We start from the raw sequence: 72,089 nt of genomic DNA on the forward strand, positions 1-72,089 counted from the left end.
CTCAGTGTAACTCGAAACCACGAACCGTTGGATAACCACTCGTACTCTTTCCGCTGCGGCACTCGTTTCGTGGAACTTCGCCACCATAGATGGCACGCGCATCGTCCGAGCAACGCAAAAATACTATTTTTAAGATTCCATAACTGAATCGTTAGAAACTGAACCTTTAGAGGATCACTTTGATGTCCGCCTCTGTGTCTGTTCGTCTGCGTGTCCAACTTTGAAAAACCCTTTTTCCCACGAACGGATAGACTATAAAGTAGAAATTTGTATTATATACTAAGGCCCACAGTCCCTTGAAGGAGTAAAAAATTGTAACATCTGTGTCAATGCAATGAAATGATAACGCCGTTCACGTCACATACAATGATACTCTCCGGCTCACTCACCGAACTTATTAGGGTACTCCCCGTTCACCTAGGATCATGAAATTGCTACAAAACCAAGGTTTCATAGCACAAGCAGAGGAAAAACGTTAGAAGATTGTTTATGCGTAATTATGTCATACGAAAAAAAATTTTCTTTTATCATCTGTCAGCCATCAAACTTGAAATTAAAATACTCTCGAAAGACTCGGGATTCGTGTGGCAGATATCTTGCCAGCATCAGTGTCGATAACAGGCAATGAATGAACTGTCTACATACAAAACCAAGTCTGTACGGAACCCTCTGTGCGTGAGTCCTATTTTTGTTTCTAAACGCTTGGTCATATCCAGCACCCTATTCAGTCCATTTCATTTGTGACTAAGTCCTGCTTATAACATATATTTCGACGAACTTGATGATGATGATGAGTAGACAAGGTCCCCTGGCGATAGTGAGTTTTCATGGACAACGCGCTATAAGTTGCCCACTCTAGAGGGACGCCACAGTATTTGTTGTTACGTTACAGAGTCAAAGATGCGATAGAGATCAAACCCATATCGACAGGAGTTGAAGCACGGCTCATGTGTTATGTGAACATCGCTGTAAATTGTTTTGAATGCCATGAAGCTATAATGATTGAACCTTAGACACAAAATACAAGTGAATGAGAAGCATCAGTAAATTATTTAGATAGTTTTGAATATTAGGAAACTGCTGTAATTTTCATGTATGTGAATGTCATCCACATTGCCTTATTCTTGCAAACCCGGTTGAGTCTATCACAGTTACAGCAAACTAAAAGTATTCTGGGAGGCACACTATTTGTAGTTACAATTTATTTATAACTGCGTAGGCTTCTGTGGCCTGATGCAGTTGACATAAATGTTTTCTGTGTATGGTACGGCTTCGTACTATGAAAAAAATTATTATTGGTGAATCTTATGTTCCGACCACGGCTACAGTGGTGTTTATTTATGACTGACAAGTCTTAAGTCAATAGTTATGTTAGTCAAAAAGCTTTTTGGCTCACAAATGATGAAGTAAATAGAGATGTTGCTTGCTTAATAGTGTCAGACAAATGAGTCAGCTGGTGCTTAACTCTGTCACGAATGAAGCGCTTGCCTGCTAACTTCGACTGATAGACAGCTTTTCTTAGTAATATCAAGTTTACGCCCGTCTTAGACGCTTTGACTTGTACTGCAAGGGTGAAGCTTGTTCTTTTACAAGATAAACGTTAACAAGTTGGGAATTCCTCTAAGTTAGTGACTTTACAATTTCAAAACAACACTTAGGAAACCTGTGGACCAGCGGTCTTAGAAAATTGGACAAACCAATAGAATGCTTAAATTAGTATTTTTTGCTATTATGGAGAGCTAATTTCGTGCAGTGATTTACCAGATATACATCGTGATGTGTCTAAAATCTATTGCAGCTTGTCAAGAATGTAACACCGTCCTAGGACACACTTTTATCTTAATCAAACCAGTAAGTAGGCCAGCAATTTTTCAACGCTAATCACACCGAGATCAAACATGTGACTACGAAAAAGGGAAACTTTGACGTAAAGACATAAATATATGAATGGCCTTGTCTTGAAAAGTAATAAAATACCCGCAGTGAATCCATCATAGATGCAGTGGCATTAAGTAAGACACCATACGCCAAATCTGGTATCACTGAAGTCATTGAATCCAGGTAGCACTGATTTTTACAACGTATCTGAAGCAAGTTACTTCAGCAGCATTCAGCCAATCACTCTTTCCACACCTGTGTACTCAAGCAACCTACGTTCATGAATATACAGTACTGGCCATTAAAATTGTTACACCACGAATTGACGTGCTACAGACGCGAAATTTAACCGACAGGAAGAAGATGCTGTGATTTGCAAATGATTAGCTTTTCAGAACATTCACACAAGGTTGGCGCCGGTGGCGACACCTAAAACTTGCTGACATGAGGAAAGTTACCAACCGATCTCTCATACACAAACAGCAGTTGACCGGCGTTGCCTGGTGAAACGTTGTTGTGATGCCTCGTGTAAGGAGGAGAAATGCGTACCATTACGTTTCCGACTTTGATAAAGGTCGGACTGAGCCTATCGTGATTGATGGTTTATCGTATCGCGACATTACTGCTCGCGTAGGTCGAGATTCAATGTTAGCAGAATGTGGAATCGGTGGATTCAGGAGAGTAATACGGAACGCCGTGCTGGATCCGAACGGCCTCGTATCACTAGCAGTCGAGATGACAGGTATCTTATTCGCATGGCTGTAACGGATCGTGCAGCCACGTTTCGATGCCTGAGTCAACAGATGGGGACGTTTGCAAGACAACAACCATCTGCACCAACAGTTCGACGAAGTTTGGAGCAGCATGGACTATCAGCTCAGAGACCATGGCTGCGGTTATTCTTGACGCTTCATCAGAGACAGGAGCGCCAGCGACGAACCTGGGTGCGCGAATGGCAAAACGTCATTTTTTGCGAATGAATCTAGGTTCTGTTTACAGCATCATGATGGTCGCATCCGTGTTTGGCGACATCGCGCTATACGCTCATTGGAAGCTTTCATTCTTCATCGCCATACTGACGTATCACCCGGCGTCATGGTATGGGGTGCCGTTGGTTACACGTCTCGGTCACCTCATGTTCACTTTGACGGCACTTTGAACAGTAGACGTTACTTTTGAGATGTGTTACGACCCGTGGCTCTACCCTTTATTCGATCCCTGCGAAACCCTACATTTCAGCAGGATAATATAGGACCGCATGTTGCAGGCCCTGTACTGGACTTTATGGATACAGAAAATGTTCGACTGCTGCCCTGGCCAGAACATTCTCCAGACATCTCACCATTGAAAACGTCTGGTCAATGGTAACCGAGCAACTGGCTCGTCACAATACGCCAGTCACTTCTCTTGATGAACTGTCGTACCTTGTTGAAGCTGCATGGGCAGCTGAACCTGTACACGCCATCCAAACAATGCCCAGGTGTATCAGGGCCGTTATTACTGCCAGAGGTGGTTGTTCTGGGTACTGATTTCTCAGAATATATGCACCCAAATTGCGTGAAAATGTAATCACATGTCATTTTTGGTGTAATATATTTGTCCAATGAATACCCGTTTATCATCCGTATTTCTGCTTGGTGTAGCAATTTTAATGGCCAGTAGTGTACGTTCAACATCATACGACAAACCCTGAAGAAAACTGCATAGCTTTTTGAGAAGTTATACGGCGACTGCATAACGTGACTTCCTTAAATAGAAATGAAAGTAATTAAACAGGCTGATTAAGTGTAATGGAGCAAAAAATTAACGCTTAAAAGTATTAAATATCTATCTTCATTTACATGGACACTTGACCGCTCTGCGTCGAACCACGTTTACAATAATTCTCAATTATTCCAGCCTGGGACAGCGAACGGAGGAAACGAAAGCCTTTATCTTACCGTGCAAGATGCGATTTTCCATTTTTGTTATGATGATCGTTCCTCCCTATGTAGGTCGGCGTCAACAAAATATATTCACATTATGAGCAGAAAGTTGGTGACTGAAATTCCGTGAGAAGATTCTGGCGCATAGAGGAACGCCTTTGTTTTAATGATTTCCATCCCAAATCCTGTATCATCCTTGTAACACTCTCTCTCCTATTTCACGATAATAGGAGACGTGCTGCTCTGCTCTGAACTTTCTCGCTGTACTCTGTTAATTCATATCTAGTAAGATCCCAGACAACGCAGCAGTACTCCAAAACAGGACGGACAAGCGTAGTATAGGCAGTCTCTTTAGTAGATCTGTTACATTTTCTAAATGTTCTGCCAATAAAACGCACCTTCTGGTTTGCTTTACCCACAACGTTTTCTATGTGTTCTTTCCAGTTTAAGTTTTTAGTAATGGTAATTTATAGGTATTTAGTTGCATTTTCGGCGTCTTCGATTTGATTGATTTATCGCGTAATCGAAGTTTGACGGATTCCTTTAGTCACTCGTGTGGATGACCTCATACTTTCCTTTATTTAGGATTAAATGGCAATTTTCGCACCAGACAAGTATTGGGTAGTTGAAAATACAGTGAAGTAATTTTCTTACGTACATGAATTGAATGGCCGGCAATTGTGGACGAGCGGTTCTAGGCACTTCAGTCAGGAACCGCGCTACTGCTACGGTCGCTGGTTCAACAATGGTTCAAATGGCTCTGAGCACTATGGGACTTAACATCTGTGGTCATCAGTCCCCTAGAACTTAGAACTACTTAAACCTAACTAACCTAAGGACGTGACACGCATCCATGCCCGAGGCAGGATTCGAACCTGCGACCGTAGCAGTCGTGCGGTTCCGGACTGCGCACCTAGAACCGCTAGACCACCGCGGCCGGCCGCAGGTTCCAATTCCTGCGTTGGGCATGGATGTGTGTGATGTCCTTAGGTTAGTTAACTTTAACTAGTTCTAAGTCTAGGGGACTGATGACCTCAGATGTTAAGTCCCATAGTGCTCAGAGCCATTTGAACCATTTTTGAATTGAATGATCTAGAATTTCTAGTTCGAAAATTTAATTTTTTAACTGAAAATTTTCCTTCCATTTTATTTTATTTCACTCACTTATTACAAGTTTTGTGAAAACATTTTAATAAAGTCGTATTTTGGAGCTCTATAGTCATTTCGCGGCAGCCGCCTCGCCACGCCCGCCCGCCTCTCAGATGGAGTGAAATATTACAATATTTTCATTGCTGCTTTTTGTGTATCAAATTATTACGATAGTGAGATTATTTTAGATATGAAATGGGGTCTTTTTTGCACGTTCATTTTGGTTATTTTCCCCATTCGTTTTGGTCATTTCCCTGAAAAAAATATGAATTCAGGAAAGTATTGTCACATTAAGTACTCTCAACGTGTCTCCTTACTACTGATAATGGTCTAAAGTCAGTTTATAACACTACTGTCCACTACTGCTATACTATAACCCCAAAGCTGGAGGCAGATCGTATAGTGAAATTATTTTTATTAAAGCAATTACAGTATAAAGAAGAAGAGCAGTGTTACCCCCGGAAAAGGAATTTTGTTGTGTTGACCGTGATGTACCTAACGGAGGTGGCTTATCGGAAGTGAAAGTCAGAATTGCGTAAATATTTAACCAGTAACAAACGATAATTTACCTATCCACAGCGTCCAAATGATAATAAAAACAGTCGCCAGCCAAATTAGGCATGAGAATGAGTAAAATTATTATTCAAGAACTGCAAATAAGTAACTTCAATGGGCTAACACAGCCTATACTTTAGTCACTCGAGAGTGCAATGAACTCTGACACCTGCATATGTTCACGGTAAGGTTGGATCTGACAGAGCAGAACAAATTATTTGTATAAATATAACAGAAACAATACACCCTGTTACTTTCAGGGTTATTCAAACTGAATGGTCTTTGTAACATTACTATTAATATTCACTGCACAATCATAAATTGGACATAAGTCCAGTATTACTTTTCAAACATTTTCCTAGCTGACAAAAAATTGTAAATGTAGTTCACTGCAAAGTTATGAAATGGTCATAGCTTAAGTCTCTCTCATCTAAATACTTTTCTACTTAAAATGAAAGTTAAATATACTTCACTAACAAACAATTTCTCACTGAATTTTGAATAAAAATTTACTGTTTCCATACATGGTGGTCTTTCTATTAATAGTTATTCATCATGAACATAAGGGATAAACTGTGGACCCTATTACACTATTAATATGCACTTTCTATTCACAAAATGAACCCAATATTTTACAGAATTTTACTTTAATAGCAAGAGTAATTGAAACTTTGAGTAATTAAGTAACTTTGTAGGTGGACTTGCAGGTGGAATTGCTGGACTCTGTCATTTCTTGGTTTCCAGGATAGTTCCAGCTCTTTATCCATACATCCGAGGCATTTGGAAAGCGTCAGGAAAAGCCTCTCTCGGAACCAGCACAATAAACAACGTTTACATGAGCAGTTGATAGTTTGGTAGTTCTTCCCCAACTGACTCTTAATCCACCTCTTCTACCTATGCCAACCGCAATTTGCGCGCGCTACACAGTTCCGTTCGCGAGGGGAACCACAATAACTTTTATCTACGAAATAACTAAGAACCCTGAGTGGAGGTCAGCAGTTTACATAACAGTAACCACACATATTAAATAAAACAGAACATTTGCACATATTGACATTTCTAAAAAAAAATATTTAAACATAAATTACAATTATATACATTAAGTTTTGTTCCTACCAAATTAGACAAAGAATTTAAATGGCCGATACACTACATAGCGTAGAATCAAATCATGACATCAAAATTTTTACAAAGAAAGGTGTATAAAATTTTGTGTTATCGTTTCAATCAAACAATATTAACAATATTTTAATGATAGAAGGTAGAACAGCAAAACAGCAAAATTTATGTCAGTAGAGCTATGGAGCTCTCGTGTTACAAGTTTTGTTATTTGTTTGATAATTTGTTGAAAAAATCATGAATACAGGTTCCAAAATAGAGCGTTACTGTCGTCTACCTCCCCCAATCTACTCAATTCGATTCTGGTCGGCTGGTACAGCAACATTTTTGAATTAATTCAGATTAAAAAACTGTCTGGGTTTCAGAGTAATTTATTTCAGAAACGCGTTTCATCGTTTTGGGGCAGCATGAGATTTTTTAAAAGGAACTGGATATAAAACCCATCGGTCATAATGTATGACTTTATGACAGATCGGTCTTATATTCAGCTAATTTTACACAATCCGCCCTTCTCCTAAAAGGGTGGAAGGCGTTATTGAAACAAATAACTTTGCAACAGACAGACTATTTTTCAATCTGAATGCTGTATCATCAGTTCTACATCTACATTTACATCTACATTTATACTCCGCAAGCCACCCAACGGTGTGCGGCGGAGGGCACTTGACGTGCCACTGTCATTACCTCCCTTTCCTGTTCCAGTCGCGTATGGTTCGCGGGAAGAACGACTGTCTGAAAGCCTCCGTGCGCGCTCTAATCTCTCTAATTTTACATTCATGATCTCCTCGGGAGTGTCTTCGCAAAATAATTACAAAGAAATTTTAATAGGTATTAGACATACACTGACAATTCAAAGTAGGCTGCTAAGTTTGATTGCTTTCATTTTTACAACATGTGTATTTCGACTCAGTTGCCATCATCAGCTCATCTGTAAATAAATGATGCATAATTTTGCCTTTTCTACTTTCAGACGTATAGAGCTTAACGACATTTTATAATTATAATTCCAAGTACGTTCCTAAGTTTGATTACTTTTATTTTTGCAACAGACCTATTCGGGTTATATGTAAGTAAGAGATTCATAATTTACCATTTCCAATTTAGACATTTAAAGCGCAACAGCAGTAATACCGCGCAGCGGGCCCAGAAGAATATAAAATACTGACTCTTATGCTTTACAATACGGCGGTAAATATCTTATGTTTCATACTGCCAAAAGAAAAAATGCTGACATTATGTAAAAAGGGGAAAATTATGTACAATTTTCTTAGAGATAACCTGATGGTAACTGAGTCGAATCAGTCGTATTGTAAAAATAAAAGAAATCAAACTTTTCAGCGTAATTCAAATTATAATTAGACAGTGTTCTAAAAATGGATATACACTCATGTCCACCAAAAACATAATGTACAATTATCTACAATTTTCTCAGAGATAACCTGATGGTAACTGCGTCGAATCAGCCGTATTGTAAAAATAAAACAAATCAGACTTTTCAGCGTAATTCAAATTATAATTAGACAGTGTTATAAAAATGGATATACACTCATGTCCACCAAAAACAGAATTCCTTGAATGACTAGAGACAGGATGTTTGCCGGCTGGTTCGACCAAGCGGTTCTAGGCACTTCAGTCTGGAACCGCGCGAATGCTACGGTCGCCGGTTCGAATCCTGCCTCGGGCACGGATGTGTGTGATGTCCTTTGGTTAGTTAGGTTTAAGTAGTTCTAAGTTCTAGGGGACTGATGATCTCAGATGTTAAGTCCCATAGTTCTCAGAGCCATTTCAACGATTATTTTTTAAACAGGATATTCATATTCACAAGACAAATACAATAGTATGTTGTGCAGAAACGATTAGCATTTGAACCATGTCACCCAGCCTGTTATAGGTCAACGTCAATATCGCGGTGCAACACCACCTAGCCGTAAAATGTGCCTGCGGCTTTCGTTTTCTCTATAAATGTAAAGTAATGGATCAGTGTGGCTTGAGCAGACGTGCAGTGTTCCTCGTAGATGTATGCGCGAACCTTTCTGTCAAAACAGTGAGTTTGAAAGAGGCTGTATTATTGGCATGAGAGAATATGACGCATCCATCCGGAAAATCGCTGCCCGTGTTGGACGAAGCGTTACGGCAATGCAACGGGTGAGTGAATGGTACACGTATGGTGAACTACATGGATGAGGGAGCATCAGCCAGACGCCCCTGGCCGGCCAGTGTGGCCGAGCGGTACTGGGCGCTACAGTCTGGAACCGCGCGACCGCTCCGGTCACAGGTTCGAATCCTGCCTCGGGCATGTGTGTGTGTTATGTCTTTAGGTTAGTTATGTTTAAGTAGTTCTAAGTTCTAGGGGACTGATGACCTCAGAAGTTAAGTCCCATAGTGCTCAGAGCCATTTGAACCATTTGAACCTAACGCCCCCACCCTTCCCCCGGATATGATCGACACCTCACACTAAAGGCTTTACAGAACAAATCTACGCCCTTCGCGACTCTGACGCAACAGTGGAACAATGTAACACATTCTACACTATAAGGGGTGACGGTACGTCGCCGTTTAGAATGGCATCACCCGTTGCATTGCCGTAACGCTTCGTCCAACACGGGCAGCGATTTTCCGGATGGATGCGTCATATTCTCTCATGCCAATAATACAGCCTCTTTCAAACTCACTGTTTTGACAGAAAGGTTCGCGCATACATCTACGAGGAACACTGCACGTCTGCTCAAGCCACACTGATCCATTACTTTATTTTTATAGAGAAAACGAAAGCCGCAGGCACATTTTACGGCTATGTGGTGTTGTACCGCGATATTGACGTTGACCTATAACAGGCTGGGTGACATGGTTCAAATGCTAATCGTTTCTGCACAACACACTATTGTATATGTCTTATGAATATGAATATCCTGTTTAAAAAATAATCGTTGAAATGGCTCTGAGAACTATGGGACTTAACATCCGAGGACATCAGTCCCCTAGAACTTAGAACTACTTAAACCTAACTAACCAAAGGACATCACACACATCTGTGCCCGAGGCAGGATTCGAACCGGCGACCGTAGCTTTCGCGCGGTTCCAGACTGAAGTGCCTAGAACCGCTTGGTCGCACCAGCTGGCGAACATCCTGTCTCTAGTCATTCAAGGAATTCTGTTTTTGGTGGACATGAGTGTATATCTATTTTTAGAACACTGTCTAATTATAATTTGAATTACGCTGAAAAGTTTGATTTCTTTTATTTTTACAATACGGCTGATTCGACTCAGTTACCATCAGGTTATCTCTAAGAAAATTGTACATAATTTTCCCCTTTTTACATAATGTCAGCATTTTTTCTTTTGGCAGTATGAAACATAAGATATTTACCGCCGTATTGTAAAGCATAAGAGTCAGTATTTTATATTCTTCTGGGCCCGCTGCGCGGTATATGTCTTTTAAGGACACTGGATAGTTTTAATTCTAAGTACGTTGCTACGTTTTACTGCTGTTGCGCTTTAAATGTCTAAATTGGAAATGGTAAATTATGAATCTTTTACTTACATGTAACCCGAATAGGTCTGTTGCAAAAATAAAAGTAATCAAACTTAGGAACGTACTTGGAATTATAATTATAAAATGTCGTTAAGCTCTATACGTCTGAAAGTAGAAAAGGCAAAATTATGCATCATTTATTTACAGATGAGCTGATGATGGCAACTGAGTCGAAATACACATGTTGTAAAAATGAAAGCAATCAAACTTAGCAGCCTACATTGAATTGTAAGTATATGTCTAATACCTACTAAAATTTCTTTGTAATTATTATGCGAAGACACAATAATTGACAGAATTTTGAACACGACATTTGTTCATACAGTATGCCAAACTAGATGTTTAAATGGTACAGATATATCTGGATATCGAAAGCTTATTTTCTTCTGCGTTTTAGCACTGTAGGATTAGAAAACTTCTTGTACAATACTTGAGAGCAGATTGCATGTTTTTGCATCTGTCTTTCTTTTACTCTATTCCGTCGTGGAACGATGACTACTCTCAACTTTAAAATCTCACCTGAGAAAGTAATACCAGCAACTAGCCACACTAGTTTTGAATGGAGGATTTATTTCCCCAGTAAGATTTTTTAGGTGTAGGCTGACTGTCGTGTGTCAGTTTTCGATTTAGAACGCTACGCATCAATGAAACAAACCTCTATGCTGTAATGTATAAAATCAGAATTTTCCACAAGATATGAGTGTGAAAATTGTGCGAGAAACCTTGCTGACTCTTGACAATCAGTCTTCGCTCGAAACATGTTTCAGTAAGCTGTGAGGTTTCCAGATGCAGGTCATTGCAATGTATGTAACATTTATCTTACAGCTGTATTCTTTATTCTTCCGCTTGTTTCATAAGCAAGAGAAGCGCGCCCCCTCAAAATGAATGTGACCGCACAGTTGTCTGCTCAGACAAAAGAAACAACAGCCAAACTCATGTAGAAAGTGCCAAAGAAAAGTAATCAATACTGTTACTAAGCCTGAGGACAATCATGTCAACCAAGTTTAGCACGTACATACACTTAGTAATGAAATCTATCTCTCTCTCTCTCTCTCTCTCTCTCTCTCTCTCACAGACACACACACACACACACACACACACACACACACACACACACACGTAATCACGCACACACACTGAAGACTTCTATTTCTCCGAAGTAATGGGCGTAGACATACCTTGACTAGGCAGCCAAAGATTGTAGCATGTTTCCGCAGGCGGGAACCCAAGCAGAGCCTCTTTGGACATCGTCAGCTACATACATCTCGCGACATAAAACGTGGCTTTCAATACACACACACACATACACACACAAATTATACAGTAATGTTTTCAAATTTTTTTCTGAAAGAATAGACAGCATTGGTCAAGTCAAAAATTATGTCGCTGGATAACATTTAAAAAAATGCCTAAACACTGAGGTATTTCTTTTTCTCAGGATAGAAATATACATTTGAAGACGCAAAAAATACGAGTTCAGTATTTTTAAAAATGATATCCAGCGTTATCATTGTAGACCCTTGCCTCCCTCCGAGAGGGAAAAAGCACAGGTAACACTTTTCTCGTTGCGTGATGGACGATGTTGTAACCATTAAATAGCATAACTGAGTTCCAAAAAGTTGTTATCTCAAATAAAAGAAATTTTGTCAACACATTCGGAAAAAAGCTTGTTTGATGTTTGGACTCACCAACGCACTATACTTTTGAGGTGTGTCCTCCTACCTCTCACCAACATGGTGCTTGTTTCTAAGAATTATTTCACAGTAAGTCTCCCACTTCGTTGCACTTATTTATTCACACGTGGAATGATTCAACACAGCTGACATGTGTTTCCGATGTAATCTGTTGACATGCCTGGTGATACCCTGAATCACGTTACTGTGCACCGCTGGCACTTCATTATGAACTTAGTTCTTCAAGTAACTCGACAAACAAAAGAGAGGCGAATGAAGGTCTGAAAATCTTACTGACAAGACAGTGGACCGCCTCTTCCGATCCAGCGACAGTTGTGCACGCGGTCTAATACTCCTCATACTTCTACAGAATAACGTTCTGGAAAATCTTCATGTCGATAGTACATTGTTTGTTACAAGTCTAAAGAAAGGTCTGCAAGTCATGCTGGAAGATCATTCAAAGGAATATTCAGTAATCATCAATTTCTAAGGTGCCATCGATAAAGAACGGATCAACGAGTTTATCACCAATTTTCCCACACCAGATATTCACATTCCACGGATGTTGATGTTCAACCTGGCGTAAGCAATGTCAGAAAACTCGAACGAAGAAATCGGGGTCTCACTGTATGTGCTGCAGCGACCAGTGCCAAAATGTTACTCGTTTCTGGACATCGTTTTCATAAATTTCCTAATGGGGGGAAATATGAAACGGATTATATTTCCTACGCTCGAAATTGGGCAGACATTGGTCTAATTCCCGATTCACGACTTAATTGCCGAGCAGTAGCGTGAGGTTTGGTTCACATCAAATGGTTCAAATGGCTCTGAGCACTATGGGACTTAACATCTATGGTCATCAGTCCCCGAGAACTTAGAACTACTTAAACCTAACTAACTTAAGGACAGCACACAACACCCGGTCATCACGAGGCAGAGAAAATCCCTGACCCCGCCGGGATTCGAACCCGGGAACCCGGGCGTGAGAAGCGAGAACGCTACCGCACGACCACGAGCTGCGGACGATTAACATCAGATAATATCGCAATGTGACTTTTCTCTCCAGCAAATGTTCTTCGACGGTTCGTTTTTCGTGGGTATGCAGTTTCCTCAGTGATAACTGTCGAATAAATCGACAAGAAAAGTGTGTGATCGAACCCTTCTTGAAAAACGTTGACTTTCCTGCCAATTTATCCGTAAATTTAAATCATTTCAGTTTTATCTTCCATCAAAATAGCATGCATTCTATCTAATAGAGCAGTCAAGTTATGAAGAAACGAATGTAGGAAATGAAAGACGACGTTCACGCGAAGGGATGTAAAATACTGAATGGATGAATGTTTCGAATCGATGAATGTTTCGAAACAGCTACACCGAAATCTTCAAAACACTGAGTCGTGTACCACACAAGTATGTTCATTTATTTATTTATGTTTGGTTTCATGCATTTTCTCAAGTTACAACCAGTTCGGAAATCAGTTAATTGTCGATTACAGCGCCGTCTATCGCCCAACGATAAAAGTATTAGATACCTACAAAAGATACGTACTTATTTCTCGTAGAAATTCAACAATAAAAACTTGATGTTCATATTTAAGATTTCAAAGCAGGGAGTGCTACAGAGGTATCAAAAATGGTATCGCCGGACACCATTTTTAAAGATACTAATAACGCACTTTTCTCTTTTTAACCAAACCAGTTTTTGAGGTATATCTTCGCCACAAGATGAAAAAATTACTGAGTGTGTGTGCGTGAGTGAGTGTGTGTGTGTGTGTGTATGTGTGTGTGTGTGTGTGTGTCTGTCAGTCAAGTAAGACAAAAATAATGACTCACCATCAAGGAATTATCTGAAGAGAAATGACTGATTCACTTCTAGCCGTTATTCAAGCAAATATTTGGCTTGCATTTACTTACAGATTTGTTGGATGCTCTCCAGAGGGACATCGTGACAGATCCTGTCCAATTAGAACGGGACGCAGAATATCGTCAACGTACAGCTGTGCTGTAAGGGTGCCGCAAATGTTAACAAAGCGGGTCCCTCCCTGAAAATAAATGACAGCCCTGGCCAGCGCTCCTGGTTCTTGGGCCATAGAGTGGACGACATTCAGGTTGGTATGCCACCGCTGTTCAGGACGTCTCCAGACATGACTTCAGCCTAGAACCTAACTGACTGGAGTAGTCTTCAGTGATGGGTCGCACTTCGAATTCAGCCCCGATGACCAACGACTTACAGCTTCATAAATTACAATGATCGCCCAAGTGACGACATCGTTAAGGGGATAAATGCACTGCTTGGAACCACATCCAGTCACTAAGAAGTGTGAATTTGACCTGCAGATTTATCATAAGCTCATTGGCAAGATGTCTGATCAAAAGCACAACTGAGGAAGTTATCACATGTCACTGGGAACGTGAGCCTCATACCGTTGTCTACGTTCTATACCACCTCATCTAAAAAGCGGAAAACCGCTTTTAATTTGTACACATTCTTCTCATTTATTAAATTTTGCTGGTTAACTTTCTCTTCACTAATGTTTCCTATTTCTTTAGAACATTTAAATCGAGTCATTATATGTAGTGTAATTACGCACATGTTATCCTGAATTTCTCCACTGGTATTTTTATCTGTGTTTAGATCCTAACCTAATTCAGTAAGGTTAGAGCTTGATTTACAGTTTACTTCACAGACTACATGAAACGGTCCTTTTGTCTGACCATTATATGTGCTCTGTCGATTTCCAATGATGTCTCTGGGTATATTATCTCTTTTTAAAATGCCCCGTGGACACTGCTGCTTCATATTAGTACGAATCGCATAGGAGAGTAGAGAATACAGAAAATGTAAAATTGCGTGGACAATGAAAAGCTTATATTTTGCGCATGTATTGATTTTGTTTCAGACGATGGAAGAGGAAACCATACGACTCGTTTACGGGGTGGTGTGGCCGTTATCACAAGCAGGTGAATGTACCAGTTACAATGCAGAGAAGTGTCTAAGGGCGTGGCTGTGAGTAGGTTTGAGGCAACAATGTCTGCTCAGGGGTGCTGTTCGCGATTGCGGCGACAGTGAGACCGGCTGGAGGAGCCGGCGTGCAGTGGCCAACTGCCCCCCTGGGAGTCTTGAGGGCACCTGCCCGGCTTCTGGGAACGCTACGGCCCGACCCGGTCTGCATATTCATAACGCGCCCCGAGTCCCAGGCGTGACCAGCCTGCCGGCTAGGCAACCCGCGGCGCGCTGCACAGGTGGAACCGCTGTACTGGAGCCCTTGTGAGACACTCGTTCCGATTAACTAGCACTGCAGACGAGGCACCTCGGCGCGGGTCGAGCTGCGAGACAGTACATTTCGTGCAGCTGGCGTAATCGAAATAATTTTAAAAATAAACTCTATGGAACTCTGATGACTGAAAAGTCCTGCCTGTAATAAGGAATCGTTTCAAAAAAAATGGTTCAAATGGCTCTGAGCACTATGGGACTCAACATCTTAGGTCATAAGTCCCCTAGAACTTAGAACTACTTAAATCTAACTAACCTAAGGACATCACACACACCCATGCCCGAGGCAGGATTCGAACCTGCGACCGTAGCAGTCCCGCGGTTCCGGACTGCAGCGCCAGAACCGCTAGACCACCGCGGCCGGCAAGGAATCGTTTCATTTGCGTTTATTCAACGTTATGCTGGAAGAGCGGATTTTTCGTACGAAACACTTCAAACGTAACATATATATGCTATTCAAAATCCACATGCTCTTAAAATTCACAGAGTTGTTGGATGAAATTTACACAAACATCATTTTCTGTTAATATTACCAAATAGGTGGAATGTGGGAAGTAATTTGTATAGTCATAAATTTTTGTTGACTGGAAGGAGACCCATGTATAATGCTTGAAATTTTGTCATTCTCCCTTTTAGGTTAGCAATCACCTCTCAGTGATGTGGAGATCCAAGAGAAACAAAATAGTGATTCGGATTCCACGTTGCACTGTAGCTTCACCTTTCCCAGGTGGATAACTGATTAGGAACATGCGAGTCGCCTAAGTGACATCTGACTTATTTTCAATCGTGTCCGAACAACTGTATAGCGAAAAAACCGTGGTAAACTAAAACCTGTGATTTCCTACTCATCATAAATGACGACAGTTTCTGCTTACCTCGCACTAACAGTCGCATTTCGCTCTCTTAATTCGCTGTTATGTTTTTGAAGAGTTCCGAGGAATCGTTTGGGAACAGTTTCATAGACAAGAAATAACATGCTAATTAGAATTATGTGGTGTTTTGTTTTTTATGTTTCTGGTAAAACGTTTTCTGAAAATCTGCTTCAGCAGCGTTGTTTCGCTTGCATGCAGTACGTTCTTTCAGAGGCACACGAGGTGACTCTGCTTTCTGTTTTCCTTGATCAAAGCTAGATGTGGACACTATTCTTTGCATTGCAATCCGAACAAGTCTTTCTCAAAGACTCCACCTCATGAATTATGACAATGAGTCTCAACAATGCGTAACAGTATGTACTAAGTTTAACAAGAAATGTGGTGTAACATGACCTAAAAATTTACATCACGCATGTTTTTTCATTTTTTTTCTTGTATTTGTGCCACCTCAGCTAGCATTCGATAGATACTGAATCACACTTATACAGATACAACTGTGAGTTGTATACGATATTTGCATTGGTTGTAGACGTATTACTTACATCACGATGTGCTCCTTTCGTTGATAGAGACATAACTCCAAATGCCTAATCAGGGTGGAACATATAACATTCATGCCCTCAGACAACCTTCTTGTCGTGCGCTGCTTGCATCGTATAGCTCTTATGAAAGTGATGCTGTTCACTTACTTAACGTTGTTCTCCGAATAATGCCATTCGCTGCACGAAGACAAAATACAATACTCCATTCAAATCACGTGACCCTGGATACTTAATGCTACCTGTGTGCAACGGGGAGCGGGTTGCTGGTGTCTTATACACTCCTGGAAATGGAAAAAAGAACACATTGACACCGGTGTGTCAGACCCACCATACTTGCTCCGGACACTGCGAGAGGGCTGTACAAGCAATGATCACACGCACGGCACAGCGGACACACCAGGAACCGCGGTGTTGGCCGTCGAATGGCGCTAGCTGCGCAGCATTTGTGCACCGCCGCCGTCAGTGTCAGCCAGTTTGCCGTGGCATACGGAGCTCCATCGCAGTCTTTAACACTGGTAGCATGCCGCGACAGCGTGGACGTGAACCGTATGTGCAGTTGACGGACTTTGAGCGAGGGCGTATAGTGGGCATGCGGGAGGCCGGGTGGACGTACCGCCGAATTGCTCAACACGTGGGGCGTGAGGTCTCCACAGTACATCGATGTTGTCGCCAGTGGTCGGCGGAAGGTGCACGTGCCCGTCGACCTGGGACCGGACCGCAGCGACGCACGGATGCACGCCAAGACCGTAGGATCCTACGCAGTGCCGTAGGGGACCGCACCGCCAATTCCCAGCAAATTAGGGACACTGTTGCTCCTGGGGTATCGGCGAGGACCATTCGCAACCGTCTCCATGCAGCTGGGCTACGGTCCCGCACACCGTTAGGCCGTCTTCCGCTCACGCCCCAACATCGTGCAGCCCGCCTCCAGTGGTGTCGCGACAGGCGTGAATGGAGGGACGAATGGAGACGTGTCGTCTTCAGCGATGAGAGTCGCTTCTGCCTTGGTGCCAATGATGGTCGTATGCGTGTTTGGCGCCGGGCAGGTGAGCGCCACAATCAGGACTGCATACGACCGAGGCACACAGGGCCAACACCCGGCATCATGGTGTGGGGAGCGATCTCCTACACTGGCCGTACACCACTGGTGATCGTCGAGGGGACACTGAATAGTGCACGGTACATCCAAACCGTCATCGAACCCATCGTTCTACCATTCCTAGACCGGCAAGGGAACTTGCTGTTCCAACAGGACAATGCACGTCCGCATGTATCCCGTGCCACCCAACGTGCTCTAGAAGGTGTAAGTCAACTACCCTGGCCAGCAAGATCTCCGGATCTGTCCCCCATTGAGCATGTTTGGGACTGGATGAAGCGTCGTCTCACGCGGTCTGCACGTCCAGCACGAACGCTGGTCCAACTGAGGCGCCAGGTGGAAATGGCATGGCAAGCCGTTCCACAGGACTACATCCAGCATCTCTACGATCGTCTCCATGGGAGAATAGCAGCCTGCTTTGCTGCGAAATGTGGATATACACTGTACTAGTGCCGACATTGTGCATGCTCTGTTGCCTGTGTCTATGTGCCTGTGGTTCTGTCAGTGTGATCATGTGATGTATCTGACCCCAGGAATGTGTCAATAAAGTTTCCCCTTCCTGGGACAATGAATTCACGGTGTTCTTATTTCAATTTCCAGGAGTGTATTTAAAGCTTTGTCCGCGTGGTATTCAAGGTATTACCGAGGGGTTTCGGTAGCATGCTGAGCAGAAGATTTCTGAGTAAACTGTTAACGACTGACTGTAGTAAAGGCTAAGCCGTGCTCTGACTGGCACCTAGAAGATCTTAGTCTCTTGCATCAAAACGGGGGCGGAACACAATCACAGCGCAAGTTTACCGGCATGCACAGACTTAACGATCGCGTATCAACAGATATTTCAATACGCAAATTGGGTCTGAAGCGGATGAAAGACTCAATTATGCCATGGGAACGCTGAGAAATTAATGCGTTTGTCAAGACACTTAACAGCAACAGTAGTTAATCCCGCAGACATGGCAGTGTTCATACAAGACATCTTCATTCAACTACCATCGATGCACAAGGTGTTCAACCTCGCAAAGACCACCAAAGCGAAGAGTCTAGCAGACACCGTTATAAACTATACCATAGAGACAAACACAACAAATTCCAAACATCTCTTCGCGTGTTCAGGTTATACCCGCCACACAAACTACTACTATCGGTGTGAATCACAATGGAGATTGTGGCGTCCATTCTCACTGGAGGCAGTATGGGCAAGATATTTTGTTGAACATACCATAAAGGCAATGTAGGCAGTGTTTTGATATGTTTTATAGGTGTTAATTCAAGTAATATCTCGTAGTCAGTTGGTTTTAACTTGTTTTTACATTTAAAAACACAAACTTTTCCTGAACGCTTTGTTTCGTCTTTCATCTGTAGTGTATACCTTTTACCGAATTAAATCAAATTCTACGTAAGGCAAAGGGAGCATGGCTTAGCGGTAATAGCAGTCCAACCTCTACTATTTACTCAGTAGACCTTTGCTCAGTACGTGGCTGATTCCATTTGGCGCGTCCCGCATCTTAAATTAAAATATTTCAGTTCCTTTATTTACTTCTTTTCTGTAATATGCCGTTATTATGCTGTAACTTTGTCCTAAAACCCTATTTTAACTGTGAAGATTGTCTGATAATGGTTTATTGATCGAAACACTAACAATATGAACAGTAAATAAACGACACTGAAACTGTGGTTTTCTGCAATAATAATTGGAAATAACCAGCTGCCGTGCTGTATAGCCTCGTGGTCTGGGGCCTCTTGTCACGGTTCGCGCGACTCCCCCCGTCGGAGGTTCGAGTCCTCCCTCAGGCATCGGTGTGTGTCTTGTCTTAGCGTAAGTTAGTGTTAGTTGGATTAGGTACTGTGTAAGTTTAGGGACCGATGACCTCAGCAGTTTGGTCCCATAAGACCTTACCACAAATTTCCAAAAAATTTCCAATAATGACCAGCTAGCAAGTAACTTAGTATGTCGATTGGAGTCACAAAGTCTGTAAATGAGTCCGCGATCAAGTTACAGCTCGTTATTTGTAAAGTTTCGTCCTGATCACATTAGCTTTACAATTCATAATTACTGGTTTCAGCTATTGCCATCTTCAGAGGAAAAAAATATTCTGACACGAGTATGAGCGTCAATATCTATACTTCTAGGTAGACAGTGAGCATTTGAAACGTACTTAAAAGTGGGTAGATATTGACGATACCTATACATCAAAATACACTCCTGGAAATGGAAAAAAGAACACATTGACACCGGTGTGTCAGACCCACCATACTTGCTCCGGACACTGCGAGAGGGCTGTACAAGCAATGATCACACGCACGGCACAGCGGACACACCAGGAGCCGCGGTGTTGGCCGTCGAATGGCGCTAGCTGCGCAGCATTTGTGCACCGCCGCCGTCAGTGTCAGCCAGTTTTCCGTGGCATACGGAGCTCCATCGCAGTCTTTAACACTGGTAGCATGCCGCGACAGCGTGGACGTGAACCGTATGTGCAGTTGACGGACTTTGAGCGAGGGCGTATAGTGGGCATGCGGGAGGCCGGGTGGACGTACCGCCGAATTGCTCAACACGTGGGGCGTGAGGTCTCCACAGTACATCGATGTTGTCGCCAGTGGTCGGCGGAAGGTGCACGTGCCCGTCGACCTGGGACCGGACCGCAGCGACGCACGGATGCACGCCAAGACCGTAGGATCCTACGCAGTGCAGTAGGGGACCGCACCGCCACTTCCCAGCAAATTAGGGACACTGTTGCTCCTGGGGTATCGGCGAGGACCATTCGCAACCGTCTCCATGCAGCTGGGCTACGGTCCCGCACACCTTTAGGCCGTCTTCCTCTACGCCCCAACATCGTGCAGCCCGCCTTCAGTGGTGTCGCGACAGGCGTGAATGGAGGGACGAATGGAGACGTGTCGTCTTCAGCGATGAGAGTCGCTTCTGCCTTGGTGCCAATAATGGTCGTATGCGTGTTTGGCGCCGTGCAGGTGAGCGTCACAATAAGGACTGCATACGACCGAGGCACACAGGGCCAACACCCGGCATCATGGTGTGGGGAGCGATCTCCTACACTGGCCGTACACCACTGGTGATCGTCGAGGGGACACTGAATAGTGCACGGTACATCCAAACCGTCATCGAACCCATCGTTCTACCATTCCTAGACCGGCAAGGGAACTTGCTGTTCCAACAGGACAATGCACGTCCGCGTGTATCCCGTTCCACCCAACGTGCTCTAGAAGGTGTAAGTCAACTACCCTGGCCAGCAAGATCTCCGGATCTGTCCCCCATTGAGCATGTTTGGGACTGGATGAAGCGTCGTCTCACGCGGTCTGCACGTCCAGCACGAACGCTGGTCCAACTGAGGCGCCAGGTGGAAATGGCATGGCAAGCCGTTCCACAGGACTACATCCAGCATCTCTACGATCGTCTCCATGGGAGAATAGCAGCCTGCATTGCTGCGAAAGGTGGATATACACTGTACTAGTGCCGACATTGTGCATGCTCTGTTGCCTGTGTCTATGTGCCTGTGGTTCTGTCAGTGTGATCATGTGATGTATCTGACCCCAGGAATGTGTCAATAAAGTTTCCCCTTCCTGGGACAATGAATTCACGGTGTTCTTATTTCAATTTCCAGGAGTGTATATCTAATGTCCTGAAGATGGCGAAACCCGAAACCGATAATTTGAATTGTGAATCTTATGTGATCCAGACGGACATTTACAAAATATGTAGCTTCGTCCTCATCAGTAGCTTCATCCCTCACCGTATTATTATCTAAACGGAGCTTCACAAATTTGCTTAGCTGCCTCCTTGACAATATACCGGATTGGAAGAAGGATGGAAGAAGAAAAACAGTAGACAGGCGAAAGGATATTTGTAGAAAAATAAGAAAACTGCTGTACAAATGACTTTCTGTCCTCTTCCTGAACCTCTCTCTGCTCTTCATCTCTGATACATTGGTCTGTGATTATTTGCCTTTCCAGCTTTCCCTTCCACTACCTCGATGCCCTATTACTACCAGTCACTCCTTTTTTCAATAACCCATTTGACTCCTGTGTGTCCTCTTGTCGTACCAGGTATTTCACTGTCTGTTTTGCTTGTCTGTCCATTTTCATCATTATCAGATATTTCGTTCACCATTTTTCTCCTCTTTAGTCTGATTTCTCATGATATTGTCCTCGCCTTCTGGTACGGTTTTTCCATGAGACCACATATCTATCTTTCGAAACCTCTTCTGTGGCTAATTATTTTGTTTCCTTCTGTCTCGAGTGTTATGCAGCAGCCTTTAGAGTTTCGCTCTCCTCAAACATCCTCTTGGAGTTTGAGACTCCGGGAATCTATAGTGTCTTTCATACATCATGTGTTTTTCATATTAGCTGCATTGTACTGCCACCTACTGCCAGGTACTCAATATCAGCGACCTCTGTAGTCAGTAGACATCATCAGAGAGCAGAATGGGGCACTCAGCGGAACACACGGACTTCGATCGGGGTCAGGTGATTGGGTGTCACTTGTGTCATATGTCTTTACTCGAGATTTCCACACTCCTAAACATTCCTAGCTCCACTGTTTCCGATGTAATAGTGAATTGGAAACGTGAAGGGACACGTGCAGCACAAAAGCCAACAGGCCGACCTCGTCTGTTGACTGACAGAGACCGCCGACAGTTGAAGAGGGTCGTAAAGTGTAATAGGCAGAAATATATCCAGACCATCACACAGTAATTCCAAACTGCACAGGATCCACTGCAAGATCTATGATAGTAAAGCGGGAGTTGAGCAAACGCGGATTTCATGGTCGAGTGGCTGCTCATAAGCCACACATCACGCCTGTAGATGCCAAACGAAGCCTCGCTTAGTGTAAGGAGCGTAAACAATGGACGATTGAACAGTGGAAAAACGTTGTGTGGAGTGAAGAATCACGGTACACGATGTGGCGACCATATGGCACGGTGTGGGTATGGCGAATGCCTGGTGACAGTCATCTGCCAGCATGTGTAGTGCCAACAGTAAAATTCAGGGGCGATGGTGTTATGGTGAGGTCTCCTTTTTCATGGATGGGGCTTACACCCCTAGTTTTGCGTGGCATTATCACAGCACAGGCATACTTTGATGTTTTCGGCATCTTCTTGTTACGCGCTGTTGAAGAGCAATTCGGGGACGGTGACTGAATCTTTCAACACGACCGAGCACCTGTTCGTAACGCACGGCCTGTGGTGGAGTGGTCACACGACAATAACATCCCTGTAATGGACTGGCCTGCACGGAGTCCTGAGCTGAGTCCTATAGAACACCTTTGGGATGTTTTGGAACGCCGACTTCATGCCAGACCTCACCGACCGACATCGATACCTCTCATCAGTGCAGCACTCCGTGAAAAGGTGGCTGCCATTTTCCCTAGAAACCTTCCAGCATCTGGTTAAGCGTATGCTTGCGGGAGTGGAAGCTGTCATCAAGGATAAGGGCGGGCCAACACCATACTGAATTTCAGCATTACCGATGGAGGGTGCCACGAACTTTTAAGTCATTTTCAGCCAGGTGTCCGGATACTTTTGATGACATAGTGTATATGTCACCTAGCTTGTAGTTGGTCTAAATCGATTCCTTTGTCTGTCTGGAATCCACCTCCGTACCTTCTCCGTTCATCTACTACAATGTATTCCTTATAAAAAGCCACATCACAGTATTGCGCGTTACTTTCGTTTTGCCTCAGGTTACAGTAGGAAGTAATTATGTTTTCTATATGGAGATATAAGTTTTTCTTTGATTTCTAGCAGCTTCAATACTTCATTGGGTGAAAGGAATATTTGATGCATTTGTTTATTTCTTTTCATCATTTCAGAAAGAGGTCACACACCATTCATACGTATACTCCTTGTTCCATCCTATATGAGTGTGCATAGGTATGAATGGAAGCAAATGTAGCGGGAGCATGGACCAAAGGGAACAGTTTAAGGTAACAGCAGTCATTGCCAACATTACAAGAATAACGGCAGGTAGGCCAGCGCAGCAAGCAAAGATGAAAACAGGGTCGGTTACAAAGTTGGTGCGGGGGGTGAAGTGAGTCTCCCCACCACCGGGATTCAATAGGAACGTTGGTCGGATTATGGCGCGTGGAGAGCACTGTGGGGCTAGCTAGCCACGAGACGGACCGGACGCGGGAGCACAGCAGCTCACAGATTTGGTGAGATAAAAATGGGTAATATGGCTAGAAATTCACGATAGGGTATGCTCATAGCACGCATTCAACGGGTCTTCATCGGTACAGGTTACGGTTTTAATTTATTTGCAATAGTTTTCTCGGAAATGTGTTTGTAAAATTTTGCTTTGTGGTAGTGAGCATGCAACAGGAACCATCAGTTCATGTAGCTATTTCCCGAGTTATAAGCTTCACTTTTAGCTCAATGAGCGCAGATTGCGTATCGGATGGTAGATCGAGAAATTTCTGTCGCGAAATTTAATTATTTTTGGTACTTTCTTTGTGAGTTCAGTTCGCGCTTCATTTTAGCGTCAATAGTACAAAGTCCGATAAAGTTGTCAATCTCGTGTTTCAGTATGCTTACAGTTGTTTTCAGTGATATATTTAACCGTTATTGGTGTGCTACTGCGCTTTTACCTAAATATTTGATGAATTTCAAGTAGTTTCTTCGATTTAATATGATCGACCAAATGTTTGCGCCCTCAGCGTAGCACATGCTTTACAGCCTAATAGTCGTTGCTACAACGTGACTTTCAGCATTCAAAGCAAATTCATCAGTTCACCTAACTGCCTTTTGCATGCCTTAATATGAATTTTTGATTGAAATGTGAATGTATTTTTTTAGCATTTTTACTGTAGTTGACGTTCGACCACATGGTCAGTAGCAGGCATAGAACGATAGGTACCCCCACCTTGCCAAGCTAAAACTGAAGTTAACTGTGTTCATTGTATAGTGCTTTCAATAAAAACAGACAGAGCCGTATAATTTATTGCAAAATATACAGATTTTTAGTATCATTTTTGCCCAGAATCTTTTCTTTGATAGAGGTTTTGTACCTTCAGCAGTGGCCTACCTTAAATTTCTAGCAGTGTAATTCATGCATGATGATACGTGAGTTTTAAGGAATTGATTACGTCTCTCATCAGTTACAAATTATTCAATATAGAAATGACATAATGTGACACTTTAAAGCGCCGTTTAAATTATTCTTTCCTAAGTTTATCACAGCTGCAGAACATAATGAATAAAAAGTAATTTATTCAGGTTGCATGGTAGTGAGCGAGAGACTATTTGGGTATCCATGCTATTTTGAACTGCCTCAGCCACGGCATGGATTATTCCAGAGGTTCCTGCGACTCTCTCCCGGCTTTCGCAGTGCAGGTGACGCGAGTGGCCCTAGCCGGCGTTGCCTGCAGCAGCCCTGGATGCATTAGCGGCTTCTTCTTCGATGCCCCGGCAGCGCATCGCGCTCTGAAGATTAGTGGCGGCGTAATGAGCTCCTGAGGGCCCCGCAGCGCCTAATGCGAGGCCAAGAACTCGCTAAATAGTTTACGCGGCCGGCAGAATCGCGGCCAACTTGCTACTCTGCTGCTAATTAACTCCGCGCCGGGTTTATCCACTGTCTGCCACAGTTTGCACAAGTCGCGGCAGCGCGATTTTGCCCTCTTTTAGGTAAACACCTCCGTGATCACGTTATGCTTCAAGTAGTTCGATCACGTAGGAGGGATCCTAATAAAGGTCGCCAGGTCAAAGCGGTGGTACTGTTGGGAGCAATCTAAAACACTGGCCACGATAAGCTTGGAATTGTTTTAAACCAACATGTAACTCTATCCTATCGCACAGTATAGAATCCACTACATAGTGAACGCTTCCTACTCATTTTTCACATAAAGCTCCGTACTCGATGACCAAGACGAACGAGAATTTGGTGCTCGTTTACTCTGGGTAAGTTCAGTTTTATTAATTAAGAGATTGATGCATAATTAGTTCGGTTAATATTTGAAGTGAAATGTTGCAAAATTTTTATGATTAAGTTTCAGTTGAATTAATTGAGCGGTTAGTGAATAAATACTTCAATTTAAATTTGAAGTGAAATGTTACAAAAATTTCCTCCATCATCTTATATAACCGAAAGCAGAGTAGAGATTCTCGTATCAAAATACTTACAATTATATATTAAAATTAAAATAATTCGTTTTGAGTTGGCTGATAGAGAGACGTCTTGATTTTATGACTGTTATTTGCAACCTCATTCTCAATGTTAACATAAAATTACGTGTCACCGAGAAATAATCAATGCTCTTTAACAACAAAATGATTAACCTGTGACATATGTGCAAGGTACAACACCAGATGGATTTTCAATAAGCCCCAGCTGTAAAGAAGGGGTGGATTGCGAGAAATAATGTTAGGATCGCAGTTAAAAATTAAGTGGCACTTATTATCTGAGTAAACTGTCATAAAACACAAAAAACATCAAGTAAATATCACAATCGCTGCGGATTGCTGGCACCTGATACTTATTACACAATACGGGATATAATTGATGACTTTATACATCAACACGAGGAAAATATGTAGGACAGAGAAGCAAAGGATTTATCAAAGCCTACCCACGTGTACATGCATACTAACTGTGCACACACAGAGAAGAATAGAATTCCTTTTCCAGATTTACACGCATTAGCCATAGACTAACTAACTGTCAACGGCAAAATAAACAACATACATAACAACTTATTTGAAATATGATAATCTGGCACACGACATACAATCTAGATTAAACCAGAAAACGTTTGTACGTCAACAACCACACAGTTAATCAATGAGCAAGGTCCTAAGTCAATAAATGCATATGAAAATCACTAATCTCATGATAAATACCACCAGAATAGAGCACATTTACCAAAAATTTGCGTTTAGTATTCAGCGCAAAACAAGGGATGATTTACATTGGGGTGAAAGCACACCACGTTCGGGAACAGACATGGTCAAACTAGGAAAATAAACACAATGCAAAACACTGTACTTGCGAAAAATATTGTCAGAAAATGGCATCACGCACACACGGAAGACTACTAACAGGCTACCTGTGTTATTCAGAAGTACAATGTAATGCAAACTTGTCAGAAGGAATATTGCCTTGTACTTCTGAACAAAAGAAGCACTGCAGTATCGTATTTACCCACCGACATTGGCAAGCAATTTTCAATTAAAATATCTTCTCTCTACGGGAATATACATACTGGATGTATGAGTGCAGGCTGCAGACACATGGTTGACGACATTTAGAAGTTCAGATTTGGCCATGAAGCGTGCTGGGTAGCCTATTGGTAAAGCGACCACTGAGAATTTGCAGGAAATTCGGATTCCAATCCTGATCCAGCATAAATTTTCACTCTCGTCATACTTTTATGCAGCTGATAGTTGTCCATATTAGCAACAGCGAATACATTTCGTGTACCACTTCTTATCAGTCCATATAATTTTCAGCATCCTACTATAGGGCTGCTACGATTCCATTCTTTACCACAGCCTCTGATTCACTTCAATACAATGATGTAATTCACACATACTTTCTTAGAAATTTGTTTCTGAAATTAAGGCCCATATTTGATATTAGGGGTTTACTTTTGGTTACAAATTTGCCATATCAGTGTGATAGTCAGCTTTTTATGTCCTCCTTGCTTCGTTGTTCGGGTGTTATTTTGCTTCCAGGTTAACAGAAACTCTTCACCTTTTGCTCTTCGTCGTCCTCAATTTTGCTGTTAAATGTATCCCTAACCCTATTTCTGTTGTTCCTCATTACTTGTGTCTTCCTCCAGATTATTCCTAATTAATAATGTGTCCCCATTACACATCCAGTCAACAGGTCCTACAATTCTTCCTCACTTTCCCAGGGAACAACAACATCGTGACGAGTATTATCAATTATATCCTTCCATCCTAAATTTAATCCTGCTTCTAAACCTTTCATTTACTTCCATTATTGGTCCGTCGATAGGTATTTTTATAAGCAATTCTTTTGCTGCCATTAAGATTTCCTTTATTTACTTTCACACGACGCGTTTCGGGAAATGATTTACATTTTACAGTTGCTTTTTTTGTGTAGTATGCCATTTCTATGTGATGTTGTCCTTGTGTGAGAGTGTGCTTCATATCGTTGACTTTAATGCAATATATCAGAACACGTGCGTGTGTGAGACTCTGCACAAATGGACCATCAGAAAACTGTAAGTACAAATTGATCTTAATTTTGCCACTTACTTCACAAAAAGATCGATAACCAACTAAAAATCGCGTGTTTCTGATGTAAAGGTTAATAAAAAAATAGTGACTGGTAGCAGAAGAATTATTTATAAACGAACTTATTGTTTTCACAGTCTCAGGCTTTCAAAAACCATACATAACTGATCAAGTCAGATTGCTCCTTCCATATAGAGATTGAACAAAATACTGTTTGAAGTCTAAAACCTGGTCTTCCTTCTTGGTCGTCCAGTCTTATTGTGTCTTCTTGTCTCTTACAGGGACTGTATATTATCTGTCATACCCTATATCTTACTCTTGATAAATGCGAACATCTTCCACTGAGTTTGACAAATGCCTTTTCTACGTCCTCAGATCCTACGAAGGTGTCTTAAATTTTCATTACCTAGCGCCAAGTTTAGATTGAATCTTTGGTGTCTTTACCTTTCCTAAAGCCAAATGTACCACTATATAACCTATTCTCTGTTTTCTTTTGCATTAAAGACATATTGTCTCTGAATGTATGCTGAATTTCTTGCAAGGAATTTGTATGGTAAGGTCCAAAAAGGAAAACAGTGAAACAAATTTCGTGACGTTTGTCAAATTCTCTCTTTATAGTAAACATTTTCTCATTATATGAGTATATCTTCCAGAGAAGACGTTTTTTCTGTAAAGTGAAAGCAATGTTATTCTGAACGTCTAACTTCACGTTATCTTGATCTGTAAATATTGCTAATGTGATATAATAGGAAAAAATATATATGCGATAGTTTTAATAATGGTGACAATAATAATTTCAAGAGATGTATGACAGCTTTACTGTATTGAATTTTATAAATGTATTCCTACGAGTTTCATTTCCAAACCAGGGACCATAGTAACAGAAAGTAGAAAAATAAATATTATATACAAAATCACAGTCTTCAGACACTTAGAAATCGTGTTAGGGGATAGTCTAAACAAACAGATACAATGGAAGAAGAATACGACTTTTACATGTCATACAACATACCAAAGCTGAATGCCAGTTTAAGTTATAAGAAAATACCAAAAGAGGACACTAGGTCCTTGTGATACACTCTATGGGGACAGACAGACTGAGTGTCAAGATTACGTGTTAGAAACAAAACAGACATATGTCCCCAGATCAAACAATTGGTACAGTACAATCGTTTAATCCACTAATTCATAATTAAGCTAGTTTGTCCCAATGACCATTTGTAAATCTTTGATTATTTGGTTGTACTTTCATATTGTTTTATTGTAACTTTCAATACCTTTGACACTTACAGTTTTTGTTCTGGAACGATGTGCCTTTTTTGCTTTTTACACGTAATCCTTACGCTCAGCCTGTTTGCCACGTTGACCTACTATGAGCGGTTGGTATTTGGTGTATCTGTAACTGTAATATGGTATCCACCTAACGTATGTTGTATCACATCCACCTGCGGTATTTTGTATAACATGTAAAAGTTGTATAGTTTCCCTGTTGTAAGTACTGATGTAGACTACCTCCTGACAAGATTTCTTACTGTCTGACGACTGTGTTTTATATACTTCAATGGTAATGTTTGTTTTTGAACCTATGGTAGGTATAGTTCCTGGCCAGCGGTTTATAACTGAACCTGGTAGGAATAAATTTATGAAGTTCAGCACAGCAGTTGTCATACATTTATTGAAATTTGTACATGCTATTGATTGTTGCCTACAGAAAATGAAAAATAATAACAATGAAAATAACAGTAACAGCACTGAAAAATCTAAACAAGAAATATATTCAAAGTAGAACTAAAATACGAATACAAACCACTAACACAGCGATCGTTTTTGTGGCCATGTAAGAAAAATGAATGATTACAAATTGACAAAATGTGTGTTCAAACTATTTGACTCAAAAGAAGAAAAACAGGAATACATTGGTATACAACCGACAAGAGAGATCCTGAGGAAATGGCTATACATCCAGAAGACATACAGGACCTAGACATCTTCGAAACAGCAGCAGTTATATTTCGGATTCCAGAACATGCGAAATGAATAACTTATATCACGTGGTCTAATGACCGCGTACTACACATAGTGCATTCATGAAAGCGCGAAGTTTAACGAAAAAAATAACAGCGTTCAGAACGATTGCAAGTTTTCTGTGATACTCAGATGGTCGACTAACGAACTAAATAAAGTGATAGCAAGAATAATAAGGAAAATAACTATAAAAATCTTGTAAGGCCTCGATAAATGATGTAACAAAATGTGGAGTAGCGAAACTAAGTGTTTCCCACAACGACCTATTCGTCTCTTTCTTATGTCCTAAGCCTGTCCTTCCCATGACCCTTTTTCTGCCTTACCCAGGTACAAGTGATGGGTAGGGAGGATTCTTAGGCGTAAGGAGGCCAGCGTTCCTACGGGAGAAAACCCTTAAAGGACAATCAGGCACGGTGGAAGGCCACAGAGTGACAGTCCCACTGCCCAACTATAGTTGTGCAGCTCTTGTAAGGTGCTCAGGTGAAATTTTCCAGTTAGTACTAACCTTTGATCAAGGTCAGACATACCTGTGACGAACTTGGAGAAGAGCAAGTTTAACAATAAGTGTAGTGCTAATGCAATTAAGGTAACAAAATGTAATTCAGAGGTTTATCAAAGGAACAAGAAAAGTTAGCAGAAATTTTAAAGAAAGACCATAGGAGAGATAGCTTCCATAATGGTGAAATGAAGAAAACTGCTCCACAGGGATTATAGAGAATGAATTTGAAACAGGATGTGTAGACGATGTACATATGGATGAACTAAGAAAAGGCCTCATCTCTACGAAGAGACAGAAAAGCTCCTGGTGTCGATGGTATAAACGCTGAACTGCTAAAATACTACAAAAGAGATTACAACATTTATTTAACATCTGCTAGATAAGGGGAGCTATTCCTGAAGCATGGTCACAAGCAACGGTGATAGCACTATTGAAAAATTGAGACCACAGTATCTGCGAGAAATGTAGAAGAATCCTCTTAATTGACACCACACGGAAAGTTAGTGCAAGAACAGCGAACAAGAGGTTAAAGTTATAACTAAGGGTTTATTAGGTGAACAAAGGGGCTTAGGATGGGTAGATAGACGACAGATGCAGTATTTATAATAAAACAGGTAATCTTAAAACTGAGACAGCATAATAGGGAAACTCATTTACCTTTCATTGTGTTTATTAAGGCTTTCGATAATTCTGACAGAGAGGAACTGTGGAACATTATGAGGGAAGGGCAGGAGGATAGCCACAATGTCTAATAAACGTTTTAAAATGTCTGTACAAATACATTACCGTAATTGTGTATTTAAATGGCGACCTGGCGCAGCATATAGCCACAAATAAAGGATTAAGACAAGGGTGCAGCGTTGCACCAACACCTTTTAACATTTTTTTAGATGACGCAATTCGGAAACGGAAGGACACTTTTAACTGCGGAATTAAAATTAACAGAAATTCCTGCCTCAGTTTACCTTATATAGGCAGACGACGTCACTCTGCTGGAGGATAATGAAGACGACCTACAAAGAGGAATACATTTATTGGGTAAGGTATGTGAAAAGTATGAGTTGGTGATTTCAGAAAAGAAGACTAAATCAATTGCTTTCAATGGGAAATATCCTGTAAGGACAAAATTGTGATCGACAATAGAACAAAAAAAAAGGCCTGATACTGGAAGTGAGGATGATGATGATGATAACAAAATGAGTAAATCACAAAACCGAACTTGGATAAGATATAAACGTAATAATCGTAGCCGTATATTTGTTGCAAGCCGAACTTTGCTAAGCTTATTGAATGAGTTTCATTAGCGTCTAGGAACAATCACAGCGACTGTAATGGATGGAAAAAAGCAGGCATAATTTATTGAGTGCTCTAATCTGTTATCTGTTGTGTTAGTGTGCTAAGAATATTCCAAAATATTTTGCACAAGCGCGTCTGTGTAACCGATTCAGCTGACGTGAAGTTCAACGTTCTACAGGAGGGAATATTCTCGAAACTGACCATTAGTGCTTTCGTCTCATTCATCACTTCTTGCGGCACCCATTGGACGACGACCAAAATCTGCCACCATACGCTGCATGCGCTGCCATGGAGACACGTACAGTGCACAGCTACAAACAGTCTCACAACCCACCCATTTGTCGCGAAGATTAATAACTGTGCGTTAGTGAGTGGACAGTGCCAGCGTATATACTGTCGTCCATAAGTAACTGGCACAAAAAGTGTAGAGAAATATATATCGTGCACTACGACAAACTACGTACAGTTAGTGATAATAAGTATTTCGATACGCCCAGAGGAAGCATCATTCGCAAATGTAGGTATGAGTAGAATACGTTTATTTCCCCATCTTGTTTTTCATTAATTGTATCTATCTCAATACATCTGACGGGTTATCCACCAAAACGTCGACGTAACTGCCCGTAATTTTAGTTATGCTGAAAACCTTGATTTAAATAGGCAATTTTTTTCTTATTATTCAATCCTAGGACTACTTCAAGGCTACATTTATTGAATGACATCAGAATTTATTTATGACCTGTTCCTGAAGATACAAATATGCCGTTATCGAGCCAAGAACTTTATCGTTAGCACAGTAAAGAGTCAGCCTAGCTGTCAGTTTGTTGCTTAACTCTGTCACAGCTGGACCTCTGTTCTACTAAACTCTTAATGTCTCCTCATATTCCAACAGAAATATCAATATTATAAGAAGTATTTCCGTGAGGCATAACTTTATTAGATTTAGTAGCATTTTGAGCTCACGTGAAAATCTAATTCTTCGTCGCTTTAAGTTATATACCTTGAGTTTGTATTGTTGTGGTATTCAGTCCTGAGACTGGTTTGATGCAGCTCTCCATGCCACTCTATCCTGTGCAAGATTCTTCATCTCCCAGTACCTACTGGTGCCTACATCCTTCTGAATCTGCTTAGTGTATTCACCTCTTGGTCTCCCTCTACGATTTTTACCCACCACGCTGCCCTCCAACACTAAATTGGTGATTCCTTGATGCCTCAGAACATGTCCTACCAATCGATCCCTTCTTCTAGTCTTCTCCCCAATCCTATTCAATACCTCCTCATTAGTAATGTGATCTGCCCATCTAATCTTCAGCTTTCTTCTGTAGCACCACGTTTCGAAAGCTTCTATTCTCTTCTTGTCTAAACTATTTATCGTCCACGTTTCACTTTCATACATGGCTACACTCCATACGAATACTTTCAGAAACGACTTCCTGGCACGTAAAACAATACTCCATGTTAACAAATTTCTCTTCTTCAGAAACGCTTTGCTTGCCATTGCCAGTCTATATTTGATATCCTCTCTACTTCGACCATTATCAGTTATTTTGCTCCCCAAATAGCAAAACTCCTTTACTACTTTAGTTGTCTCATTTCCTAATCTAATTCCCTCAGCATCACCCGACTTAATTCGACTACATTCCATTATCCTCGTTTTGCTTTTGTTAATGTTCATCTTATATCCTCCTTTCAAGACACTGTCCATTCCGTTCAACTGCTCTTCCAAGACCTTTGCTGTCTCTGATAGAATTACAATGTCATCGGCGAACCTCAAAGTTTTTATTTCTTCTCCATGGATTTTAATACCTGCTCCGAATTTTTCTTTTGTTTCCTTCATTGCATGCTCAATATACAGATTGAATAACATCGGGGAGAGGCTACAACCCTGTCTCACTCCCTTCCCAACCACTGCTTCCCTTTCATGTCCCTCCACTCTTACAACTACTATCTGGTTTCTGTACAAATTGTAAATAGCCTTTCGCTCCCTGTATTTTACCCCTGCCACCTTCAGAATTTGAAAGAGAGTATGCCAATCAACATTAGCAAAAGCTTTCTCTGAGTCTACAAATGCTAGATACGTAGGTTTGCCTTTCCTTAATCTTTCTTCTAAGATAAGTCGTAGGGTCAGTATTGCCTCACGTGTTCAATCATTTCTACGGAATCCAAACTGATCTTCCCCGAGGTCGGCTTCTATCAGTTTTTCCATTCGTCTGAAAAGAATTCGCGTTAGTATTTTGCAGCTGTGACTTATTAAACTGGTAGTTCTGTAATTTTCACATCTGTCAACACCTGCTTTCTTTGGGATGTTACTAGAAATCAAAGTTTTATATGATATTTTTAATTTTTTACTATAAGGAAAACGGTTGGCAATGGTGGAGAAAAAAATAAATTTTAATATACTATTATTATTGATAGCAATTCAAGTTAGTTAATTAAGAATATCATACATTTTTTCGCCAGGAAGATGGAGCAAACTGTACTTTTGGACATGAAGGGAAAGAACGTAACATTTCATGCTGAAGTTATAAACAGATGTGTGCAGTTCAGTCAAGGAGTTCTTCATTCTCTTAATTTAAAGGTTATGTAAAGATGAATATATAAACTCGCTCTTCTTATCTTTTTGGTTCCTGGGTAATACTTTGTTTCTTTGATATGTTAAACTTCTTTGCTGTTTTAAACTTTTAAAACGCAGGATTGGTAATTATTAATAAATGAGTCTATAATGCTTTCAATTTGTATAGGTATGATGCTCATTTTTGTAATAACCTGAACCACAAAAGGTGTCAAGATATTTAAGTGTAAGATCATTGTGAATGATCAGAAACCAGAACGTGTCTTGGTAGAGACAGAGTGGTACAGACACTGGAGAAAGTGTCCTTTGCAGAAATGTACAGGATGGGCTACTGTTGGTGAAATATGATCAGCAGCTAAGTGGAGCAGCATCCGGCGCAGGAGAAGTTCACTTTAGGGATGAGCAAATTAGCTCATCCTTGGGAACTGGTTGATTGCTTGCTGGTCCTTTTTGTGAACACTTTTAATCGTTAACCGTTCCTTGCTTTTATCTGGCTGTGAAATGCTGCGTGTGTTTTAAAACACTTAAAATGATAAGCTAACTGTATTTTAAAATTTAACAGGAGAGTAGTGTGGATCGAGGCTAGGGATAGGAAGGGGGAAGAGGGGGCGGGTGAGAGGACACACTCATGTTGGTTGCACTGTGAACAGCGAAATTGTTTTCAGATCTTGTGAGAAATGACTATGGGTGCACTTGCTACTAGTGAGTAACCAACGCTTCTTAGCTTTATTTAAACTGATATCGAGTTATTACAACTGTGTGACTGGACATGTTGCAACGTTTTAAGTTTATTTGTCGATTGTCTTCTGACTGCTTTGATACGGCGCACCAGGACTTCCTCACCTACAACAGCCTTATCTCGTCAACGTCCTCGGTCATGTGTTGGACATATTGCAGCCTCTGTCTTCTCCTGTAGTTTTTGGCCTCAACAGCTCACTCTAGTACCATGGAAGTTATATCTTGATCTCTTAACCCTAGCAGTACCAAGCATTGCCCATATCGCGCATTAACAAGGGAAGGGGAACGGGCACTTGCTTTACGCCCACTCCAAAACTTAGTTTTAAAATTGCTAATTCTTATTAAATTATATTGAAAGATACTTTCATGAAGAGGAACTGGTCTATGAGTGGAATCCAGAACCTGAAAATACTTTTTAGCACACTCTTAGCAGTATCAACGAATTTTCAGTTAAGTGCACTACTGGCTTTGTGGTACCACTAATTCCCGTCAGATCACCGAAGTTAAGCAACGTCGGGATTGGCTATCACTTGGATGGGTCACCGTCCGAGTGCTGTTAGCAAGCGGCATGCCCTTGTGCATCGACCACGTACGCCTCCGTATCCGCATCTGGTGAAGCCTATGGGCTGAGGATCACTTAGCGGTTGGTCTCTCTTCTATTTTATATCAGTTGTAAAAAAATATTTGACCTGCATTTACGAAAACCGCATTTCTCCTCACGTAAAAACGTTTATGCTACTGGCTTCAATTTTCTTTTAGTGAAGAACAATTTTTAAGCAGCTTTTGATATGCACGTACTGCTATAATTTGTGCATATACTTACAGTTGTTGCAAATTTCCACTACTCTAAATTTTTCCGCGAGCAACGAACATTAGTGAGCATTTATACAAATCCCCCTACCAATTTGATACTTTCATATTTTATAAGTTCCAAATCTGTTCCATCTTTATATGTGGTCTTGCTGTTCCTGGACTCTTTTAAAATGATTTCCAAGCCTGTTATTCTGAGTGTATTGTATTCTCCAATCTTAACAGTATTTGCGTAATACGATACGAAAACCTTGACTAATAGCTCTTTTTAATACTGCGACTATTGCTTTCGTGATTTGTCTATGGAAGTTTGTAAACACTTTGAGTACAAACCTCTGATGTCCGGTTCAGTGACGTTCTAGTCTCTTAAGAATTCTGTGCAAGCTTTTTGCTTTTGCTTTTTTGGTAAGTCCGTGAAGTACCACACTTTGTTTTCTGTAGTGTACTGGGTTTTCCACTATGTTCCGGTTACTTCAAGTCAGATATAATTTCTCTTTTTTCCACTTTAGTTCGGTTGACCTCATCTCTGTATATACTATAACACAAAAAAACCGCACCACGAAGAGATTTCCCGATTTGGACGGAAATCTCTATATTTGATGAACATATAAAGACAATCAAATGGCTGGCCGGTGTGACCGAACGGTTCTAGGCGCTACCGTCTGGAACCGCGCTTTCGCTACGCTCGCAGGTTTGAATCCTGCCTCGGGCATAAATGTGTGTGATGTCCTTAGGTTAGTTAGGCTTAAGTGGTTCTAAGTTCTAGGGGACTGATGACCTCAGAAGTTATGTCCCATAGTTCACAGAGCCATTTGAACCATTTTTGAACAATCAAATGCCTACAATTTCAGAAACATTGAATCATTAAACAAGAGAAAGAGCTTCACAAGTTGAACAGTTGAGTATCACAATTTCTAACTCCGGCCGTTATGCAAGGAGTTACCGGCTGTAACGCCGCTTCCTTTTGACGCAAAATTGAAAATATAAAATAGTACCCAAAACCCAACAAAAGTCCGAAAATACAAGATCCAAATTTCTTTCCTTCTGGAATAGCATCACTTGAATAGTAGCAAGTATATATATAGTAAATCCAGTATAAGGTATAAGAAATAGAATACATTAGTTTCAAATTAAAATAATAGTAGAACGCAAAGTAGTGTACGTATAGATAACGGAATAGAACTAGTGAACCGCAAGAATACGCCTTGTGAGTACTCATTGAGGACACTGCGTAATACAGAAAAGAAGGTCATACATTGTTAATGTGCTGGTAGCGCTTGCTGGTTCAGATCGTATCTCAACGTATGCTCTTGTACGTAGGCACGACGAGATTGAGTTTGTGTATTTTTGGAAATTTTGCGATCTGCTAGGAATCATTAAACTGGAAATAGGTAGATCAGCAACCTTGAGTATATTACTACGTACAGCCAAGAGAGGAAAAGATCCGGACCTGTCTTAAATTTAGTAGACTGAACTTTACCCCAAAGTAATAGGCTGTTAGATTTACCAACATAGGAATTGCACATTGGTACTGAATTGTGAGAAAGTGCTGCAGCTTCTTTAAAGTAGCAAATGAAATCTGGATCTTGTTACCACCTCTTTGACGGAATCTTACTTCCTTAATACAATGATAGGACTTGAATAGCATAGAATAAACCAGAATAAAGCGAATTTTTTGTGTGACATTTCTTTCAAACCAGTTAATATTGTGTGTTTATGAAATATTTATTTGTGTGTCGACATAGATTAATAACAGAGCACACCATGCTTAGATATTGTTTGCCGCGTTAGACAGTTATTGCGCCTTTTCGAACTATTAAGGCTACGTAAACTGAAAATTTAGGGGAGAAACTATTGCCTTACATGGACTGTAGCCATAATTAGTACAAGGATCGCCACTGGTGTGCAACTACGTCTAGTTGTTCTCGTACGCGTCCGGGAGCATATAATTATTTGAACTGATCGGTATCATTGATACGCACTCGGCGTGAATACAGTGCCGCAGGACAGATATTTTTTTTTTTTGTGTAATATTCCCCATAAGATAATATTACCGCTAATCGGTCGGAGTACGAATTTAGTCAACGAACATTTTCAGTATATCTTAAGAGGAGCAGTTACACGACTCAGCATTCATTGACAGAGTTGTTCGATGTCCTGCTGGGGAATATTGTGCCAAATACTGCCAACTACAATTGGTGCGTTAGACCGTCAAAATCCCTAAATTGTTGGAGAGCCCTGCCCAGAATGCTCCATAGGTTCTGTTTTGGGGACAGGTCCCTGGACGTTTATGGCCAAGACGGGGTTAGGCAAGAACGAAGAGTAGCTGTAGCAACTCTCTTCGTGTGCGGACGGGCATTATCTTGTTGAAATGGAACCCCAGAATGTCATGTTACGAAGGGCAACAAAACAAGGCGAAGAATACCGTCGACATACCACTGTGTTGTAAAGGTACCGAGGATGACAGCTAAAGAGGTCTTGCTATGAAAAGAAGTGACATACCAGGCCACCACTCCTAGCTGTTGGGTCGCAAGGCAGACAACTACCAGTTTGGTATTATACCACCGTCCGGGGTGTCTCCAAACCCGTCTTCGCTAGTCATCGAGGCTCAGTTCGAATTGGGACTCATCAGTGAAAGAAATTCTACTCTAGTCAATGAGATTCCAGGCCTAAGACGTGTCTAGACACGTCCCGGACAGCGCAAGAATACCAACGTGACTGTCGTCCTCGGCCGGCCGGGGTGGCCGGGCGATTCTAGGCGCTACAGACTGGAACCGCGCGACCGCTACGGTCGTAGGTTCGAATCCTGCTTCGGGCATGGGTGTGTGTGATGTCCTTAGGTTAGTTAGGTTTAAGTAGTTCTAAGTTCTAGGGGACTGATGACCTCAGCAGTTAGGTCCCATAGTGCTCAGAGCCATTTGAACCTTTTGAACTGTCACCCTCCACGTGGCCAGAAAACCAGGAGTGACAGTCTGGAGTGTCATTTCTTTTCATAGCAGGACCCTCTCGGTTACGATCCGCTGCATCCTTAAGTAGAGCGGTGCGTCGACGTTGTTCTACACCCCGTTTTGTTGCTCTTCGTGGCCAGTCGTCCTGGGGCAAGATTTCAGCAAGGTAATGACCGCCCACACACGGCGAGTGTCTTATGATTGTCTTCAAGCTTCCTAAGTTTTCAATAGGTCACCAGATCTCCACGAAATTGAGGACGTTTGGGGCATTATGGGCAGGACGCTTCCATCTCGGAATTTGGACGATCTGATCCGCCAGTTGGACAGAATTTGGCACAATATCCCTCAGGATGACATCCAGTAGCTCTATCGATCAATTCCAAGTCGAATAACTGCTTGTATAAGGGTCAGAGGTAGGCCAATGCGTTATCGACTTGCTCAGTTTGTCTGAAAGTGTAATTATTTGTTTTTCTGTGTACGTACATCACATGTAGCGGTACCTGTACCATTCAGATAAGTATATCTTTGTGCTTCTTTCTTAAAACTTTATAAAAGGAAATGTCCTCACTGACTCATTTTCGCACAGCCCAAACCGCAAAGGATACAAACTTGAAATTTGGAGAAGGTGTAGCTGTCGTTTAAGGAGGACTTTTTCAAAAGGACATTCCTAACGAAGTGATTAGGGGAACAAACATGTCGCTCTTAAGCTGTTTTACAGGTTGAATAACGAGAACTGATATTTGGTTTCTCGGGCAGAAATTAAGAAAAAAATTATTTTAGTATTTTTTGGAAATTTAAAGATGAGTTAATTTTTTTAAAATTAAATGTTGTTGAAGAACAACTTAAGCAGCTTTAAAGCTACATCTGTGGAAATTGGTACTTGACTTCTCGATTAGAATTAAAAATAATACCTGTTTTAGTGTTTTTCTGAAATTCAACCACTAAAACGATGAAGTAAGGGATGAAAAGTTTTATGAAGATATTTGACTACGAAAACCTTTTTAAAGCTAAATCAACGATAATTTGTATGCGGCTTCTCAGTTGGATTTTAAAAAATCCATGACCAATATTTTTGGACATTCAATCCCTGTGGCGGGGAAAACGGGAATGAAAAGTTCTTTGAAAATATGTTGATATTGGAGCATTTTTTAAGCTAGAACTACGAAAGTTGTTATTTGGTTTCTCGGTCACAAATAACAAAAATTCGTCTTTCAGCATTTATGGAAATTCAAGCACTAAGGACATGCAAAACGGGATGACAATTTTTATGAAGGTATTTCATTAAGAAAGCATTTTGAAAGCTAAAACAATCAAAATTTTTATTTTGCTTTACGGTTAGAAATAAAAAAAATACGGGTTTCTGTATTCTTGGAAATTCAACCACTAAGGTGACGAAATAGGGTATGAAACTTTTCATTAAAATATATATGCATATTTGTGAGGGGCTGAAATTTTTTATGGAAATGTCACCAGAAGAACACAAAAAGCAGGATTAAAGTAACTCGTACTCCAGCTACATCGCTTTTTGAACGGAAGTACATTCGCACAAGACCACACATCTACGGCGTTAATTAGACCATACAGTCTACACAAACGAGACAGCGGCCGAAAGTATTCTATAATTGCATTCGATTACGTTTCCACAGTTTTTTTGTCCTAAGAGTTTCCTTACGACCTCAATTAAGATTTCGTTTAACTTGTTCCATTTCTGTTCTGTATTCCCTGTTCTGCCTCTGACATAATACTCCATTCTCATCCGCATCAGATGTCTGATTCTAGACTGTTATAATTTAAGGTTCCAGGATTTAGATAACATCTAAAGAGTGAGGAATCTCCAAACAGCGAGTACGGATTCGAAATGTCATCGTTGATGGGGAACATCGGCCCATTTTTCTGGTTTTCTTCGATATTTACACATCATACAGCAATGCCTGAAGCAACAGCTCATTTGCTTACTCACCATGTCTAACTTCTTCTCTACATACAGCTCTGTCTGAGTAAGTGATACACAGTGGGACGGGAAATACATACAGTGCGAAATAAAGTACGCAACAAAGCTGAATTATTTACTTTGTATCAGTTGTGGCCCTTAGATTGGAAAAATTAGCCTGCAAGATGTAAATTTGCAAGTTTTTGTTGTGGTCTTCAGTCCAGAGACTGGTTTGATGCAGCTCTCCATGCTACGCCATCCTGAGCAAGCTTTTTAATCTCCCAGTACTTACTACAACCTACATCCTTCTGATTCTGCTCAGCATCTCTTGGTCTCCCTCTACGTTTTCTACCCTCCGTGCTGCCTTCCAATGCTACATTTGTGGTTCCTTGATGCCTCAGAACATGTCCTACTACCGGTCCCTTCTTTTTGTCAAGTTGTGCCACAAAATCCTCTTCTCCCCAATCCTATTCAATACCTCCTCATTAGTTATGTGATCTGCCCATCTAATCTTCAGCTTTCTTCTGTAGCACCACGTTTCGAAAGCTTCTATTCTCTTCTTGTCTAAACTATTTATCGTCCACGTTTCACTTTCATACATGGCTACACTCCATACAAATACTTTCAGAAACGACTTCCTGGCACGTAAGTCTATACTCGATGTTAACAAATTTCTCTTCTTCAGAAACGCTTTGCTTGCCGTTGCCAGTCTATATTTTATATCCACTCTACTTCGACCATTATCAGTTATTTTGCTCCCCACATAGCAAAACTCCTTTACTACTTTAGTTGTCTCATTGCCTAATCTAATTCCCTCAGCATCACCCGACTTAATTCGACTACATTCCATTATCCTCGTTTTCCTTTTGTTAATGTTCATCTTATATCCTCCTTTCAAGACACTGTCCATTCCGTTCAACTGCTCTTCCAAGTCCTTTGCTGTCTCTGATAGAATTACAATGTCATCGGCGAACCTCAAAGTTTTTATTTCTTCTCCATGGATTCCTCCACTCTTATAACTACCATCTGGTTTCTGTACAAATTGTAAATAGCCTTTCGCTCCCTGTATTTTACCCCTGCTACCTTCAGAAATTGAAAGAGAGTATTCCAGTCAACATTGTCAAAAGCTTACTCTAAGTTTACAAATGCTAGAAACGTAGGATTGCCATTCCTTAATCTTTCTTCTAAGATAAGTCGTAGGATCAGTATTGCCTCACGTGTCCCAACATTTGTACGGAATCCAAACTGATCTTCCCCGAGGTCGGCTTCGACCAGTTTTTCCATTCGTCTGTAAAGAATTCGCTTTAGTATGTTGCAGCTGTGACTTATTAAACTGATAGTTCGGTAATTTTCACGTCTGTCAATACCTGCTTTCTTTGGGATTGGAATTATTATATTCTTCTTGAAGTCTGAGGGTATTTCGCCCGTCTCATACATCTTTGCAGGTTAGAGGGGAGAAATAAATAGCTAGGTTAAGCAGGAAGTAAACTCATAAAAGGCCATCACTGATGTTCAAGGCCATTTGATAAGATTAGAAAAATGTAAAATAGCGAGACCTTACTTTGAAGAATAAGGGAAATGTCAAGAAATTTGTCGTTTGAGACAATGAAAAAGAAGCTGCAGGTGTGAGGTTGCTGTGTACACAAATTTACAAGATTGAAGGAAGAAACAGTGATCCCATGAGCACTACAGTTCATAAAGTGATAGAGATTGTTCGTTATCATTTTTCACCTATCGGTCAAGCATCCTACACTGAGTGACAAGAATGAAACCTGAAGTAAGCAACAAACGTAATGAACTAATGTTCGACGTAGATGTCGACTGTACTAAATGCGGCGTGTATTCTGGGCCAGCGTTTATCACAGAGCGGTAAACACAAGGCCGCTAATGACGGGGCGAGTGCTGGAGAACTGTCTGTCCACCCAGCGGACGGCATTCCCGGACGCAGTTTGCGCAACTGGCGCGGCCGCAGCGCGGTACTGAACAATGGCGGCTGGCTGCGGCGTCTCGCGGCGCAGAAGTTGGCAGCAGTGGCGGGGGTGCCCCGGGACCAAGTTGCGGCTGCCGACCGCGCCACGCCACGGCCACGGCCGGCGCGTCCGCCGTGTTGTGTGCAGCCGCCGTGACGGAGGTACAGCGCAGCGCAGCACGGCGAGGGCGGTGGACGCAGCGGAGACCGGAGGCGGACACAGCGGCGCAAGTCGCCGCCTGCAGGGAGGCGCCGCCAGCCGCGCGGAACGCCTGGCTTCTGACAGGCCGGATATCTGCGTCCCAGGCTGGGCCAGCTGCCCGTGACGAGCAGCCGCTCAGAAGTTGCCTAGCTTCAGGCGACCTCCTCTGTCTACAGTTGCTATTATCAATTTGCTGGAGCTATTCCATCAGTTAATAGCATTCTGCTCTAAAACTGAAACAGCCAGAACTTTCCAGAAAATCATATACGTTACGTCCCCTTAGAACAATTTATACAAGACTGTGCTTAAACTGACACACAATACTTTTTTTAGCGCAACGCAATCTGACTTTCAGAAATCCCTACAAAGGAATGGCCCTGACTAACATTAACCTGTACCTTTCACAAATCACTTACCTCACAAAAATCTTCGTTACTCAAGCTACTGCAATACAGCGAGCGCCACTACTGCCAGCTAAATAAAAGATTCAAACTACAGAAGGCACTAACTACTGATAGGCATAGATAGCAATTGAAAGATGTTAATAGAGAATAAACAATGTATTTACCTTAACAATCATAATATATATAGTAGTTCATGACATCCAGTGTTACAAATTTCAAAACTCCGCCATCTCTCTCCTCACATCCACCACTGCTGGCGGCTCACCTCTAACTGTGCAACGCTATACGCTGTTAATATCCAGCTGCCGCTGTCCAACACTACAATGGCAGACAACAATGCAAACTACCACACAGAGCGCTACGTAACGTTGCCAATAAGAAAACATAAACAGCCTACTTACATAGCCAACATGCTCCGCAAAAAAAATTTTTACAAATTATTTTGGGCAGTGGCCAATAATGATTTGAATTTTTCATAATTACACTGACAAAGATATCCAATGCACACAGTTATTGATACAATGTTGGTCAAAAGCTAAAATTTTCTCACAGTCCATAAAGACAGTCCTGATCATTCATCATAATAGTAATTACAGTTTTTTTTTCACAAAGTCTCATTAGTAAGAAAAATTGCACACAGAAGTAGTGGATTTCCATGCAGTCTTGAAGAAGTAGTGGTGTCCTTCCAACGGAAAGACAGTGCTGACTCTTGACATGCTGACAGGTAATGGGCCACAATGGAGCAAAACCACAGCAGAGTCATTCGAAGTTCTGAAGAATACTGGCAGGTAGGTCATCACAGAGCAGACCCACTGTAGTCCTGGTAGAGATTGCGGTATTGGTGGGCCACCAGAGGTGTAGACCCACTGCAGTCCTTGTAGAAATAATGGTATTGGTGAGTCATCAAAGGTGTAGACCTACTGTAGTCCTTGTAAAGATGGCCAGCAGCCATCTGTTGTGACTGTGCAGGTGCACAATCACCATGGAAGAGTCTTGCGGATAATAGAGCAAGTCCATAACCACCACTTGTGCACTCACAAAGTTTTTGGAATTGTCCTTAGAACCAGCAATGCTGTTATCCAGTCCCTTGCTGAATTATTAACACACGTGCAAACACTAACAATCACAACTTCTCACAGTTTGTGCATTACTGTAACCAACAGAAATGTGTGCAGTGAAATGAATGCTTACAAGTTACTTAATTTGATTAACTGGTGTCAATTACAATACTATAACATGAGAATACAATTACAAAGGTACAAAATACATCATTAAAGAACATAACAATACAGAAAACATTTGTAGTACAGGCTTTACAACAGAATAGAAATAAACATATACATCAGTGTTGCAGGAATTATGACATAAGTAAATACATAAAGATCAGAATAACTTTTGAAATATCAACTTTACACATGAGCATTAAAACAAAACAAAATAAATAATGTCTAAACATATTTACAAAGAAAATAACATATTATCATAAAAATTCTACAACGTAACTCTCATCAGATAAACACATCAAGACAGGAAGAACACAAATACCCAAGGGTACACAAACACATAGTGGGATAACACAAGGAAAGGACAGGGTTTGTTTTACTGCAGTATTTTGAAAACAAAACTTTCTTTACTTTTCGGAGATCTCCCTTCGTTCTTCATTATTTCCAAAAAGTCCTATCTATACCTGCTTTCTGTTCGTTTTTCGTTTAACTTCTCAATGCATTTCTTCCAATGCATCGCCACTCATTCTCTTATTTAGTCTACCCCCCCCCCCTCTCAAACTAACTTAAATCTACTGAGCTCAGATATATATACTAAGGGACGAGGCAATGCAGCAGCACAAAACAATGAACACAAACATCAACGACAAGAAATTTAAATAGGCAAAGCAATTGCAATATTACAACTAATATAAGGCACTGTGCAGCAAAGAAGAAAAATAAATCAGTAGTAAGTAGTATTTTTGAGAGTAGTATTTTTGTCACAAATCCTACTACTGTTATGCTGTCATTGTTTAGGGATATTTTGTTTTTCTATTAGAAACTTCACACTGGAGATAAAAACTTATTCTGCCTAACAGGAATTTAAGGTTGAAAAGAAATGTGCATGCAGTTATAAAACAACTGCCGCATTAATGCAGATGTTGAGTACACGAGTTTACCTACCAGACTTGCGTTACGTACAAAGTGTCTTGAAAGGAGGCAATAAATGAACACCATAAAAAGCAAATCAAGGATAATTGAAGGTACTATGCTTAAAAAAGGTGTTACTGAGGGAATTAGGAAATGAGACGCTTAAATTAGATGATGGGTTTTATTATTTGGGCTTCAAAGTAATCGGTGGTGGTGGTGGTGGTAAGTTGGTATGGGACCAAACTGATGAGGTCATCGGTCTCTAGGCTTACACACTACTTAAACAGGAAGAGAAAATAAAACTTAGATGTTTTCCCATGAAATAGAGTTCTATCAGAGACAGGAAAGGAATTAGATCAGTTCTATGGAAGAGACGTCATTGCTGTGCCCTTCAGTCAGAAGACTGGTTTGATGCAGCTACACTCTATCCTGTACAAGCCTCTTCATCTTCCAATAACTGCTGTAACTTACATTTTTCATCTCTTGGCCTACCTCTAAGATTTTTAGCCCCCAAACTTCAATATTAAATTGGTGATCCCTTCTTGTAGTCAGTATATGCCACAAATTTCTTTTCTCCCCAATCCTGTTCATTACCTCCTCATTAGTAACGTGATGTATCCAGGAGCACACACAGCCATGTCCGAGAGAGAACCCGAACATCCGACGGGGGCAGCCGCGCAAACCGTGGCAAGGCGCCTCCGGCAAAGTAACTGGTGATGAATAAAGTAGAGAGAATGTGAAATGTAGACGGGCAGATTCAAGGAAAGCTTTCCTGAAGAAGAGAAGCTTGATAACGTCGAATATGGACTTAAGGATGAGGAAGTCTTTTCTGAAGGTATTTGTGGTGTCACCGCCAGACACCACACTTGGTAGGTGGTAGCCTTTAAATCGGCCGCGGTCCGCTAGTATACGTCGGACCCGCGTGTCGCCACTGTCAGTGATTGCAGACCGAGCGCCGCTACACGGCAGGTCTAGAGAGCACTCGCCCCAGTTGTACAGACGACTTTGCTAGCGATGCTACACTGACAACTACGCTCTCATTTGGCGACACGATAGTTAGCATAGCCTTCAGCTACGTCATTTGCTACGACCTAGCAAGGCGCCATTACCAGTTAATATTGAGATTGTAAAACATGTACCGTCAAGAGAGATGTACACCAATTATGGATAAAAGTTAAGTATTCCAGAAGCTATGTACTATTTTTGGCTACTATAATTCCTTGTCTTTTCCCAGACCTCACGCCAGCCTGCGTGAGCTTAAACGCATACCTTTCAGCTTCCTCCAAACTCAGTGAATTGGCTCCTGCCAATTCACAGCACATGGCGACGAGTATAAAAACGGTTTTCTTCTTTATATTGCACTAATTTACTTGTGTCATGGCTTCGCCACAATCTCCAGATGTACTGTCCGAATTTTATCGCTTGCAGAATCAGCTGACCCAGGCCTTATTGGATGCCCTTGGACAGCTCGTCCAGGGTCAACGTGCACTGCAAAACGATGCGGCAGCCGCCGCTTCACCGCTACCGCAGCCACAACACGCAATTACACCGCCTTTTCGTCCTTTTGATGCGGCACTGGAAAGTTGGACAGAGTGGTCACGCCAATTTGGATTTCATCTCGCCGCCTACAGAATTCAAGGTATTGAGCGGCAGCCTTTTTTGCTTTCATGTGTAGGTGTGTCCACCTACCGCGTGAGAGTGCAATTGTTTCCCAGACGCAACGTAGCAACTCTGTCCTACGAAGAAAGTTTTTTTGCATTAGATGCATATTTCAAAGACTCAGTCAATGTAGTCGCAAAAAGGTATACGTTCTTTCGTACAAAACGTACGGCAGGTCAGACTAATAGGGAGTGGGTTGCAACCTTGCAAGGCCTTATTAGGGATTGTACTTTTGAGGGTGAATGTGGACTCCCTTATTCAGATACTATGGTACCTGATGCAATTGCACAGAACGTTTCTGATGTTCGTATCAGGGAACAGATTTTGAAACTAGTCAATCCCTCCCTTCAACAAGTGATAGACATATTGGATAGGCAGGACACACTTGACTTTGCTCAGGAATCATTTGAAACTTCGCCAGCTGTGTGTCACATTACCCGGCCCGCCGGGCGAGCTGCACGGAACAGTAAACAGCCCTCGCGCTCGTCCGCGCAGCTGCCGCCAAGCTCTCCGCCATGTGTCCCACGCAAGCATGCAAATGCAGTGAAATCATGCCCGCGGTGTGCTACTAGACATCCGCGTGAGAATTGCCCGTCACGCCAAGCTATTTGCTTTTTCTGTAATAAAAAAGGACATGTTCAGAGTGTTTGCGAGAAAAAGCTCAGATTGGACACTCACAACCATTCCAGGCCCGTTGCTTCGCGCCGGAATCGGAATCGAAGCGAGAATTCTCAGGCTCGTGAACCTTCGCCCATGGACATTCATGCAGTTCATTCCACTCCGCCCAGTGCCACTCTCTCTAATGGTGACTGTGCTCGTCCCACAAATAGTGTGCGTCGACGTCGCCGGAAATCCCGTCATGTCGCAAGTGAATCTGTACCAGTGTCAGTTCACGTTGCACGAAACAGTCCCTCTTGTCATCAGCAGGACAATAAAATTTTTGTTGTTTTGGACATTCATGGCAAAGTGATCCCATTCCAGCTTGATACCGGAGCTGCAGTTTCAGTACTCAACCACGACACATACAAACAGCTGGGCACACCTCTGTTGCGTGCCACAAAGGTTAAGCTAACTATTTATTCCAGACAGGCGATCCCTGTGTTAGGACAGTGCTGCCTTCTTGTAACATACAAGGGACAAACAAAACTTGTGTCTTTTTACGTCCTTCGTTCTTCTTCTGCAGTGAACTTGTTTGGTTTAGATTTATTTCAGTTGTTTAACTTGTCTATAGTAAATCAGGTCCTATCAGTGAACCAGACTGTGCCTTCAGCCAGTGTTTCTCGTCTATGTGAAGAATTTGCAGACATTTTTGCACTGGGCCTTGGTTGCGCTAAGAACTATAAAGCATATTTGGAACTGAAAGTCAACGCGCAACCGAAATTTTTCAGAGCGCGCAATGTTCCCCACGCATTGCGTGATGATGTCGCCAGAACATTAAACGATTTGGAATCACAAGGTGTAATTGAACGTGTGCAGGCTTCTCTCTGGGCATCATCCTTAGTAATTTTGCCAAAACCTTCCGGAAAATTGAGACTTTGTGTGGACTTCAAAGCTACAGTGAATCCACAACTAGCGACTGCAACTTTTCCTTTACCCCACACGGAAGATCTTTTTGACAAACTGTGCCCGGGTAAATATTTTTCGAAGTTGGACCTAGCAGATGCGTACTTACAAATACCGGTGGACGACGAATCCCAGCGCGTCTTGGTGGTTAACACACGGCTTGGTTTGTACCGATTCAAAAGACTGCCATTCGAGTGTGCATCCGCCCCTGCGTTGTTCCAGCAATATCTACAAACTGTTTGTGCGTCGGTCCCTACTGCAGCAAACTACCTGGACGATATTGTGATCTCCGGAAAGACGGAAGAAGAACATTTAGCCAATCTCAGAACATTTTTTCAGGTCTTGCGTCAAAATGGTCTTCGCTTGCGGAAGAACAAATGTGTGTTTTTTGCTCGTGACTTACCCTCTCTGGGACATGTAATCAATGCCCAAGGCATACATCCCAGTCCAGAGCACCTCCGTGCCATACAAGACTTACCTTCGCCGTAGAATATGAAGCAGCTACAGAGTGTGCTGGGAAAAATCAATTACTATAACAGATCTGTGCGCCACGCCTCTTCCATTTCAGCTCCGCTTCATCGCTTACGACGTAAAGGTGTTCCGTTCGTCTGGACGACGGAATGCGAACGCGCCTTTCGCCAGTTGAAATCGGCGTTGCTTTCCACTACTTGCCTTACGCCATTCGATCCCCAGAAACCCCTTTTGTTGATGGTAGATGCATCGGATTTCGGGATTGGTGCTGTGCTTGCGCACAAAGATGGATCGCATGATCGCCCTATTGCCTTTGCGTCCAAATTGCTCTCGTCTGCACAAAGAATTTATTCACAGATCGAGAAAGAAGCATTGGCTCTCGTCTTTGGTGTTACAAAGTTTCATGATTTCTTGTATGGTCGTCACTTCACCATCATCACAAACCACAAACCTTTGACATCGCTTTTTCATCCGAAGAAGCCTGTACCTCCACGTACAGCGCAGAAATACATTCGCTGGTCTATTTTCCTCTCGCAGTACCACTACGATATCTTGTATCGGTCCACTGCTAAGCACGGAAACGCCGATGCGTTGTCCCGTTTGCCTGTTGCTGAGGATAGAGAATTCGATTCCTCCGAACTTGCTTGCAGGTTCATTGCTTCGGAAACCGATGACGTGGTTGAATCGTTTCAGATTGATTTTCGTCGTGTAGCTACAGCCACAGTTGCTGACCCTGTCCTTGTACCGTTTCTGCGTTTTGTTGCTACGCAATGGCCACTGTCAAAGTCACAGATCGAGGATCCGTTGGTTCGCCGATTTTTTGCTCACAAGGAGAGACTTTTTGTACGACGTGGTGTTTTGCTGTTGCGTTCTGATAATGATCAGTCCAGGGTAGTGGTCCCACGTTCGTTACAGTACTCTGTCTAAAAGCTTCTCCACCAAGGACATTGGGGTCTAGTGAGAACGAAACAACTAGCTCGTCAGCACTGTAGTTGGTTCGGAATCGATGCTGCGATTACGAATATGTGCTCTTCTTGCATGGCGTGTGCCGAACAACAGTCCGCACCACCGCGGAAATTCTTTCAATGGCCGAAAGCCACTTCCCCTTGGCAACGCTTACACATCGATTTTGCTGGTCCATTCTGGAATGATCGATGGTTGGTTGTTGTCGATTCATTCAGTAATTTTCCTTTTGTTGTCCGAATGTCTTCCACAACGTCATCTGCCACCATCCTGGCGTTATACGCTATCTTTTGCATTGATGGTCTTCCAGAGACTATTGTTTCCGACAATGGCCCACAATTCATGAACGCCGAATTTCAGTCCTTCTGCAAGGCCAATGGTATTCAACATTTGACGTCCGGGCCGTTTTCGCCACAGTCCAACGGTGCCGCTGAACGTTTGGTCTGGACTTTCAAGTCACAGATGTTGAAGTTGAAAGAGTCGCATTCGCGGGAGGACGCGTTATTGCTCTTTTTGTCCTCGCATCGCTCTCAGCCTCGAGATGGTCGCTCGCCGGCTGAGTTGCTTCACGGTCGCCCTCATCGCACCTTGATGTCTTTGCTACATCCGCCGCATCAGGTTCCTGTGCAGCGGCAGACACCTGCTTTTGCTCCAGGCGACTTTGTCTATTATCGCATCTATCGAGGTTGACGGCGTTGGCTCGCAGGGCGCATTCTTCGCTGCCTCGGCCGAGCTATGTATCTGGTTTTGAGGGCCTCTGGTGAGGTGCGCCGGCATCTCAACCAGCTGCACCTCTGTCGTCGCACGGGTTCTACTGATCCCCGTCTGCTTTCAGCGACGGTGCCGTCCGGTCAGCGCCCTGGGGACCCATCTACTGGCTCGCCTCATCCCCAGGTGTTGCCGACGCTGCCTTCCATTTTGCCCCATGGCGACGCGCCGCCGCCGCCGCCACCGCCTGTTCCCCCGCCGGCGACGCCCGCAGTGGACGCGTCGCTGCAACCGCCGGGCGCCTCCCTGGGTCACGCGCCGCCGATCGCTTCCCGTGACCAGTTGTCCTCCGCCATGGAACTTTTGCCCGCTCCGGACCATCTGTCGCCTTTGCCCGTCGGGTGCTCCGACTCGATGGCGGTCGACCCTTCGGCCCCTCCTGACTATCTTCGGGCGCATACACCGCATGTTGGCGTGTAACCTGGATAGTTAGCATAGCCTTCAGCTACGTCATTTGCTACGAATTAGCAAGGCGCCATTACCAGTTAATATTGAGATTGTAAAACATGTACCGTCAAGAGCGATGTACACCAATTATAGATTAAAGTTAAGTATTCCAGAAGCTATGCACTATTTTTGGCTACTATAGTTCCTTGTCATTTCCCAGACCTCACGCCAACCTGCGTGAGCTTAAACGCGTGCCTTTCGGCTTCCTCGGAGCCAATTCACAACAGTATTTTTCTGCAGTGTTGCCATGAATGGAAGTGAAACATAAACGATAAACAGTGTAGACAAGAAAAGAATAGAAGCGTTTGAAATGTGGTGCTACAGAAAATACTGAAGATTAGATGAGTAGATCACGTAACTAGTGACTAGGTATTGAACAAAATTCAGGAGACGAGACATTTGTGGCATAGCATGACTAAAAGGGATCGGTTGATAGGACACATTCTCAGATATCAAGAGATCACCAAATTAGTACTCGAGAGAAGTGTGGGAGGCAAAAATCGTAGAGGAAACCAAGAGACGAGTAAAGTTAGCTGATTCGCCAGTTGTAGCAGTTGCAGCCGTAAGTTACGTTAGTTAATCGGAGACCAAGACGCTTGCACAGAACGGAGTGGCGTGAGACTTGCATCGAACCAATCTTCGAACTGTAGACAGCAACAACAACACAGAAAATTATGTTCTATTCTCTGAATTAGTGACTTTTGACACAAGTGTTGCATGGGGGTAATTACTAAGCAGTCAGTGTAAACCTCAAATATGATACGCTGCATTTCAAAGTATTACAGATTTCATTCGTAACATTCATGCACTTTCGCCTACTGTCCAGGCAACAGCCACACAGAGAAAACTCATTGCTGAAAAAGAAAAGCCTCCAAACGAAAAAGGAATAGGTCAAAAGCTGGGTAGTCAGAAAGCTGTGCTTGTGATCAAAGCTGTGACAAGCCCACTGAAAAGAAAAGAAACTGATGAATCTGATTCTGATTCCGACAACTATTCGCAGTTAAAGACAGCATGGATGACACTGGTTATAATACCCAGGTATTTGATTGAACCTGCTGTCTTTAAATTCGTGTCATGTATCATGTAAGTGCGATTTAAGGGGAGTTTTTAGTCCTCTTGTACAGGACATCGTATTTATAACTCTTCTGGTTTGAGCACAAATTTAAATGTTGAGCTCTCTTAGAGATTTCCTGAAGGTGGTTACTGAAGTGTAGTCTTGTGAAAAATGGACGTTATTAAATTCAGACGTGAAGAGAATAGAAGCTTTTGAAATATAGTCCTACAGAAGATATCTAAAGATGAGTGGGTATGTAAGGTAGCTATTTAAAGTAATACTGAATAGAATTAACGATAAAAAATATTTATTGCACTTCTGAAAATGTGAAACGATGAATATATCAGACAAGAAGGGAACAGAGCCTTTTGAAATGTTGTGCTGATGAAGAATTATAAAGGAAAAAAAAGTATTACGGCGAAGAATATACTGGTACTAGAAAATGAATGCAACTTGGAATCGGGTACCAGTATAATGAATGCCAGAATTGTTTTATAGTAGAAGACAAAACTCAGGGTGTTTTCGAACAGATGAGGGGGCTCGCAAGACACCTGCTCACACCGGTGCTCTTCAGTATAGTCATGGACAACATCAGAAGAAAAGTTTCCCAATGGACAAGATAAGAAAATCATAGCATATGCAGACGATGTGATGACGTGGGAAGACAGTGAGCAGATATTGGAAGAATGACTTAATATCTGCATAGGCTAATGGGAGAAGCAGGCACGGTAATAAGCTTAACAAAGAGTGAGGTAAAGAATATTAGCGGTAAAACTGAAAAAGATATTTCTATCAGAAAAAATACTGAAGAAGTAGAGACATTCAAATGTATGGAAACGAAGACAACCAAAAATAGAAAACATGAAGGATAAAGTCTCAGAGAGGATAGAAAATGTTTCAAAATTTCGTTATTATGTATCGGACATAACTTTAAATAGGCAAATGCCTGCCAAGCTAAGATTGTGATATGCGACTCATATTATCTACTGATTCTGAATGCAAGTGATAGCGATGCGTTTTCTCCGAGGGATCCTGGGTAAGACGAAGTGAGCCGTGGCGATTAATAAACTCGGTGACTCATTAACTCGATAACTTTTAGCCGTCGTCCCACCAGGGGGCGTGGATTAATTTTTTTAAAAAAAGTTCAGAAGTGTGTGAAATCTTACGGGACTTAACTCCTAAGGTCATCAGTCCCTTAGCTTAAATTATCCTAAAGACAAACACACACATCCACGCCCGAGGGGAGGACACGAACCTCCGCCGGGATGGATTAATTCCTTGTGTGTTTACCGCTGCCTCGTCTAGTCTTCGTAAGCACCCGCCGGAGTCGCGTCTACAGAGAGAGACCTCCGAAGAGCGCGGTGCAGGCAGTTGGTGGGTAGTTTTCACACAGTGTGGAACCGCTGCCAGCAGCGGTGCTAGGAGCGACAGACACGCGGTGCGGATCGGCACGTCTTTGCAGGGTCCTCGTTCACTCATTCTCACCTGGAATTGGCGGAAGGCCAAGGCCTGGTTTGCTTACGTTTTTTCAGCTCTGTGCATCGATTTCCATCTCCGCGAGCTGTTTGAAAAGATGTTCGTGTTCATGCTCATTCAGTTATCATGTACATTTAGTTTTCTTGGATCTGTAATTTTAGGAATAGTGTATCGCCCTGTCTGCTCTGCTTGATTTTGGAGTAACTTGTCTTAATCTGCTGGCCAGCAATCTCGCTTAGCCGGCCTGAGTGACCGTGCGGTTCTAGGCGCTACAGTCAGGAACCGAGCGACCGCTACGGTCGCAGGTTCGAATCCTGCCTCGGGCATGGATGTGTGTGATGTCCTTAGGTTAGTTAGGTTTAAGTAGTTCTAAGTTCTAGGCGACTGATGACCTCAGAAGTTAAGTCGCATAGTGATCAGAGTCATTTTGTTCTCGCTTGAAAACCAAGTTGCAATGGTGAATGTTACCATGGTAATGTAATATGCCCAGTAGTCAAGCATAGTTGTATTAGGGGTCTACGACTTATCTAGTTTCTTTTTAATTGTGTTGGTTTTGAAATTCTTATGTAAGAAAACTAGCTGTTTCAGGTTGTAACATTTGTTTTCACGATGTTTTAGAAGCTCCTGTGCTCTCGTGTTACTATTTTTGAGCCATTTTAAGAATGTCGTGAGCTACAGTTAACCGTAAGACCCGAGTAAGTTGTTTATTGTTTTCCATCAAAATGGTTCAAATGGCTCTGAGAACTATGCGAATTAACTTCTGAGGTCGTCATAACATAGAACTACTTAAACCTAACTAACCTAAGGACATCACACACATCCATGCCCGAGGCAGGATTCGAACCTATGACCGTGGTGGTAGCTCGGTTCCAGACTGTAGCACCTAGAACCGCACGGCCAATCCTGCCGGCTGTTTCCATCCTGCAAGAAATTACAGCTTCTTTTCTGTAGTTTTCTCTTAACGAAGCTTATTTTATTGGGCGTATGAACTTAATTGGAAACGTTCTATAGACGCAGTCATGGCTAAACAACAACTTATTTTAAAACATAATCTAGCACTTAATAAGTTCATGTCGGTGGCTTCTGGCCGCGTGGGCCGGCTTGTCTGCAGTCGTGTCGATGGCTTTCCAGCATTTCCTAGAGTAGCTTGCTATATGAAGTCGCTCGGCCTGGCTGTCTGTGCTCAGACTAACTACTGGGTTATTACAAATGATTGAAGCGATTTCACAGCTCTACAATAACTTTATTATTTGAGATATTTTCACAATGCTTTGCACACACATACAAAAACTCAAAAAGTTTTTTTAGGCATTCATAAATGTTCGATATGTGCCCCTTTAGTGATTCGGCAGACATCAAGCCGATAATCTAGTTCCTCCCACCCTCGGCGCAGCATGTCCCCATCAATGAGTTCGAAAGCATCGTTGATGCGAGCTCGCAGTTCTGGCACGTTTCTTGGTAGAGGAGGTTTAAACACTGAATCTTTAACATAACCCCACAGAAAGAAATCGCATGGGGTTAAGTCGGGAGAGCGTATAGGCCATGACATGAATTGCTGATCATGATCTCCACCACAACCGATCCATCGGTTTTCCAATCTCCTGTTTAAGAAATGCCGAACATCATGATGGAAGTGCGGTGGGGCACCATCCTGTTCAAAGATGAAGTCGGCGCTATCGATCACCAGTTGTGGCATGAGCCAATTTTCCGCGGGCTACGCCTGAAACTTGCCCGCACGCGTTCAACCATTTCTTCGCTCACTGCAGGCCGACCCGTTGATTTCCCCTTACAGAGGCATCCAGAAGCTTTAAACTGCGCATACCATCGCCGAATGGAGTTAGTAGTTGGTGGATCTTTGTCGAACTTGGTCCTGAAGTGTCGTTGCACTGTTATGACTGACTGATGTGAGTGCATTTCAAGCACGACATACGCTTTCTCGGCTCCTGTCGCCATTTTGTCTCACTGCGCTCTCTAGTTCAGCCGAACAAAACTTTATGAGTTTTTCTACGTATCTATAGTATGTCGTGACCATATGTCAATGAATGGAGCTACAGTGAATTTATGAAATCGCTTCAATCATTTGTAATAGCCCTGTATCTTATATTATCTGACTTGCACTGTTACGCAATTTTGCTGTCGGCCAACAGGTCTTTGACTGAGTGGCTTCGCGCAAGAAGTTTTCCCTTTAATCATTAATACACATTGTAACATTGTTGTAAGCTTATTGTAAATAGTTTGATGTTAACCTTTTGCGGGTATGCATAATGTTTTGAAGAGATTTATCTGACGGCCGCTGTGGCCGAGCGGTTCTAGGCGCTTCAGTCCGGAACCGCGCTGCTGCTACGGTCGCAGGTTCGTATCCTGTCTCGGGCATGGATGTGTGTTATATCGTTAGGTTAGTTAGGATTAAGAAGTTCTAAGTCTAGGGGACTGATGACCTCAAATGTTAAGTCCCATAGTGCTTAGAGCTATATGACCCACTTTTGAGATTTATGTAGAGCTGTTTTAATCATTTTAATTGACTGTTTTATTTAAAACTGTGTAATTTAAAATTTTTAAAGAGGCCGTTATTGTTAAGGTTTATTTCTTGAATTGGTTTGATATTATTATTATTATTATTGTAACGGCTGTCTTATTCACCATTTTAACGCTTTCATCTTTGTCATATCAACTTTAATTTTTTTGACTGTTTTTGAATGGGGTCCTATTATTACCTAAAAATATATATAAAAATAAATGTTGCTCTTCAAGGATAAACGATTTGGTAAGGGGCCTAGTCCTTACAAATCATTTTCCTGATCCTGGTAATTCCCAATTGAACGTAGGGACAGGATTAGGAATGAAACAATACTGAATGCGCTTCAGATAAATCTCCATAAAAGAAAGTATGTGGAAGAACATGCTCAAATGGGGCAAGGAGACACCCACGAGGAATTCGAGAATGGACAGAATCTGGTAGAACAAGGTAGAAAGACCAGGAGTAGGGAGATTTCAACCGAAGACGACTGCAGAGGTAGGAAATACTGAAGGGTATACTGTGGGAGAAAAGACTGGAAGAGGCTCTGTAAACGACCTGCATAAGCAGAAGAGTTTCTGGATGATGAAGAAGAAGAAGATCCGGTAATTAATGGAGAGATTTACAAAAATATGCATATTGTTTTTCAGAAAATCCACAACAAATGTGGCTGTTTATCTCGATTGCAGGTATCTCTAAAATTGTGGCTAGTTTCACTGACATCGAACAATCTTGAAATATTTGTAGCCCGTCAGATTCATCCTGCTATGTTTTGCTTACGTCCAACCGTCTTAAGATCTGAGTATGGCAACTGCTAGAGTAATCCGTCAAATGTATCAGCAAATTAACATACTATGTTTCGGTTACAACGAACCATTTTCGTGTCTGAATGTGCCAGCAAATTTAAGTGCTATTGATTTTGACGGGTTGCTCTTGTAGCCGGTAGTACTGGTCATAACTTTAGTAATAAATGTAATCAAGATAGACAATAGTTGTTGTAAAGACGAGGCATAGAGTATAATTCGGGAGAAAGATATTTATGAGAGAACTGTAAAAAATAAGGGATTGATTAAAGCACACATTCTAAGACATCAAAGAAATCATCACTTTCGTAATGGAGCAATGTGTGGGGGGAAAACTGCAGAGATAGACCAATACCTAACTACAATAAGGAGGTTAATATCTATGTAAGTTTCAGTTGTTTTGTAGAGGCTTGCACATGACGGTGTACAGAAATGTATCAAACCAGTCTCTAGAATCACAACGACAGTAATTATGGTTCATGGTTCTGAAATTTGTTTCCACTTTATAATTTGTTTTGTTATGTTAGTTTCCGACCGAGAGGTACTTTGCTTCTTCATTGACTATGCTATGAAACTGAAATTGAAAACACTGGACTACCATCAATTTGGTTTCGGGAAGGGAAAACATACCACAGAAACAACTCAGATGTTCAGTGTAGTAATGAATGTAAGACTTAAAAAGTCCATGATACCTTTCTCATATTAATGCACGAAGAGGAAGCCTTAAAGGGTTTCAGATCCTCAGAAGAAACAACAGAAAGAGCAACACAATAATGTACAATATTCAGATTCACAAAGTGGTAGCAATAAAATTAGAATCTCGAGAAAGAGTGGTTGGTATTAAAAAGGGTTCACGGCGACATTGAAGCTCATTAACACACTCAATCAATTTTAAAGTCAAATAAGCAAAGCAGGAAGCGAAATTTAATATCTGTCTAACAAGGAGAAGAGGTCAAATACTGTGAATAGGAGATGACATGGATCTTCTGCCACACGGCCTGTTGTAAAGAACAATCGTAGACTTTGGCCTAAGGATAAAAGATGCGAATATGATGAAGAGGAGCATAATAGCTCTCTTAATGTCACTGTTACATCTAAATCTACATAAAAATTCCACTAACCACCTGACGGTGTTTGGCGGAGGTACTTCTGAGACCACTATCTGATTCCCATTCCCTGTAAGTTTCGCGAATGGCGCACGGGAGAACGATTGGTGGTAAGCCACTATATTACCTGTAATTTCTCGAATTTTCTCGTTGTAGTTATTTCGTGAGACATACTCTGAAGGAAGAGATATCTCGTCCGACTCCTCTCTCTAGAAATTTCGAAAGTGTTGATGCATAAGGCGTCTCTTGTAGCGACTGTCACTGCAGTTGAGTATCTCTATAACGCTCTACTGCTGATTAAACGTTCCCGTGACGAAACTCGCGGTCCTTGGTTGGAACTTCTCTGCCTCTTCTATCGGTCCTAGCTGTTTATCGGTTCCAGATCGATGAACAATACTCACGATGTGTCTAAAAAGCACCTTCTAAGCCACTTCTTTACTGGATGAATTACATTTCCGAAATATTCTTCCTTTGAATCTATATCTGGTATCTGTTTCTGTTACTATTTGTTTTTTGTGGTCACTTCACTCGAAGTCGCTCCGGGAAATTTTACAGTAATTACTGTTTCCAGAAATGTGTCAGCAATAATATATAGAACTTGTACAGTAATGGATTTCTTTTTCTGTGTATTAGGAAAGAAAAAATAGTGGAATGAGTAAAACTATCCTGCTATCGAAGAAAATACAGTATGACCAACAGAACATATCAGATTAGAATAGACGAAGAAAGCTGTCTTCAGGAAAAGACGTCTGGTACCAGACCTTGATATTGAATTAAGGACATTTGCGACACAGCAATGTACGAAGATTGTGAGGCCGTTTTTTTTTTTTTTTTGCCTCTCAGTCGATACAAAAACAAATACAACCTCTGTGAGGTGTGACAACGCACGGTCAAGCTTCACAGGGGTCAACTATTAACTGTAACACTGCGCCAGCGCGACAGTCGTGAAAGAGGGTTGTACAGCCGTAATGGGTTATGTACACAAGGCGGAAGGAATCCTGCTACCATTATCCTCATCCATACATCAGCCATTCGTCTCATCTTTACTTAATCCAATAGTACTTCACTCTCCCCCTCGGCTAAATTCGGCAAATGCCTTGAAATCCTGGTAAGACACGTACTCAACCTCACCTTTACACACACATTTTCTCTCCATCTCTCGTCCTGTAGCAACTCATCCATTTCATACAGGCTCTTCAAGGAGGAACTTCAGACCCAGTGCATTAATCGGAGAACCCAATTCCAGTAACGAATATCTTATTTTCTAATCGCATACCCAGGTATCGTGTTACACCAATACAGCACATCCTTCTTTTCATGTAGCCTTAAACCTGATCCTTTGTGACTCACACAAAGATCAGCCAAAAACCTCACGTCCCAGGAATTAGATTCGTACCAATAAACACTCTTGGTACGATCCATAACCTGCAACGCTACATCAAGAAACATTCCATCATAGATAAACATTTCCCCTCGTTCTTACTGTCTACGCCCACACATAGTGAATTTTCGTGAAACGATCTGTACAGGGTGTTCGTAAATTCCTGTTACAAACATGTAGGACCTATAAGTATACAATATTTTGAACAGGAACTCATGTACGGAAACGTACCGTTTCCGTTCAACGACAGTTTCAGTTCAAATGTGTAACGCACTAACGTCTGCTGAGGGAAGGAGAAATGTGTCAAAATTTGTTTGTCCAGGTAAGCAATAGGGTAGACAGGATGAAGTGTACTACGTCTGACGGTCACCTGATATTACTTAACGTATGTCTTGTAGAGTCTGATTCACGAGACTCCTGTAGAGACAGAGGGAGATCTGGCAGCTGCACTAGAAGTAGAGGAGAAACAAGGTGGGATGGAGAGTGTCTACCAGAACATGCTTCGTAGGTAAAACGTTTGTCACAACGTTGATGGCTGCGACAACGAACGGCTGTTATAATGCATCAGTAATGTTCTCTAAGTACGGTATTCTGCTTTTTTATGTTTTGGAGTAATGTAAACACGTAAGCAAAAAATGTGCTTAAATGATAAATGGATGTTTTGTTATGTTGTTTTGTCCTCCCTCAAGCATGTGTGTGTGTGTGTTTGTCCTTAGGATAATTTAGGTTAAGTAGTGTGTACGCTTATGGACTGATGACCTTAGCAGTTAAGTCCCATAAGATTTCACACAAATTTGAACATTTTGTTATATTTCCTTCCGAGTTGTTACCTAATAATTGTCGAGAGTAACGCAGAACTGGATGCATTTAGCATCTGAAATAAAACCACCGTAGAACGGAAACTATGCGTTTCCAATCAAGGGTTCCTGTTCAGAAAATTATGCACTTGGTTCCCTCCACAATTCCTAGAAGTTTGTAACGGGATTTACGAACGTCTTGTATAAAATTTTGAAGCAAAACAACGTATTTCTATGACGCAACTTTTCTGAGCAACTTATGACAGTGACCAAAGAGTGGTTTTATTCACTACAAGCCTGACCATTCACGGGCGAATGATACACAAGAAAAAAGGAACGAACGTATATCATCATTATTTACCTACCTACATGCCGGTGAATGGGAACTGAATAGTTGACATATCGTGCTCGGAATAATACACTGAAGATCCAAAGAAAATAGTCCACCTGCCAAACATAGTGTTCAAATGGTTCAAATGGCTCTGAGCACTATGGGACTCGACATCTTAGGTCATCAGTCCCCTAGAACTTAGAACTACTTAAACCTAACTAACCTAAGGACATCACACACACTCATGCCCGAGGCAGGATTCGAACCTGCGACCGTAGCAGTCCCGCGGTTCCTGACTGCAACGCCAGAATCGCTAGACCACCGCGGCCGGCCATAGTGTAGGACCCCCGTGAGCACGCAGAAGTGCCGCAACACGGCCTGACACGGGGTCGACTATTGTCGGAAGTAGTGATGGAGGGCACTGACACTATGAATCCTGCAGGGATGTCCTTAAATGCGTGAGAGTGCGACGGGATGGAGATCTCTTCTGAACAGCACGTTGCACGGCATCCAAGATATGTTCAATAATGTTCATGTCTTGGGAGTATGGTGGCCAGCGGTAGTGTCTAACTCAGAAGAGTGTTCCTTTAGCCACTGTGTAGCAAATCTGGATATGTGGGGTTTCGAATTGTCCTGCTGGAACTGGCCACATCCGTCGGGATGCACAATGGACACGAATGGATGCAGGTGATCAGACAGGATACTGACGTACGTATCACCTGCCAGAGTCGTATCTGGACGTATTAAGGGTCTCATATCACTCCAACTGCAAACGCCCCACATCGTTAAGGGCCTCTATCAGCTTGAACAGTCTGCTGCTGATATCCAGGGTCCATGTATTCATATCGATGATGTTTCGGTGAATGGTTTGCAAGCTGTCACTTGTTGATGGCCGAGAAATTTGCGAAAGAGTTGCACTTCTGTCACGTTGTAGTCGTCGTTCGTCCCGTTCTTGGAAGATCTACTTGCCCCGGTGATGTCGGAGGTTTGATGTTCTACCGGATTCCCGATATTCACGGTACCCTCGTGAAATGGTCGTACAGGAAAAGCCCCACTTCATCGCTGCCTCGGAGAAGCTGTGTCCCATCACTCGTGCGCCGACTGGAGCAACACGTTCAAACTCACTATCCTGACAACCTGCCATTGCAGCAGCAGTAACTGTCCAACAACTGCTCCTTGTTGCCTCATATAGTCGTTGCCGGCCGCAGCGCCATATTCTGCGAGTTTATATATCTCTGTATTTGAATACGCACGCCTATAACAGCTTCTTTGGCGCTTCAGTGTAGAAGATCTGCTGCAACAGAAACACGTAATCGAGTAGACGAAAAAAAATATTGGATAGACAGGAAACAGTGGGGGCAGGGGTTTCAGTTTGAAAGAGAAACAAAAGGATGTCAGGAATTTGTTGGAAAAAGGTTTTGGTAACTACCGTAATGCAATATTGCAGGACGGATTTTGTTCATCGTGTGGAATGACGAGTGTGATGTAATTTGTTAATGAGAGAATAGTACTAGCGCTGCATTCATATTCGTATTATAGCTCACATCTGTAATTACTATCCCTTTTTTCTTCGTTTTTTGGCAAGTTAGCCAGTACAACAACAAAAAAGTGGGGAGGAGAACGAAATATTCGTCTCGCTGCCGTTTGCGGCCGAAATGAAAGGTACAGTTACACGCGGAGCGCGCAGTTTTTTGGCAGCGCCGGTGAACAGTTATACAGCGGCGATCTCGTTACCTGCGTGGGAGGTGGTGGTGGTGGTGGCGGTGGCGGTGGCGGTAGTGGTCGTTAACATAACGCACGATCCTCACTGTCTACGCGAGTCGGCGTGCGGTGGCCGGCGCTTATCTGCACAGCCGAGGACCTGCGCGGAAATTTTTTTAATCAGGAGCGCCGCGCACAGTAGTGTGGGTGGGGAGCTGTCGGAGGGTGGGGGCCTCCGTTGCGGGAGGCGGGGTGGGGGGCTGACTGGGGTGACACGGCCGCTGCAGCCGTAGGTCACAGGTCGGGCGGCCGGCGCCTAATTGAACATCAAATATGAAAGCGCCGCGCGTGCTTGATGCGCGGCATTACGACTGTGCCTGCCACCGCCGGCCACGGCCGGGCTAACCGAATTAGCTGTCGCAGTGAGGCGGCGCAAATGGGCCTTATAGTCGCCACAGGCCCGGACTGGCGTGCGACGCCCCCGTAACTCCGCGTTAACTGCCGCGCGTGGAGGACCGGTCTGCGGGGCCGCACTCGTCCGCGGCCGAGCATAAAACTTCATCCCCCTGGTGTAACCAGTGGTACCTACCTCGACAGTCCTGCAAAAAGCCAGGTGATAGTTAAAACAGCCGAGCATTCCGTCTCAGACACCTTTATCGTGGACTGTGCGGCTGGTCCCGGCGGAGGTTCGAATCCTCCCTCGGGCATGGTTGTGTGTGTTTGTCCTTAGGATAATTTAGGTTAAGGGGCTCCGGAACGCCCTATACTTGCAATGTTAAAATAACGCTTATAAATTACATCTTTCCTCACAAAGTATTTGTGGTAGGAAGTTGCACATTTTACAAATTATTTATTGGAATATGGGCTACAACTTAACACAGGGATTTTACAAAATTTTAGTTCAGTTATTAAAGATGATTTTTTTTTCAATTGTAATCATAATTCACAATATTTTTTTGCAATTTTTTATTTATATATTCAATAATATACACTTTTTTGGAAAAAGGCTGTGTTAAGTTATGCAGAAGGTACTGTGTAACATTTACTGAAAGTTTGAAACAAATATGTTTGGAAGATCCTTAGAAAATGTTGTGGCGTATCAAGACAGCCACGCCACTCGGAAGTAGCCGAAATGCACGCGTTAAATTCAAGCAGGCTTGCTGAGGTCTGAAACAGGATACGTAATGAATGCTATAAAGAAAAGTACGTAGCTGCTGTAATACTTAACTTTAATCCATCATTGTGGTACATCGCTCTTGACGATACAAATGAGACTCTTTAAATACAAGCACTGTAAGGCTAATGGCGCCTTGCTAGGTCGTAGCCATGGACTTAGCTGAAGGCTATTCTAACTGTCTCTCGGCAAATGAGAGAAAGGCTTCGTCAGTGTAGTAGCTAGCAAAGTCGTCGTACAACTGGGACGAGTGCTAGTCAGTCTCTCTAGACCTGCCGTGTGGTGGCGCTCGGTCTGCAATTACTGACAGTGGCGACACACGGGTCCGACATGTACTAATGGACAGCGGCCGATTTAAAGCTACCACCTAGCAAGTGTGGTGTCTGGCGGTGACACCACAGAAAACATGTAATTAGTATGAGAAAACAAAAGTTTTGGGAATCGAGCGACAAAGATTGGATTATTTTTTTAGTGCGTTCCAGGTCCATAGGATGGATTATCTTCATCCTCTGCAAACTCCTCCTCCAGCTTCCTCTTGTTCCTCCTCCTGTTTACTCTTGCTTGTATTTCTAGACTCTTTACAGCCCTGTCTGCAGCCCGAAGGCGTTCCTTGTCTAAAGCAAGCATCGCTCGTACCATGTTAGAACCTATCTTCATTCCCATATTTCTAAATACCTTGCACCTTACAATGTTGCCATCATTGAAAGTCGCAACGGCAACTTTACTTTTACTCATTATTATACTTCAACAAAACAGAGACTCAAGAAACAGAATTAATTACGAATATTTTCGAGATAACGACAGAGTAAATAAACATGAAACAATCGACAATCACACCAGCGATATATATTGAAACATCACAGGTTAGCCACACCACATACTTTATCTCACATCACTAAAATGTACCTGATGAACACGGACGTTAATAATAACACCATTTGACAGCGCCACAGTGGGTCACGCCCATGTAGAACACATTTCAAAAAAAATTTAAAAATAGTTGTAGTCTTCGGAATTGAATAAATTATATATCTTTTAAAAGGTAATAGTTTGCAGATTCAGAAAACGCAAAAAAGTAAATATTGAACTTTTCATTATTTTGAGCGTTTCCGGAGCCCCTTAAGTAGTGTGTAAGCTTAGGGACTGATGACCTTGGCAGTTAAGTCCCTTAAGAGTTCACACACACACACCTTTATCTCACATTCCTCAAGCGCCGGCCGAAGTGGCCGTGCGGTTCTGGGCGCTGCAGTCTGGAACCGAGCGACCGCTACGGTTCAGGTTCGAATCCTACCTCGGGCATGGGTGTGTGTGATGTCCTTAGGTTAGTTAGGTTTAATTAGTTCTAAGTTCTAGGCGACTGATGACCTCAGAAGTTAAGTCGCATAGTGCTCAGAGCCATTTGAACTTTTCAACATTCCTCAAACGTCCAACCCATACAAATAAAAAGAAAAAATCTTGGATAACAATCGATCCAAAAGTAACCTACAGTCCTCACCTACCAACTTTCCAAAGAAAGCATGCAATAGACTGAGACTGCTAACACTCTGTCTGATCAAATAGATCTGAAGAGGCGGACCCACCAGGCAGGACGACTGTGTTGTCAGCTGAGAAACATAAACAGCAGAAGAAATCGCTCAGTCGCTTCAGACTTGGACTAGTTATTGAACGTGACCTGTGTAACTGATCTGTATCACCAGGTCTCTGAAGATCGATATCAGGGAGCCCTGCCACGAGGTTACTGTAGGGCTTGTTTCCTATCGCCGAAATGGAAGAAAAAGAGGACAAGAAGAAGGGACAGGCCGACATTCTGGCGAAATAACCAATGTATCATAATGAGATCTTCAGTCTGCAGCGGAGTGTGCGCTGATATGAAACTTCCCGTCAGATTAAAACTGTGTGCCGGACCGAGACTCGGACTCGGGACCTTTGCCTTTCGCGGGCAAGTTCTCTACCAACTGAGCTACCCAAGCACGACTCACGACCCCTCCTCACAGCTTGCCCGCGAAAGGCAAAGGTCCCGAGTTCGAGTCTCAGTCCGGCACACAGTTGGAAGTTTCAACCACTGTATCATTTGAGAGATACAGAGGCGGGCGAGTGTGCCGGAACTTACCCCAGATCACTGGCAGTAGCACTGCGTCCGCATAACGCGTATGTTCGTAGCACAAGTATTGCACCGTAATTTAAGAATGAAATTAAAAGTTAAAGTGCCGGCCGTGGTGGCCGTGCGGTTCTAGGCGCTGCAGTCCGGAACCGCGGGACTGCCACGGTCGCAGGTTCGAATCCTGCCTCGGGCATGGATGTGTGTGATGTCCTTCGGTTAGTTAGGTTGAAGTAGTTCTAAGTTCTAGGGGACTGATGACCTAAGATGTTAAGTCCCATAGTGCTCAGAGCCATTTGAACCATTTTAATAGTTAAAGTAGCTTTTCCAAACTTTGTCAACATGTGCTTTAGTATACTAATGTTTAAACTGTCAAGTCTCAGGCTGATTGGACGAATATTTTTCCCAAAATACGTGGTTTTAAGAAAAATAAGTTGCGCTATATAATAAAGCTAGGAACCCAAAAATTGGTCATAATATGCAGATGTATCTCAAAACTAACGTGTACAAGTCTCAACGTGATTAAAGCCATATTTTGGACAGAATCCACGTTCTTAAGAAAAACTGAAGCTGCTAAATATTAGACTTATAAATATGAAAATTTGTATGAAGCTTCAGTTCAACATAAAAGTAATAACTACGTGACACCACTAAGCTATCTCTATTAGTTTACGAGTAATTTACTGAAAACTAAATTATTGTAGTATATTATTTGTAGTATATTAAGTCTCAGTTATATTAGTACTAGACAGTTCTGATTACAGAACGTGATGAAATCTTTTAAATAACAGAGCTATAACAAGTTTCAAGGCCTGGACGTAAATAATAGCAAATACAAGGTCTCTTAAAGTTGTAGTTCAGAAGTCATGTTATACTCTCAGCTCTGTTCTAAAAACTCTAGACGGCAAAGTTTATATGTAGGAGAGCTAAAATTATTTCTGTGATTTTAATCAACATAACAACATTCATACAAAAATTACGAAGATTCTAAATCCATTCATGACATTGTTATAAAATAATGTGTTCGAGAAAGCGGCTGTTTAGAGGCTATTACCGTGGCCATAGGCCGGATAATAGCAGGTGTTCCGCTGAGCCCGCAAATAAATACAGCCTGAGAGGCAAGACTTGTCTTCACTTCGCACCCAGCCACCGTATGATTCGAATCAACCAAACGCCGGATTAAGCGCTGCCTCGGATGACGTCAGAGACAGGCTGTTGTTAAACACATATTTTCAGTAATAATAGAAAGTGAACTCGCGAAAGACTGTACACCGTCCGAGATCGCTTAGATATCGCTAAAGTAACTGCTAGCGTGCTGCCCGTTATGTTAACAAAACCGCGTGGCAAGTGGTGACAATTATTTTCCACTTTTGTGGCGAGCAATTATCTTTATCAGAAGTCAGATCGAAAGGCAATTTAATGGGAACGTACCGTAGAGCTCCCCTCTGAACTGCTCATAGTGCTGTTCAGGATAGAGAGATGTTTTATTAGTATTAACATAATGAATATTACGATGTTGTGTATGTGAAACTTTATCGAATATATCAATCAATTAGACCTCAAAATCTTTATTTATAATCATAGTCCTGATACAAGCTGAGTACATTGAGAATAGGAACATTTCTTTCAGTGGGGTGGACAAGAATATGGACTTGTAGACTGGGAACTATGGTTAGTATGTTCTACATCGCTTTCTGACTGACCACAGAAATACTTTACCGGCTCTCGTAAAAGACGGCGAACAATAATGCAATATTTGCTTCTACTTATGATCACCTACTACTTATTAATATTATTAACCCGCCGCCCCACAACAGGACATCTGTTAACATTACAGGAAATAACTTCAATGGTACTAGCGGGAGTTGTAGAAAGGAAAAGCTGCAAAGGAAGACAGAGCTTGGAATATATACAGCAAATAATTGAGAACGTAGGTTGCAATTGCAACTCTGAGGCGAAAAGCACACAAGAGGAATTCCGTGGCCAGCACCAGTGCTTAACCTAGAGTCGGCCTATGAAGAAGGAACAGAATACGTGATCCAGGGAGTGCCTTTGGTAGCAGACAGCTTTATGTTAGGCTTGTGACCGCAGCCGTTAGCAATGATGGTAGCCCTGAGTCATGTCTGTCAATTGCAGGTCGTTTGTCTGCCATTTCACGGTCTCATGCACGTATTACAGAATCTGTATGGATGTTGTGGCATAACCGGCACAGAATGCAGGCTGCCTGCCTGAAATTACCTCAGTACCGTGTGCCAAATACAACGTCTGTATGGACGGTGCGGACTCATCGGCAATGGGTATAAGCTGTCGTCCTTCCACTTTCTCATTCCTTTCTGTGGGGCCGCGCGGTGTGAGTCGCCTTGTCGCAGTACGCGCGGCTTCCCCGTTGGCGGTTCGAGTCCACCCTTGGGCATGGGTGTGTGTGTTGTCCTTAGCGTAAGTTACGAGGTGCATTCAAGTTCTAAGGCCTCCGATTTTTTTTCTCCGGACTGGAAAGAGATAGAAACATGCGCATTGTTTTAAAATGAGGCCGCGTTCGTTGTCAATACGTCCCAGAGATGGCAGCACCGTACGGCGGATGGAATTTTACCGCCAGCGGCGAGAATGAGAACTGTTTTAAATACTTAAAATGGCGACGTTTTCCATACTTGAACAGCGTGCAATCATTCGTTTTCTGAATTTGCGTGGTGTGAAACCGATTGAAATTCATCGACAGTTGAAGGAGACATGTGGTGATGGAGTTATGGATGTGTCGGAAGTGTGTTCGTGGGTGCGACAGTTTAATGAATGCAGAACATCGTGTGACAACAAACCCAAACAACCTCGGGCTCGCACAAGCCAGTCTGACGACATGATCGAGAAAGTGGAGAGAATTATTTTGGGGGATCGCCGAATGACTGTTGAACAGATCGCCTCCAGAGTTGGCGTTTCTGTGGGTTCTGTGCACACAATTCTGCATGACGATCTGAAAGTGCGGAAAGTGTAATGCAGGTGGGTGCCACGAATGCAGACGGACGCCCACACGGATGCCCGTGTGGCATGTTGCCGAGCAATGTTGACGCGCAACGACAGCATGAATGGGACTTTCTTTTCGTCGGTTGTGACAATGGATGAGACGTGGATGCCATTTTTCAATCCAGAAACAAAGCGCCAGTCAGTTCAATGGAAGCACACAGATTCACCGCCACCAAAAAAATTTCGGGTAACCGCCAGTGTTGAAAAAAATGATGGTGTCCATGTTCTGGCACAGCGAGGGCGTAATCCTTACCCATTGCGTTCCAAAGGGCACTACGGTAACAGGTGCATCCTACGAAAATGTTTTGAAGAACAAATTCCTTCCTGCACTGCAACAAAAACGTCCGGGAAGGGCTGCGCGTGTGCTGTTTCACCAAGACAACGCACCCGCATATCGAGCTAACGTTACGCAACAGTTTCTTCGTGATAGCAACTTTGAAGTGATTTCTCATGCTCTCTACTCACCTGACCTGGCTCCTAGTGACTTTTGGCTTTTTCCAACAATGAAAGACACTCTCCGTGGCCGCACATTCACCAGCCGTGCTGCTATTGCCTCAGCGATTTTACAGTGGTCAAAACAGACTCCTAAAGAAGCCTTCGCCGGTGCCATGGAATCATGGCGTCAGCGTTGTGAAAAATGTGTACGTCTGCAGGGCGATTACGTCGAGAAGTAACGCCAGTTTCATCGATTTCGGGTGAGTAGTTAATTAGAAAAAAAATTGGAGGCCTTAGAACTTCAACGCACCTCGTAGGTGAAGTTAGATTAAGGGACAGACAACCTGAGCAGTTTTTTCCCATAGGAAATTACCACAGATTTTCAAATTTCCTGTATGTTGGGTAAGACATCCGGGTATATGCTATGTCCGTCACGTTGATGTTGGTGTGGATGTTCAAATGACAGCCTAACATAAACAGGATGCTCAGCTGCGGGTACAACAAGTCGGTCACATTTGTGAGAGACGTTCACTCGCGCCCGTGGTTCGCACGATGACGTGATTTTCTTTCGCTTCTGCCTTGGATGTCATGTATGAACACTTCATTGATTTCCATTAGTGTTCCTTGCGGGGCCTGAGCTAGTGTTATCGTTAAACTGTGTTTGTCAGTGCATTGGGCTTTCGTGTGGCCTCTTTACGAATGTGGAACTTCCTTCTCCTTTGCCGCTGTTGGTTGAACTTACTGTTTAGCATGGCTTCTCGTTTGTCTACTTGTGTCCAGAATGTTATGCAGACCAATCGCTCCGTGACACGGAGCATCGTTGCTTAGGAATATGAAGCACATGAACGTCTGCAAACGGTCTCCAAGTAACCGAACTTTACCATTTCCAGCAGATGTTTCGTTCAGTTGGACTAGAGGACACATATTATTCCACGTAATCACTGGCTACACATTATGGAGCCATTATGAGCTAGCACAGTGGCTTGTTGACAACTTGGTGAGGCGTGTGGCTCGATCAGCGATATTCCCGCCGCCGGAATACATTTCCCATGGGTCATCTTTCAGGTGGTGTGCGAAGAACGCGCGGTGGCGCCACCTACCGGACCGATTGGGGAGCGAGGGGTAAGCTCCAGTAAGCAGCAGAGACTTTGCTTTGTGACGCCTAGCAGTAACGTCGTTTGGGAAGTCTGGCGGACAGTACGGGCGCCGTGCGAGGCGAGGCAGTAGGAAGAGCACATCTAAAAGGGCTGTTTACCCGGTTGACGGCGCCGTAGCAAATATCGCCGGCGTGGAAGCAGGCACGTTACTGGGAAGCCGTTGGTGTATCTCGCTTCCTGCATGTCTCCTGGCACCGGCATCCGCGGCAGCTACATTCGTTGGACAAGCAAAAGGGTGAGGGCCTTGCTTGTACTGTTAATTGTGGCCGGAATCGACTGCCGGGTTCAGTGATGTTGACTTCATTTTCTTGGCCGGCCGTTGCTACTCCTACTGAGTCTGTCCTCGAATGTGCTAATTTCAACTTACTTAGTACGCAAGGTTCTAGTGAGAGCTGTATGTGATGTGATGATTAATATTTACTAGGGCCCTGGAGTGCTGATACATTCTATTTGAAGATTGCTACTGTCAGTGTTAACCGCCATTGTAAACAGTCTGGCTGGTCCCTGTCTAAGTGCAGTCTGGTTATTGTGTTTATATCACACGACAGAGTCGCGCTGGCCAGTTGCTATAGACAAACGTGGATAAAATTTTCCCTGGGTATATTTTGCTGCGAATTGCAGTAAAATTAATGTTACGTATCTATCTGAAGTGATAGTGTGTCTGAGAGGCACGTGTCTAATTCTAAATGAGTAGTTTCATAAATTCTTAGAAGTTACTAAGAGGCCAGTTGTTATTGTGTGTTTATATAGTTTGAAACTGATTTTCTTAATGAAAGTACAAGAATTCCTTCAATGAAACTATGTGGATATGGTAATTAATTCTGATTTAATCACAAGTTTAAGTGTGGCTGTAATTGGCCCTATGCACATAAGATAATACATTTTTACTGCTTAGCTAATGTTCCTTAATAGGTTGATTAATTCTACAGATGATGTGCTGTAATCAATTATTGTGTTTCAAGTTAGGTAAGGCAGATGTCAGCCTGTTGTAGCTTATTTGTTGTTGCCTGTACTCTGAATTACTTTGGTAATACCAATCACTGAATTAACGAAAGACTACATTCCCTCGTTAAATTTTAGTAAATTGTTCTTCAGGTTGTAACGCCGGAAATGCATATCCTCCTATTTTCATCTACTGTGTGTGTGTGCGTATACGTATGTTTGTGCATTTATGTCGATGTATAATTGGTTTGCTTTGTAAATATTATTTGTATTTTTACGCTGGGTCTGGCCTAGGAAAAACTATGCTATCGATCGACTACGTCGATAGGTCAAGTGGAGAACCAAAGTGTTTAGGATCTTCGGTAGTGTTAACTCTGCCGAGGGAGCGCGGGCAGAGGGAGTCTGGCTGGAGTAGGGCGGTGGAGCAGGTGTGTTGTGTGACGCTCCCGCGAGTTGCCGCACTTTCGGGGTTTGGCAGCATGTAATTGCGCTCGACTTGCTATGATACTTTCTGACACGGTGTCGCGGACTGGAAGCATTAGCTGGCGCACATCAAGAGCCCGTTTTGCCAGGTGACCGTGTCGAGAAGAAGGCGCGCCAACATCCAGCTTCTGCAACAGCGACGGCCGACAATGAGTGACTGTCGGTCGCCAGCTCCCCGATCGACGACTGCAAACCTTCAATCAACCAACAAGGAAGACTAAAAGCACGTAAAGTCTTAGAACTGTATAGCAGACCTCAGCTTTTCAAACTGTTGCATCACAAAAATACAGCAACTTAGCATGAACCTTTGTTGCTCATTGCCTTGCCAAGCAGGGTCCCTTCCTTTTGTGGAATGAACCAGAGTGTCGTTGAAATTCATACGCCAGCATTACAGTAATATCATTA

The sequence above is a fragment of the Schistocerca cancellata genome, chromosome 1 (genome assembly GCF_023864275.1).
Source record: "Schistocerca cancellata isolate TAMUIC-IGC-003103 chromosome 1, iqSchCanc2.1, whole genome shotgun sequence".
Lineage (NCBI taxonomy): Eukaryota > Metazoa > Arthropoda > Insecta > Orthoptera > Acrididae > Schistocerca > Schistocerca cancellata.